The sequence below is a fragment of the Pinus tabuliformis genome, chromosome J (genome assembly GCF_031772625.1).
Source record: "Pinus tabuliformis cultivar Carrire ecotype Pingquan chromosome J, CPIR1, whole genome shotgun sequence".
Taxonomy (NCBI): domain Eukaryota; kingdom Viridiplantae; phylum Streptophyta; class Pinopsida; order Pinales; family Pinaceae; genus Pinus; species Pinus tabuliformis.
In genome coordinates this window covers 351,228,167-351,300,255 of record NC_142295.1, presented here as the reverse complement: position 1 = coordinate 351,300,255, position 72,089 = coordinate 351,228,167, and positions in this window count along the sequence as shown.

Genomic DNA, 72,089 nt, shown 5'->3' with positions numbered 1-72,089 from the left:
CATTGACAAGGATAGAAAAACTGGTGGAAGTAACTAGGGCCATTACCCATCTGATCCAATTATGATCAAACCCAAAAGCTATTAGAACTTTTCTGATATAGTGCAAATTCATCTTATCATAATCTTTTGCTATGTCTAATTGCATGATCATTCCTGCTTTCCTGTTGACTATCAAGGAGTGAACCACCTCATGAGCTTGAATGATGTTATCAAGAATTTGTCTTCCTTCCACATATCTAGACTGTTCCACTGATACCACGGTGGGAAGGAGGGGTTTGAGTCTATTGGCCACAACTTTAGTTATAATCTTGTAGACCACATTGCATAAAGCAATGGGTCTAAATCTATCAGGAGTTTGAGCCACATCCTGTTTAGGGATGAGGGATATGAAAGTGGTATTAAGAGCCTTCAAAATAGTTTTGTCCCTCCTGGAGTCTTCCACTACGTCTAGAATGTCCTGCTTTACTGTGTCCCAGCAAGCTTTGAATAAATCCACATTAAATCCATCTGGGCCTGGTGCTTTACCATTTTGCATTTCTTTAAGGACCTCACTGACCTCCTCTTCCGATACTGGTCTATTGAGGTTGAAGTTTTCCTCTCTAGAAACCAGCTTTGGTATATGTTTTGAAATAATCTTGATGTATTGATCTCTATCTGAGCCGGTTTCTTGAGCAATACCTCGGAAGTGTTGGACCAGTACTTCTTCTATTTCTTCATGAGAGTTGACCAGGTTGCCTTGCTTGTCCTTAATCGAAGAAATTTTGTTGTGGGCTCTGTTTGCCATAGTGGATCTGTGGAAGAATTTAGTATTACGTTCTCCTTCTTTTAGCCATTGAACTCTAGATTTTTGCCACCAGAATATTTCCTCTTTTTTACATAAGCTTTCCCATTCTCGATGATATAGAGTTGCCTGATCATTTTTATCTTTATCAAAACCCTCCAAGATGAGGTTTTGGTTGAGCTCCTGCATTTTCCCTTCCACTATTTTTTTAGCTTCAAAAATATTACCAAATTCCAGCTTGTTCCACTCCTTGAGCTGGAGTTTGATATGTTTGAGTCTTTTTTGAAGAAGGTACATTCTTGTGCCCTGAATATTCAGATCTTTAGCCCACCATTTGGTGATGTTGTTACAAAAATCTGGGTGTGAGAGCTAGATGTTTTCAAATCTGAAAGGTCAATTCCTGGGTGTACCAATGACCTAAATTTCTAGAAGCACCGGCCAATGATCCGATCTTCCAAAGGGGAGAACTCTTGCAACTATATCCTTATTCTGGATCATTAGCTCGTCTGATATTATGAATCTGTCTAATTTGGATTCCACCTGAGAAGCTCCTCCTCTTTTATTGTTCCAAGTATAGGTACCATTGTTCATTATAGTATCCACTGGCTTCATGTTGTCTATGAAGGATTGAAAAGAACAAGAGTCCTTGTTCAAAGTTCTGGTACCCCCTTTTTTCTCCGATAGTGATTTAATCATGTTGAAATCACCCCCTAAGATCCAAGGGATTCTTGCATGTCTTTCTCTAAGCTCCTGCAGGAAGTCTAGAAGCTTGAGTTTGCCATCCAATCTTTTGGGGCCATACACATTCGTTACAAGATATACTTCTTTGTCTCCCATAGGTTGAAAGACCACGGAAAGATAGTTTCTAGATGCCTCCGCATCTACGACAACAATTTGTTGGGGGTTCCATAGAGTGAGAATTCCTCCTGTTGTATTCTCTGCTTTGAACTCTAGACACTCAAATTTATTGAGCCATTTATTGTGAATCTCTCTTATTTTTTGCATGGAACATTTTGTTTCCTGGATGAATATCACATATGGAGCTGCTTGTTTCATCCTATTGCTAAGTAATCGTTGTTTACTTCTACTGCCTAGACCTCTTATATTCCAAGAAGTCAACTTCATTATTAAAGATTTGTAAAGGAGTAACTGGAAAGGTCTTTCATCGTACATGAGTCTATCATTAGCTTTCCACATTCCATCAACAGTTCGTTTTGCTTTTTTTGACCTCGTTTCTTTCCTAGGTTTCTTGGTGCTAATCCTAGTGTGGTCTTCATGGCTTTCACCCTTTTGCTACCTTGTTTAACATTTTGTCCCTGCTTTTCCAACCCTTTGGTCTGTGTTTTCCATAAAAACATCTATTGAACTCTGTGGAACTCTTCTAGAGGCAACAAATCCACTCCCTCCCTGGTTCCTTGTTGCAAGAATCCTTCTAGATCTAGGTTTTATTTTTCAAGAATCTCCTGTAGTTCATTGTCCTCCATTTCCATCTCACTCTGGGTCATTTCTTGGTCCAGCTCCAGTTCTGTGTCACTTATTATTTCCGTTTTCTACTTACTGCTATTTTGGATTTACTCATCCTGTACTGCATTCCCCTCCTGCACTGGTCTGTCTCCCTTGCCCTAATCTGCTTCCGGTATACCATCCTCCTCTTCTAGGGCTTGAAACCTGTTTTGACTGGCTCGTTGCTTTTTTTATTGAAGTTGCTTCGATCCCTTTTTTCTTCCCTTTCCTTTCTGGACTACCTTTTGAAAGCTTTCAGAATCTTTCATGGTGTTTGCTTTGCCCTTGTTTTCCGTTTTGCTGAGAGGGAATTCTCTGAATAGGTGCCCATGCTCATGGCATTTACAACATCTGAATGTGATATGCTCATACTCCACTGTTTGCACCCATTCTTCATCATACACTTCCAAGATTACCTCATCCGAAAAATCTCCAAAAAGATCCATTTCCACACATATTCTAGCAAAGGATGTGTATTTGCCTCTTCCTGTTGCCTCAAAGGCTTTAACAAAGTGTCCTAGCTTGTTTCCTATGGAAGCTAGGGATTCCAGCTGCCAGTAATCTAGGGGTAGAGAGTAGAGTCTAATCCACACTAGTACCAAGGTAAAAGTCTCTCATTCTGGAATGAAATTCATAACCCATGGTCTCATGTACAGGCCTACTACTGCATAGAAGTAGGGTCCTCCTTCAAACACTCTGTCCTTATTGTCAATATTTGCAAAAACAACTGTAAAGAATCCCTTTGACCCCAGATGTAGTTCTATGCTTCCTTTTGGTTTCTAGTGGTATTTAATCCAAATTTTTAAAGCTTTTTCAGTGGGCCATAGGCCCATGAATTTACAAATGATTGCATAAGTCTGCATGTGTTCCCTATGTGCCTGCAGAGCTAGATTAGAAAAAACCACTCCGGGCATGGTTGTAGTTTTGGGCTTACATGGTCCCTTGTTTTCTTTGTCTTTTGTCCCTTGTTCCTTTTCCTCTTCCTTGTTTTCTGTAATGTTATTGTTCTCCCTCATTTTGGAGCCCTTTGGCTCCTCTTCTTTGTTTCTTTGCCTTGCATTTGAAGGACCTCTAATTTCTTCTATTGGTTTTTTACCTTTGTTGGTTACTGCTTCTTTGTAGGAGGGAGTGGAGCTCCCTTTTATCCGTCCTTCCATGGAGAACAAATCTGCGAACTTGTAACCCTAGCTCAAACTTTGTCTCTCAGTAAGAAATGTTAAAAATAACATCAAGAATAAAATCCTAATTTAATTTGTCCTCGAATTAAATTGGGAATTAAATTGTAATTATAATCCTCATAACAACTTGTTATAGTTAAATAAGTTAATTTGACTTAGTTGGATTAGTTAATTTGAGTTGGGAGTCTATCTAGAGTCATGTGGAGTGGTTCCTAAATTTTAAGGGCCCACATAGATTTCTTTTGAATTGTAACTATTTAATTCAGTTTAACTGAGTTAAATTCGGTTAAACTAGTTCCAACTTACGGAGGAATTAGTGGGAGATCCAATAGTGGGGTGTAACCAACACTGCTCAACCATTAAAATGAAGATTCACTCATAATTAACCGATACATGTCATTTCACAAAAAGACCCATTTAACATTGGAGTTCAGGGAAAATGTTCTATCAGTTGTAAAATCATCTAAATTAAACTGATGGTGCATGCAATTAGAATAAGGCCTAAAATAAATCATTCCTTAATTAGAAAACTCACTAATTTTAACCAATCTACTTGCCTTTAAAAGGAGGAATGAAGGTACAATTTTAATCATTGTTTTGGTGAGCATGAGTTAGTGAGACCAAGCATTAGGAAGCACAAGTTTGTGTGTGGAGCTTGTGAGAGAAAGGAAGTAGCAGCTTGGAAGGCTAGGAATTTGGCTAAGTATTGGCCAAAGGTAGTCTATCCGGAGTCATGTGGAGTGGTTCCTAAATTTTAAGGGCCCACGTAGATTTCTTTTGAATTGTAACTATTTAATTCAGTGTAACTGAGTTAAATTTGGTTAAACTAGTTCCAACTGATGGAGGAATTAGTGGGAGATCCAATGGTGGGGTGTAACCAACACTGCTCAACCATTAAACTAAAGATTCACTCATAATTAACCCATACATGTCATTTCACAAAAAGACCCATTTAACATTTGAGTTTAGGGACAATGTTCTATCAATTGTAAAATCTTCTAAATTAAACTAATGGTGCATGGAATCAGAATAAGGCCTAAAATAAATCATTCCTTAATTATAAAACTCACTAATTTTAACCATTCTACTTGCCTTTAAAAGGAGGAATGAAGGCACAATTTTAATCATTGTTTTGGTGAGCACGAGTTAGTGAGACCAAGCATTAGGAAGCACAAGTTTGTGTGTGGAGCTTGTGAGAGAAAGGAAGTAGCAGCTTGGAAGGCTAGGAATTTGGCTAAGTATTGGCCAAAGGTAGTCAGTTAGGAAGAGGATAGAAAATACTTGTGCAGGTTGAGCTCAAGTTTGAGCATAACATATTGTATTCATCTAGATTCTTTAACTAATGTAATATACAGATAGTAAGGGTTTTTATATGTGGCTTTCCCTAGAAAATTATTCTGTTATGTGTCATTAAATTGTTTCTCTTATATGCATTGTGATTTCATCAATAAATGATTGTTTCTGCTGATGAGTAGAATAGATTCAAGTCTAATGCTTTAGCATATTACAATTAGTAGTTTGAACCTAGAAGGAATTTCTACAAAGACAAAAGGTTATCGCCACTTCCAGGTTCCAATTCCTCATTTTCTTGGATTATTTGTCTTGCATGTTGTCCAATTTTTCCTTACTAGTCAAAGAAAACACTCATATGACCTTGTAAACCTCAAACTCTTAGCTCGTTGTGTTTTCTTTGCTATGCCTCAAAAATATGTTTCACTTTCACATAGTCGTTGTGTTTTCTATTTTTCTTGTGTCAGATATTCAAAACATTCATTGCCACCTGTATCTTGGATAATTACAATGATATATTAATGGCTTGGAGTCTCAACAACCTTGTGTTACTACTCTAAAACATCAAGAAAGTTGTTTTCCTCATGCACCATGCTTTCTTGATATGCCTATGTATTTGAATTTCCACTATAGCTGAAAATAAGTAGTTGTTGCATGTGGGTCTCAAAGTTTATTTTTGTTGTATGGGTCTACTAATATAGGGATTTTCATTCTAAATTTCCATAAAGCCGTAATTCCTTAATTGTTACACTATTGTTGCGCTAGTTGTCAAATACTAAAAATTGCATTAAAAAAACCATAGAATTCATCTCTATTGTGAAGTCATCACAACTCATGACAAAAAGAAGAAGAAAGGAGGAGACATAGTCAGGTTTCAGCCTTAAGATATTGCGTTGATTAACTCTGCCACAACAATTAGAGTTGCATTTGAACAAACTAGTTGCATCAAATTTTGTGAGAAAATTTAGGGCTATAATGTTTAGTTGACCAAGGAATTTGCATTGAATTTCACTGGGGTAGATGTTAATATTAGAGAGTTGAGTTTTCTAGTGTCATATGTCACCATTTCATCTTCTATGTAGATTCCTATACAAGGAGAACATTGGTTCAAGGGAATGCCTCAAAAATATGTTGCACTTTCACATAGTCGTTGTGTTTTCTATTTTTTTGTGTCAAATATTCAAAACATTCATTTCCACTTGTATTCTGGATAATTACAATTATATATTAATGGCTTGGAGTCTCAACAACCTTGTGTTGCTACTCTAAAACATCAAGAAAGTTGTTTTCCACATGCACCATGCTTTCTTGCTACACCTACGTATTTGAATTTCCACTATAGCTGAAAACAAGTAGTTGTTGCATGTGGGTCTCAAAGTTGAGTTTTGTTGTATGAGTCTACTAATATAGGGATTTTCATTCTAAATTTCCATAAATCCCTAATTCCTTAAATGTTACACTATTGCTGTGCTAGTTGACAAATACTGAAAATTGCATTGAAAAAAACCATAGAATTCATCTCTATTGTGAAGTCATGACAACTCAAGACAAAAAGAAGCAGAAAGGAGGAGACATAGTTAGGTTTTAGCCTTAAGATATTGCTTTGATAAACTCAGCCACAACAATTAGAGTTGCATTTGAACAAACTAGTTGCATCATATTTTGTGAGAAAATTCAGGGCTATAATGTTTAGCTAACCAAGGAATTTGCATTGAATTTCACCGGGGTAGATGTTAATATTGGAGAGTTGAGTTTTCTAGTGTCATATGTCACCATTTCATCTTCTATGTAGATTCCTATACAAGGAGAACAATGGTTCAAGGGAATGCCTCTAGATATAGTCAACTACAAATATTTCTTAAAGCCAAAGTATAGAAGCAAGGAATATGGGGCTATTGTATGAAGGGTGTATTTTCTTGAGCCCTACAACAAGCTTCTTAAAGTAATATAGAGATAAGTCTTCACTTGTGAAGGCGGATTTGGGAGAATCTATCTGTATCATTTTAGGCTATTGATGCATTTCACAGGAAAAATCCCATTGAATCTACCTTTCTATTTGTTCAGAAGCCTTAGTAAGATGGTAGATAAGGTTCAAGGTACAAAAATTCAAGTAGAGCCTAGTCTTTTTCATTTCTCTTTGACTAAATTGTTAGTGTTAGAAGAACTGAAGAAGAGAAATAAATCATGGCAAGCATTCTTAGATTCATCAAAATTAGAAGCTGAGTTAAAAACTAGCCATTGGAGTAAAAAGGATACACCTTCATCTGTGGAAAGAGATTTGCAATCACTAGTTGAAAGTTTAGAAAAAACACCATCAGCTTCAGTTGATCCATCATAAATGGAAAAGGGTAAAAAGATACAAGTGGATGTTCCCAAAAAGCCACTCACTAGAGCTACTACAAACAAATTACCTTTGGAACAATAAATTGAGCATCCAACTGATGTTTTATATAACATACCATAGGATATTGTTCCAGATGATAAAGATAAGGAGATTTTAGAACTACAAGAACAACTGAAGAAGGCACACTTGGTTATTTCCCAACTACAACATGACAATAGGGAGTTGAAGAAGACTACTTTAGAAAGGACACCTAAGATTGGTGAAATAGAACTAGTGATGAGGAAAACTCCATCCATCACTAAGTCCAAAGGTAAAAATAAGGTAGTGATAGAGAGCATTCAAGAGTTAGAGGATTCATCAACAAGAGTTCCTATGACTAGGACTTCAACAAGAAAGTTACAGCTACAGAACGAAGAGTAAGTGCAAGAAGAGAAGAAATATGAGGTGGATGAAGGGAAACATACTTCTCATAGGTTGAGAAAGAAGTTGAAGAAGGCCCAAAATTAGATCACTAGACTTAAGAAACAAGATGAAAGGGCAGGCAAAAGATATATGACCATTTGAACATGTGTGAACCAGCATTGTCAAATACTAAGTATATGTTGAAAAGGACTCTTCCCTTACATAGGTAGCCCAAGAACATTTGTAGATAAAATAACCTTGAGGAAGGAGATAAGGGTTGCTAAAGAATAGTTGCAAGAAATATAAGAGAAGGACAAAGGAAATCTTGATTTGTTGGTTGAGGAAACCAAATTCTGAGTATTGAACAAGTAATCAAAATAGTTTTTGTTTTTTTCCTTTTTGCCCAAGTATACTAGTTGAATGATGTTGGATAAGGATATTGAGAGTTTCACATTCTACATGAAGTATTTTGGGAGCACACTCAGTCAATAATTTGAAGTTTATGCAACTTTTTCCAAAGGGAGAAGTTCACATAATAATGTTACATTTTTGAAAAAGCATTAGAGTTTGATAAAGATGTGAACTTTTGGAATATTTTTAGTGAGTGGAAACTTGAAAAGATATTTCAAGACTATCAGCATCATCAAAAGCCTATTATTTTTATTCATATACCTTAGCACTAGTCAGGGTCATGAAAGAAAAAATTCGTTGCTCTTTCACACAGGCACTGCGCTTTTACTATAGGTGGAGTTTTTGAAATATGGAAGGTTTGCAAAATTAAACGAGGTTTCTCAAGGGGAAGTTAATGATTTTTAGGTTATTTTATATATGCATGACTCATTCAGAGGCTTAGAAAGTGACTAGAACAAGTCAAACCATCAAATCGCTATGCTTATGTGCTGCATTTTTGCTAGAGTATGAAGTAGCGCAGTGCCGACGTTGTGCTTCCACACAGTCAACCCTTTGACCATAAAATTTGTGTCTAAATATTATGTAATTAATTTTTATGGTCATGATTAATGTTATGGGGTTTCTAAGAGCTTCGAGACTTGTTTTAGGCATTGTATTCAATGCATTTTAGATTTCATGTTTCTGCGATTATTATCTTGTTGCAAATCTCTTTCCAGAACCATCACATTTGTTGTATTAGATGATTGACGTTTCGAACCCCCAACTATGGTTCATATTCAGGATGTAGAGAGATGTGGAAAATTGATTGCACCAAGTTTAATAATAAATAGGAGAATAGGGTTGAAAAATGGTTGACAGTGAAAACCCTAAGAGAAAAAAGATTCTACAAATAAATTTGTAAAATTGTAAAGTGTGTGATTTAATGTTTTATTGATGAATTTATTGAAGATTAAATAATTGTGAAGTGTTTTTAATATGTTAAGTTATCTATAAATTAGTAAAGGATTATATGAAAGGTGATGTTTTAATTTATTATTTAATGATAATTAAATATAATATTTTAGGGAGTGGAATGAATAATCTACTAAATGCTAATAAGATGTTAGTATTTGTGTAATTTTTATGATGAAAAATGTATTATGTCAAGATAAAGAGTAATATTAAATGTAATTTGTTTGAGAAATGTTAGGTAAAAACAGTTACCTAGTTTTTAGAGAAGGAGTTCTATATTCGCTACAGTAGGGAGAAACATAAATCGTTTTGGTGAATTTGGTTCCTAAAGGAAGGAACGACTTGTTTTCGAAGTATATATTATGTATTTTTTATTAAGAGTTGTTTGGTCAGGGTTAGAAGAAGAAACACTGTGAATTGTACTTTTCTGATATTTTTCAGTGAATGAAGAAGATTAAGGTCTAATTTTCCATGGATTCATGTGACAGTTTCTAATGGTGAAGTGATTTATTCTTTTGTAAGTTTTCTCTCATGTCATTATCATGCTTGAATGTATGTATTAATGTTTGGTTAAGCAAGGATTTATCTCAGAACTCACTATCAAATTGATCTGTTATAGCTTACTGAACAATTAATGTTTTTCTTATTTAATGACATTTAGAATTCATCCTTCACTTAGATGCTTTATATGTCATTTTTCCTAGTTTCCTAGTTTTTAGAGAAGCAGTTCTATATTCGCTACAGTAACGAGAAACTTAAATCTTTTTGGGGAATTAAGTTCTTAAAGGAAGGAACAACTTGTTTTTGATATATTATGTATTTTTTCTTAAGAGTTGGTTGGTCAGGGTTAGAAGAAGAAACATTGTGCATTGTACTTTTCTCATATTTTCCACAGAATGAAGAACACTGAGGTCTGATTTTGCAAGGATTCATGTGTCAATTTCTAATGGTGATGTGCTTTCTTGTGTTGTAAGTTTTCTCTCTTGTATATATGTCTTCATGTTTGGTTAAGAAAGGATTTATCTCAGAACTCAGTGTCAAAGTGCTCTGTTATAGCTTACTGAACAATTAATGTTTTTCTTCTTTAATGACATTTAGAATTCATCCTTGTTACACTAAAAAATGTCACCTTGACTACTTACAGTTAGTATGGCTCAAATCAACAGTCATGCTACCCTCTTAGGCAAGTCTCATGCCTCTGTTATCCATCTCAAACTCAAAGAAGAGAGAAAGTCTTGTAAAAACTATGTTTATCTCTGGGGTCGCAGGTTCTCTCTAGCCTTACCTGCGGGGACGCTGACCATGTTCACAAAATCTGCGTCCATGGACGCTCTGTATGTTAAGGGACAGGTGCGTCCCTCTGTAAAAGGCAAAATGCGCGAGTTTTATCTTGAAAAAGTTACTTGTGGTTACTTCTAGAACATTCTAGAGGTCGGTTTGATGAAATGGATGCGCCTCCAGTTGGTTCATGTATCTCTATTAAGGGGGAACTTATCCCATCAATAAGGGAGCTATCCCACCCAAAGAGGGGGATGATCCCATTGATAGTGGACCTGAATAACCTCTTTACAGCACTATAAATAAAGGCATTGAGCCAGAAGGAGAAGAGGTTGGAGCTATACATTTTCTTTGGGTAAATGCTGCAGGATTTAGGTCTTCCATTAGAGCCTTTGTGAGGAGAGATTGTCTTCACTTGATTCTACTTGGGAGAGGGTGAGCTTTGTCAAAGTAGAGGAAAACCCTTGATGGACCCTGGGAGGAACTTGCACAACACCAAGGCCAGGTTGTAAGAGTTTCTTTGTTTCGTTATTAATACAAACTGGTTTATTTTTCTCAATAGCTTGTGTTAATGAGTTATTTCATGTGTTCCTTGGTCTGCATGTTGAATATATGTTTTATTATATGAAATGCAAGTGCTTGGTAATTGTTTGATTGTTTGTGGTTGCAGGAATTGACTTGAAGGAGGAGCTCATCCGGATCGTCAAGAACGGACTTCAACAACAGCGTTTTGGAATAAGGTAAGCCTAAACACTTGTAGTTTTCATGTTGTAAAAGGTGTATTTAGAGAAAGATCACTCCATTTTGTCTTGTTTGTCATTAGAATGTCTTAGACTTCTAGGAAGGTCAGTCGTGTCCGCACCCTTGACAGATTCCGTGTGACAAATTGGCGACTCCGCTGGGGAATCCATTAATGAGAGAGTCTTTTCCTTTATATGAACTTTGCTTTGAGAAAATCATTTTTATTTTCTGGTTTTTGACTGTGAGAATTAGTATTTGGGTGGCTTAGCTTTAGATTTAGTTGGCTTTAGTTTTTCTTCCTTTTTCCAGAAGGACGCAGTCTCTGTGTGCTGCACAGTGCGTCCTTGGACGCGCTGTTGTCGACTGCACAGTGCGGGGCCGCACCTGTGACAACGGGTGGCCTGCGTCTTCCTGTAAAAGTTAAGAAAATTCCATTTTTGCTTTAAATTACTTTTAGATTTTGTTTTTCTTAGTGTTTTCTGCCCAGATCCTTTAGTACCCTGTCAAGAATTCTCACCTGAACTAGTTTTGTGAGCTTTGAGTGTTTTAGTGGTTTTCAACGAAGTTTAGACCTAGGGTTTGATTTTTGGAAAGGCTTTGTAGTGACTTTGATAGTAGAAAGTTGTCCAGCCTTAGATATCTCTGGTTAGTCAACCTTCTTAGAAGTTGAGCCTGTCGTAAAGTCTCCTTGTTTGAGCAACTTGTCATTTGAGTTGTTTTGGGTCAAATTTCGCATTGCTTGTTTATAAAGTATTGATTTCCATTTTACAAAAAGAACAAAAAGATTAGAGTTTTGTTTTGGCTAGTTTTTGGTTCTGCAATAAGCTAGTCCTTGATTTGATTGTGATCAAGTAAAACACCTTAGAAATAATCATTGTTAGTTTTGGCCTCGTTAAGATTGCTTAGAGTAAATTTGCCTTTAGTTTGCTTATGAGTGCATTTTCATAGATTTTAAGAGTTGTTAAGATTGATTTTTGGTTATATTAGATTTATTTGCTTTATTAAAAGAAAAATACAAAAACATCTTCTTAAAAAGTCTTGTTTCAAGTAGCTTTTTGTTTTCAAAAGAAGAAAAGAGTTTTTTCGTGCATGTAAAGAGAAGTTATGTTTTTATGCTTGGAAAAGAAAAACGAATTGTTTCTTTGATTGTCTTCAATTAAGAAGTTGCTTTTATAAAGATTGCATTCTCTCAACTTTTTAGTTAAGCAATTCATCGAAAAAGTAAAGTAGTGGATAAATCATTTTAGGTGCATTTTGTAGTGGTTTCGAGTCGAGTCAACACACCACTAGTTTCACTTCCATCACCTTTTGACTTAAGAAACAACCTTAAAAGTAACGCTTAAATTAAAATCAATCTAGTAATCTTTATTTTTCTAGGGCTCTGAAGCACCAACATAGCTTAGGCTAGGGTCTTGGAGTAGGTGAGTACTTAACTCTCCAAGACTACAAAACCAAACAGATAGTCTATCTTGAGTAGAACAAATCCAATTGTTTCAGTTACATTCTGGGAAAGCTCCTCTTAAAGGAGAAACACGAGCTCGTGTCCGAACCAGTGAGGGGATCATTCCTCCCTCGTTGGGAACGACGCCAGGCAGTACGTATTACAAACGGTAAACCTCGGATTAACCATTGTCGAGGAGCCAGGGGTCACTTATCGGTAAACCTTGGATTGTTGTCAAGGAGCCGGTAAGGGGATTGGAGCTTGCTACTCTGCCCTTGCGTGCTGTCGGAGTTTAGACTGTTCCCCCAGGTGTAATTGTTGTGATTGGTAACCTTAGTGGCCATAATATCTAGGATTCTACCCAAGGTGACGGTGGAGGGAAGGTCCCACTGTACCTGGAGCAGACGTCGGTTATACTCACTTGGATTTTCTGGGGGGTTCGCTTCACTTCGAGACGGTTAAAGTGGAGGAACTTGGTCCAGTCTATTCATTAAGCAGGTTGCCGGGGTAACTGTTCCACCCACTATTTCTGTACTGAATCCTGCGAGGTTGGGCCTAATCACCAACTAGCGCTTTTGGTCCGGAAGACTACTGTTTGTGTGTGGTTTGACGCTCTAGATTATTTAGGCGTGTGCTTCAAATTTGATTGGTTCTTTAGAAGACTTTAGGTGGTTTGATTTGAAATTTTTTACTTTGTTTTCGTGTGTTGTAGTTAAAATCTTTAATTGTGGCGGAATTACCGAGACAGTCCCGTAGACTTCGGGGCAAGTCTCCTGAGATTGTTACCGGAATAGATTTGTTAAGAAAACTCCGTAAATCGCGGGGTGAATCTCCTGAAGACATTCCGGGTCATTTAGAAGGGTTAAAGGTCCTTGTAACTCCTCCTAGTGGCAGTAGAGTAGGATCACCTGAAGAAGGAGAATCTTCCTTGGTAGTCCATCCAGATTACCAAAGATTAGAAACAGGTTACAATCCCGAAGCTGTTACAGTTTCCGAGCTTGCTGGTAGTTTTTCATCTGCCAGTGAAACAGGCGAAGAACCTGAAATTTCAGAACCTGTTACTCCAACTCCTAGTGTTCCTGATTCACCAAGAATAGAAAGAATTATCACCGAAAATCTTCCTGTTGGATTAATTGCTATAGAAGAACTTGTTCCAGAGGAAGAAATAGGCGTTTCTGATTCTGAAGATCTAATTACCCTTGATCTAAGGGAGCGTGAATCCATCTTTTACAGTCCTCCTAGAAGTGAATCTTGGTACCTTGCATTAACCAATTTTTTAGACAACTCAGTAGGTTTTTCTACACCTCGTACTCCGGTTCCACCTAGAGGAATTCATTCTCCTGTAAATATGTCTGGTCAGTCATCTGTGTTTTCACAAAGTCCTGAATCATTTTTACATGGCGGTCCTTCTGTTCCTACTGGGTATCAATCACTTTCTGGTACCTTTGCGGGAGCATCTCCTCAACCCATTGATCATGGGTTATTAGTTGGAAACAGTGGTAATGTACCATTGAGTATAGGTGAAGTTTATATGATGTCAGGTTCAACTCCCATTAACCAACCTCAAGGTGGCCAATTACCGCCTGGGGGGCAACCTTCGTTAATGCCTGGGGGGCAACCTCAAGGTACTTCATTTGTGACTGGGGGGCAACCTCAAGGGTATCAACCCCAAGGGTATCAACCCCAGCCTCAATATGTACCCCAAAGTCAACCTCAGTATCAGTATCAACCTCAAGGATGGCAACCTCAAGGATGGCAACCCCAAGGGTATCAACCCCAAGGGTATCAACCTCAAGGATACCAACCTCAAGGTCAAGGTCAACCCCAGTATTCGTATTTACCTCAAGGTTATCAACCTACGGGTCAATACCCTGGTCAAGGTTATCAACCACCTCAAGGGCAATCATATGGGACTGCACCTTACAGTTATCAACCCTATCCTCAATACGGCTATGGATCTCAGTATCCTCAACCTGTTACGAGTCAATACCCTGGAATGTTAACATGGGATCCGTCACAGGGTCAACAGATGTCGCAACCAAGTATACAGTCGGTACCTCAAGCAGGACAACCTGCAGTTCCTGGTCCACCCCAGCAACCGCAACCTGTCCAGTCAAGTGTTCAGACCCCTGTAACTTCTGTAGTTACTCAGCCGCCAATTGCACCTAGTACTCCACCTCACACGGCTGCAGCAACTACCGCTTCATCTACCATGCTTACTTCTGGAGTATCGGCAGCTCCGGTTTCTACTGTCCCTGTAACCACTCCTCAGACATCTGTACCGTTGTCTGGACCCACGGTTCAAACCACAGTCCAGATGCCTGCAGGCCAACCTGGTACAAGTACGGTTGTTACTACTCAACCTCAATTTGTTCAACCTCCGTACCAGGGACAGTATCAACCTGGGCAAGCTGCCCAACAACCGGTTTACCAGTATCAACCGTATCCTGGGTACACTTATCAACCACCTCAGCAACCCCAGTACGGTCCGGTTAATCCTGGTTTTCCAGGAGGATATAATATCCCAAATGCGACTCCTGTTCCTAGTTATCCTGGATATCCTCCTCCTGGGGCTGGTATTGTGACTCAGAGTTTTAGAGATCCTAACCGGCAGTTACCGTTTATTGCGACTTTAGATTTACCCGACTTGACGCGCCTAACGAACGATCCAATTCAATATCTTCCGTTCTGGCCGCCAATGCCAAATAAGTTGCCCAGCGATATACCCAAGTTCGAAGGTAAGTCTGGAGAGGATCCGTCTAATCACGTGATGACTTACCACCTCTGGTGTGCATCAAATTCCATCTCAGATGATTCTATCCGCTTACGTCTTTTCCAGCGTACACTCATTGGTCTCGCAGCCAAGTGGTACATTGAGTTACCACGGGCTTCTTTTTACAACTTTAGCCAGTTAGCTACTTCATTCTTAACTCATTTTCAGTTACCAGTCAGATACGATAATGGTACAGAATTATTAACTTCGCTAAAACAATCGACATCCACGTACATTTCTGATCACATCCATGAGTGGAGACGTCGAAGAAGATTAGTGAAAGTTTTTATCCCGGACCAAATCTTAGCTGAATGGTTTGTCAAATCATTATTACCAAGAATTACTGAAGATGTAGCTAAGGCCGGAGTAGTTACTGAGGAGCAAGTCATTGCTCAGGCACAATACCTTGACTTAGTTTACACTCAGTCGGGTACGTTACACGAGAAAATTCCGGATCTTCCAAAGTCAAACCAAATCGCTGCTGCTCCTTCGGGATCTCATGCCGCTGATGGTATGATCGGTATCGTGACTACGAAGAGTAAGAAGAAGTCTTCCAAGACCTCCAATACTCCAATTATCACTTTGCCTGATTCTCCGACAGGAGAGTCTTCTCCTCCTGAACTTACCGCCGACATTCACGCTGTAGAGTCATCTACGGCCAAATCCAAAAACGGTGGAAAGAAGAAAGGAAAGAAGAAGGCTAAAGCAGACAAGGCTCCAAAGGAGAAAACGGAAAAGTCGGAAACCAATGACGAAAAGCGCAAACCTCGTTATCCTTGTCTCATTTGTGAAGAAGATCATTTTACGAGAGACTGCCCTCATCGGGCCGAGGTAGTGAAAATAGTCAAAGGTTCTCCCACTCCTGCTGTGTTAAAGAATCCATTTCCCGAGCAGGAAAATAAGATGATAGGTTCTTCTTCGAATGCCAGTGAAGAACCCATTTTGATGATGTCTCATGTCAGGATTGCGACTCGATCGCAAGATTATGGTAGTAAGGCTCCTGTTGATGGTAAAGAAGCAGAATCTTCTCACTCTAACCCATCAACCTCAGCTCCTGGTTCCGATCCACTACAGATCGAAAAACCTAACCCAGACTTAGTGATTAAGCCGCCCGCCAAGGGTGTACTTCGAAGGTCTGCTTTCAATCCACATGCGAGAGCAGCCCAGAATTACAACATTGTTGAAGACTTAGCTGTTTCACCTTCAGCAATGTCGGCACTCGAAGTGCTGCAATCATGTCCAGCGCAACGAAAATTGCTTTTGTCGGCTATTGGAGCTGTCGATGTTCAGGACCCGAACCTAATGATCTTTGATCTAGAAAGTAGTACACCGCGTCTCCCCCATCAAATGGCTTTCCAAATTCCAGTGATAGTCAAAAACAGGCCTATTCATCGGACTGTGATTGATGAGGGAGCTTCTACGTGTATTATGTCGATTCAATGTTGGAGATCGCTTGGTTCTCCTTCGTTGAACCAATCCCCCACCATCCTTAAGGCCTTTGATGGCCGTGGGTTCCGTCCGTTTGGTATTCTACAAGAATTGCCTATAGGGGTCGAAGGTAAAACCGTTAGTCTGGATGTGGAAGTGGTTGATGCCCCTCTAGACTACAACCTTCTTTTGGGTCGAAGTTGGTCATATGCTATGACAGCGGTCGTTTCATCGGTCTTCAGAGTCATTAAGTTTCCACATAACGGTAAGATCGTGACTATTGATCAGCTGACATACTTTTCATCCGACCCAACCTCTTTAGAAACTATCCAGCATGTTGGTAAAACGACAATCCCTTATAGGGACATTGGTGTAGGTTTAGTTAAGGATTCCGGTTTACTGGGAACTTTTCCTCTCCCTCCACTCAATGCAGACCCTTCGTTTGCAACAATTCATATGATCACGTCAGAAAACATTATTTATGATGATCCTTGGTATGTTCCCTCTGACTCTGAGCTAGACTCACTCGGTGATGTTATGCCGTTGAGTCCGTATGAGATTGCTTATGAAGCTCTTATGTCTTTTACCGACTTTCATTCAACCGACCAAATGAATGTGGTCAGTGAAGAGTCACTTTTCACCTCACCCTTAGAACGGATAACGTTTCCCGAAGAAGTGTCATCTGACGAACAACTTCGCGAAATCCTAAGTGTAGATGATCTACCATGGGAAGATCTCCATCACAGATCTTCGTTTTTACCTAAGGATGATGCATTTGAAAATGATTTTTCATCTATCTTTACCGCTGAATATGTCAAAGACGCTCAGGATCCAACGAAACATTCTGATTCAGAGCTGAATTTAGGGAATATTTCTCGTACTATTCCCATTGATATTTCAGTGAAGCCCGGAATCGAGGAGAACATTCATATAGGTGCCGCATGTACTGAAGAAGAAATCCAAACTTACAAGGCCCTATTCCAAGAATTCCGCGACGTGTTTGCCTGGTCTTACGAGGAAATGCCGGAATTGATCCTGCCATTGTTGTTCATGAAATCAAAACCTACCCGGATGCTAAACCCATTCGGCAACGGTTGCGTCAGATTCACCCTCGAAAAGCAGCTGCAATCAAAGCAGAAGTCGAAAAGCTGTTGAAAGCAGGTTTCATTTATCCGATCCCGTTAACGGATTGGGTATCGAATATTGTTCCCGTCAATAAAAAACAAGGAACAATAAGAATCTGTATCGATTATAGGGATATCAATCGAGCTTGTCCAAAAGACAACTATCCTACGCCTTATATCGATCAAATTATTGATGATTGTGCCGGAAGTGAGATGTTTTCCTTCATGGATGGTTTCTCAGGCTATAATCAAATCAATATTCTACCTGCCGATCAACCAAAAACGGCATTCATTTGTCCATGGGGGACATTTGCTTATTGCAAATTACCTTTTGGCCTTAAGAATGCCGGTGCTACTTTTCAACGGGCCATGTCTTATGCATTTCATGACATCAAGCACATTGTGCAACCCTATCTCGATGATTTGCCTGCTCATTCTTTACACCGAGCTGATCACCTTGTCCACCTACGAGCAATCTTTATGAGGTGTAGGCATTATCGAATTCGGTTGAATCCCCACAAGTGTGTTTTCTGTATAGAAACAGGTCGATTGCTGGGATTTGTTGTTTCCAAAACCGGCATTCGCGTCGATCCCTCGAAAGTCGAGGCTATCATCCAATTGCCTCCTCCTTCGAGTTTGCGCCAACTCCAAAGTTTGCAAGGGAAAGCGAACTTTTTACGCCGATTCATCCCTAACTACGCCGAGGTCACTAAAGGTTTTACACGGTTGTTGAAACAGAACGTACAATTCTTTTGGGACGAGATTGCCCAACAATCTTTTGATGCACTGAAACACGCGTTGACCCATGCACCGTTATTGCATCCTCCCAACTACAACCAGGACTACTTCTTATACCTCGCAGCTTCGCATTCCACCATTGGAATGGTGTTAGTTCAAGAAGATGAATTCAAGGCAGAGCATGTGATATATTATCTTAGCAGAACCTTAAATCCAACTGAGTTAAAATATTCGCATGTGGAGAAATTGGCCCTGGCAGCCGTTCAAGCTGTCCAGCGTTTTCGTCACTACATTCTTCTCCGCAAAACTACTGTTATTTCGGATTGCAACCCTATGATTTATATTTTGACAAAACAACTGCTAGGGGGCAAGTACTCTAAATGGATTGTCATCCTGCAAGAGTTCGACTTGGAGTTCGAGAAGTCCAAGTCTAAGAAATCTTTAGTTTTTGCGGAATTGATGTGTGATTTCCCGAGTGCTGACACAGAGACTGTGGCAGAGGAGTCCATTGCGGACGAATCTTTGTTTCTTATTAGCACTGTAGATCCGTGGTATGGGGATATAATCATCTATCTCCAAACCCAAACCTTTCGGCCTGAAGCTTCCAAGGAAAACCGTCGAAAAATTCGGTTTCAATCCCAGCAATACAGAATTATTGGAGATACACTTTATCGCCTGGGGGCAGACTTAGTTTTTCGACGTTGTTTAACTCACGATGAGGCTGAGAGAGTTTTGAATGATTGTCACTCTGGAGCATGTGGCGGTCATATGTCTGGGTATGCCACAGCTCAGAAGGTGTTGCGCGCTGGCTATTTCTGGCCGTCTATGTTTAAAGATTGTATCCTTGCCGTCAGAAAATGCCACAACTGTCAAGTGTTTGATCGCAAGATGCGCGCTCCACCTGCTCCTCTCCACCCTATAATTGCCGCTGGTCCATTCGCCAAATGGGGCATTGACTTTATTACTTGTAACCCTCACTCGGCCGGGGGGCATGCGTATATCATCCTTGCGGTTGATTATTTTACTAAGTGGGCCGAGGCGATGCCTACATTCGACGCAAGCGGCAAGACAGCTGCACTTTTCGTATTCAATCATATCATAACTAGGTTTGGTGTCCCACAAGCAATCATTACGGACCATGGAAGCCATTTTCGAAATGTCATGATGACTGAGCTTACAAGCCAGCTTGGTTTGCGCCACGATAGCTCTACACCTTATTATCCGCAAGCCAACGGTTTGGTTGAGTCAATCAACAAAGTTCTAGTCGTCATGATTCGACGGATCATTGGTATCCATCGAACGAATTGGCATAACATGTTATTTTCGGCGCTATGGGCATATCGAACTTCAGTGAAAAATTCAACAGGTTTCACCCCTTTTCAGCTAGTTTATGGCTTAGAAGCTGTGTTACCTATTGAATGCGAAATCCCATCACTTCAAATGGCTGTCGAATTACTTCCAGCTACTTCCGAAGAGGAGAAACGGTTGTTATACTTGGCTAAATTAGATGAGACTCGACGTGACGCTACTTTAGCTATCGAGACTCACGCGAAACGAATGAAAGCTCAGTACGATAAAAATGTAACCCCTCGAAGTTTTTCGGAAGGAGACCTAGTACTATTATATGATCAAGCTAACGATAAGCTAGGTGCTGGAAAATTCGTTCCCATGTGGCATGGGCCCTACATTGTAAAGCGAAAGCTAGCAAAAGGGGCTTATGAGTTAGTTGATTTTGATGGGGACTCTTTGGGCAAACCCAGAAATGGACTTTACCTAAAGAGGTATTATGCTTAAAATGATGGATGGAGAAATTTTTAGATAGGTTAGATTTCCTTTCTAGCTAGCAAGTGTGTTAGTTTAGTCAGTGTGCTTAGCTTAGCAAGTGTGGTTTTTCGTCATTATTTTGGCTCATCTTGGTTTTACTCTTGATATTGTAGATGTCGACGCCTCTCCAAACATACATTGGATTTGCTGATGGTGCTTGTCGTAGTACACGGAATATCTCTTCCGCAGCTTGGGTTATCTATTCGCCCTCTGACGAGTTAGTTTCTATGCATGGGGTAAGCCTCGGTCAAACAACGAATAACATTGCAGAATACAGTGCAGTGGTTGAATTATTATCCGAATCTATTTCATTTGGAATTCGACGTTTGATAGTGAGGTTAGATTCTGAACTTGTTGTATTACAGCTTAATAGAGTTTATGCCATTAGAAATCCTGTGTTATTAAGGTTGTTTTTGAGAGTGCGTCTCTTGGAACGTGAATTTGATTACATTGAATATCAACATATTCCAAGGTCTTTGAATACATTAGCAGATGCAATTGCTTCTCGAGTGTTGGACAGACATTTATAATAATCATGCAAGTAAATTTAAAGACATTTCATCATACATGTTAAACAAGATAAGCCGGTAATAGTGATATATAGATATAGATAGAAGTGTGTCCAAAAATATATACATCGTCTTCGATCATAGGTTTAACACACCTTATGATCGGCAAAATGATAGTACAAAAAGTCAAAAATGTCACATGTGACTACAAAAGTGACTAGTCAATCACTGGTGGTGCTCTCTGTACGACACCACTGCGCGGGCTACCTTACGCAAAAATCTCCTAAACGGTCCAGGGACCGCGACTACGAAGCGCTGAAGCCTCATAGGAATGTCATCCATAGTAGTCTCAGGTATATCTGCCGTGAGACGCTCTAGATCATGCTCCAAATCAGCTAGTACTTCTGCTGTCGCATCCTGTGGGGCCGGTGCCGGTGCAGCTGGATGTCGTCTGTCGTAAGGCCGGAGATTGGCTGGACGCTGTGGTCCAACATCTGCATTTTTAAAATTTTACTGTTACTTTGAGACGATATATATGAAAAATAAAAAATACATAATTAGAAAACTTGTGAAAATGAAAGTACCTCTGTCATCCCATTGTTCTCCCTGTGGAAGAACCATGTCCGGATCACCTCTGAAATCCATTCCGGCATATGGAAAGTCTTGTATCACAAAAAGCTGGCCCTCTAACCAGTCGAAGTAACTGTCTGAGAATCGAACCACTGCAGCACCCTCGTCAGGATGCCGGGCCATCACCGCAACCCATCGAACAAGCTTTGGCTCCCGAGGACCCAAGTCATCAACAGTGAGTTGCTGAGGGATCAGCATAGGAACTCTCTCCAAGGCAAAGCTCACGACTATAGGCCCATATCCAAAAGTCTTTAGTCGTCCGTTCTTTGCCTTGGTTAGTTGGCTCTTCATATGAGCCGACACAGCTTCGCACCAGTTGAAGATGGTGCCTTGGTAACAGTCAACTGCCATCCGCATTTGGGATCCGGAAGCAATGTGCAAGGCGGCCGCGCCACAAATCCTGGTGACCGTAAATGCAATAACTCTAAGTTCCGCCAGAGCGATGTGCTTTATCTCCACGCCTTTTTTATGGCGAGTCCCTGGTCTGCACCACTCCTCGCGGAGATCATCAAGGGATTGGCCACCCGGCCTGGTCCCCGCAAGGTTGAGTTGCTCACCTCTGTTTGGCAAGCCAGTGAGAAAGTATACATCCGAGGGCTCTATCTCGAGCTGGTGCCCTCCAATGTAAAAGCATTGATCTTGAACGTTCCATCGCTCAACCAGCCATTCCAAAAATCTTACCTGGCCCCTCATGCCCGGTATGGTCCAATATTTGTACAATCCACATGTTCTTAAGGCATCCAGAGAGGGTTGGTGGTTAATCGCAGCTTCATCGTCCTCTACGTGCTCTCTCTCTCTCCAGTCTAACATGTTTTAGGCCCTGCACATCAAAAGAGTCAATTAGAAATTAATTTGAGAAATTTGGTGGTTTTTTGAGAGAGTTGGGGTTTTGAAATGCGCCCTTTGCGGAAGACGCACCCCGGCTTTGTAGCACAGGGCGTCCGGACGCAGCTCGCCTGAAGGCGGACTGCGTCCCCCGACCTTTTTCCCGTGTGAGAAAAAGTCGGGGGACGCAGGTCACCCGAAGGGCACCTGCGTCCGCCGAGGGGCGCATTTTGAACCCAAAACCCCCCCAAAAAATGAAACAGAGACCAAAAACAAAAAACTAAACGGATAAAAATGAAGAGTGGGATGTGTAAAATACCTCGGTGAAGCGGCGTTCGATTCCGACGGTCAGATTTTCCGCAGCAACCACGGGAAGTTTCTTGTCAAAAGCTCCTTTTTCAACCTCAACAGTGAAACGGTAAAAATGACATGGTAAAAGGTCTTTTTATAGGTTTTTTGGATGAATTAGTTCATTTTTTACCATGAAAAGATGTTTTCGAATGTATTTTTGCCTATTTTAAACAGGTATGAGTAATGTGTCGCTTTTGTGCAGGACAAAGGGATTTCGAGGGAAATTGTAATTTTTCACAAACAAAATTTCAGAGTCATCTTTTAAGCCCTTTTCTGACTCCTAAAACATGAAAAGATCGCCGAGTGTTTCTTTTTCACTCGTTAAAACGGAATTAAAAGACGGTCCCCTTTTAGCTCTTTTCTGACCGCAAAATCAGGAAAAGATTGCCGGGTTTTTGTCGTTTCAAACTCGATAAGGAAATAAAACGACGTGTCTTTGATCGCTTTTTACTTTTCAGGTCAACGACACTATTATGAAAGTACTCCTTGGTCGCAAGATCAAGCGGTTCCCCCAGGTATTATTTTATACTTTTTCGGGCTTGAGGGACACAAATATACGAAAAAGTTCAACGTGGAGTTTCCTTAAGTTTTTCAGACTCTCTAAAAATGAAAAACGCCGAGTTTCTCCTATACTGGGCTCGTTAAACTTTTACAGTAAAGGACCTGTTCAATTACAAACAGGAACGAACCACTCCTTCCTAGGGTTCGAATTTAAACTAGGTTGGACTCGTCCGAAGGATGAGCTTATAATCAAGCATATGTTATCCTCCTCAAGCTTGTTAAAAATAAAGAGGTACTTGCCAGAAATGGTGGGGGAAAAAAGAGAAGAATGAACCTATTTGTCACCTTTTGTCTCAGAAGAAACTTTATTACCGCTCTTGAACACGACACTTTTCATTCACCTGGGTTGGGAAATCTTTTACCTCACAGTTGACCAAATCACTTTGAAAATCTTTAACCGGGTTCAGGGATCAACTTTGAGTTATTCGTCACCAAACCATCTGTTGTGTCGTTATGTGTTCAAGAGGTCTGCAAGCAAAACTTTCATCTGCAAAATACTTGTCATCCATTTGACCATCCCTGAGTCAGTCCTTACAGCAACATTTCTTCAACTTGAACAATGATTTCGTGTTGCGGGCTTGCCTGCAACGGGTCGCTTTCTATCGACATCGACACATTATCTAGAAAGATGACTTAGGAATCGACAGTACCTTGAAGTCTGCATGCATCAATGGCAGGTTTCTCGCCTTTGACGTCAGTTTACATCATTGACTTTCGATCAGAGGATTCCGTGAAGTGTTCGACATCAAAACATCTATTCACATTTCACGGGTTGTGCTTGGTACTTTGAGAACCATTGACATTACTGGTGGTTTCTCTCACGCTTGTTAACAGTTTACATCATTGACTGGTAATCAAGTGGTTTCTACCATGTTCGACATCGAATCATTTAATCACATGGCTAGAATCGTACCAATTCGGGAAGTAGAAGTGAAGACCCTGGATCTAGTTTCTACCATCCAGGCTGCGAGGAGTTTTGTATTCATTATCTATGTAGACTAATCATAAACAGATGGCTGCGTCCATACTGTGTCTACAAAAGTCTATAAAAATGATGTACTGCAAGATCATTCCTGTATCAGAATAGTTAGTCCATTAGTTAAAGTTTTGAATCTGAGTATGGGAATGCCTACCTCAGTGATGATATAATCTTATCCATGTATTTTGTGTTGAAAATTGCAGGTTCCAACCAGGCCATCCACAAGGCAATCCTTGAAATGATAAAGCGCTTCACCCTTCCTAGAATTACAAAACCCTATTCTATTCCAGGCTTCGCACTTTAGGGGGCAATCTGTTACACTAAAAAATGTCACCTTGACTACTTACAGTTAGTATGGCTCAAATCAACAGTCATGCTACCCTCTTAGGCAAGTCTCATGCCTCTGTTATCCATCTCAAACTCAAAGAAGAGAGAAAGTCTTGTAAAAACTATGTTTATCTCTGGGGTCGCAGGTTCTCTCTAGCCTTACCTGCGGGGACGCTGACCATGTTCACAAAATCTGCGTCCATGGACGCTCTGTATGTTAAGGGACAGGTGCGTCCCTCTGTAAAAGGCAAAATGCGCGAGTTTTATCTTGAAAAAGTTACTTGTGGTTACTTCTAGAACATTCTAGAGGTCGGTTTGATGAAATGGATGCGCCTCCAGTTGGTTCATGTATCTCTATTAAGGGGGAACTTATCCCATCAATAAGGGAGCTATCCCACCCATAGAGGGGGATGATCCCATTGATAGTGGACCTGAATAACCTCTTTACAGCACTATAAATAAAGGCATTGAGCCAGAAGGAGAAGAGGTTGGAGCTATACATTTTCTTTGGGTAAATGCTGCAGGATTTAGGTCTTCCATTAGAGCCTTTGTGAGGAGAGATTGTCTTCACTTGATTCTACTTGGGAGAGGGTGAGCTTTGTCAAAGTAGAGGAAAACCCTTGATGGACCCTGGGAGGAACTTGCACAACACCAAGGCCAGGTTGTAAGAGTTTCTTTGTTTCGTTATTAATACAAACTGGTTTATTTTTCTCAATAGCTTGTGTTAATGAGTTATTTCATGTGTTCCTTGGTCTGCATGTTGAATATATGTTTTATTATATGAAATGCAAGTGCTTGGTAATTGTTTGATTGTTTGTGGTTGCAGGAATTGACTTGAAGGAGGAGCTCATCCGGATCGTCAAGAACGGACTTCAACAACAGCGTTTTGGAATAAGGTAAGCCTAAACACTTATAGTTTTCATGTTGTAAAAGGTGTATTTAGAGAAAGATCACTCCATTTTGTCTTGTTTGTCATTAGAATGTCTTAGACTTCTAGGAAGGTCAGTCGTGTCCGCACCCTTGACAGATTCCGTGTGACAATCCTTTAGTTAAATGATTTATATGTCATTTTTCCACCATTCCTCTGCTCATCCTTCTATAATGAATTTAATTGAAAACACCAGAAGTACTTCCTTCCTTGTCCCTGTCGAAATATCCCTCATCTCTTCATCCTCTCACTGGAAAAGCAATCAACATTATATTATCGTATGCCAAATGGATCTTCCCTCTTCCCTACTAGAAAATTGTTAAATCTTATTCCCATTTGATCTTAACACCTAGCCTAAAAAACTAAAGAAATAAATAATCTAGGTTACTGAATATTTAGACAAAGAGAGCCCTCTCTAAAGCAAGAAGAGCTAGATTCTAGTTTCAAAGTGTTTTGTGGTTACCTTTGGGTTCCTCTCCTCAGCTTGCAAGAATTACAAAGTGATAACACGTTCCACCACCTATAATATTGACCAAAACTCTTATCTTTTATGTTTATTATAATATCTCAATATGATGCCATAAAGTTTTAAATTAAATTTATAAAACTTTATTAAATTTATTCATGTGAAGGCCCACCTCATATTTTCACATTAGCCCTATCAGATCTCAGCAAAGAGTTAACTCACCAAAGATTTTCTCAAGTTTAAACCATTGGATCCCATCAGATCCCAAATTCCAAACTAAAATTTATCAATCCTCACTTCCCGATGCCATAATATTGTATTTAAAAAATGTTCATTCAAAAAAGTTTTACAAAGATTCACATGATCAATATAAATCATATCGAGCCAAACCCAAGGGCTATTTTACAAAGAGTTTTTCATCCGATATCAACTCCAACCATCCATCAAGTTTTTTAAGTTTCTCCCTTAGATCCTATAAATCCTTCAATATTCAGTTCTAATACATTAAATACGATAAGAGAGGTTTTAATACATTACATACAGTTCTATAAACATTTTATTAAAATATTGTAAATAATTTACTCTATTTCAAAGGAACACAAGTAATTGTATCCCATTAGGTCAAAAGAAAAAGATGTTTTTCATTAAAGTAGGATATTCATCAAAGTTACATAACAATTGATAACAATTTGCAGTATCACTGAATTCAACATCTTTGAAAGTTGAGTTTATTTTTCTGATTGAATATGTGCTCTTCCCATTTTGATCGGTTAAAATTGCATGTTTGAATAGTGTAATTTCATAAACTTTGAAGATCATAGATTGATTTTATATATTTAAAAAAATATATATAAATTTCTAATTTTATTAAAAAAAAAAAAATTGGAGGCATCACCTATTGTAATAAAAGGTAAATATATGAGAGTAAATTCTTAAATATTACCTAAATGGGAATTCTATTTTTTTCATATAATGATAATAATCAATCACTTGATTATTAAACTAGGGATAGGGATATGACTTTGGTTTGATAAAATTGGAAAATAACTTATATTAAAGTTAAACATGAAACTTATTCATATTTTCCTAGAGTTCTCCACATTTTCCACGATTTTAACATATATGAATTAATTTAGGATATGATTTTAACATATATGAATTAATTTAGGATAAAATGTTAACATAAGCATAAATTTAATATGATTTTAATTGTGTGAAAATAATTTTTTACTTTCAAAATAAAAATAAAAAACCTAATTATCATAAAGAGAAGTACATAAAGTGTATATATCTACCTAGGAATTTTTGTTGCAAGAGTATTTCAAGAAAATGGCGTTGTAGCTAGGTAAGGAAATAAATTTATTTTATGTTGAAATCATTATGTAAATTTTATAAAATTAATCTTAATTTTTTTTCATATGATAAAGGGGGATTTATTGAAGATGGTATTGGTGTCTGAGTGTGAATACCTATTCAACCCCTTTCCACATTTAATTTATCAATCCAGGTGTATAATTTGTTTCAAGGAAACGCGCAAAATATATGCAGGTAGCAATGCCACAATCAATCACTAATCTTAGATTCAACAACAGAGTTAACGAAAGAGTCACTGTGACAACAATTAAGAATGAATTGCAGAACTATAAAAAGCATTCACAGCAATTAACTAAAATATTGTAACAACAATCAAATTAGCTCAACACATATGAAATAACAACACACGAAAATAATGCAGCACCTGATCAGAAGAGTGGGCCCAACTCTCTGACCAGGGCTGTGATGGATTCACAGCTTATAGAGAGAACAACAAAATAACTTGCATTCAATTAACTTAAATAGTCTTTTGTTACAATCTCAATCTCTTGCATGGCTAACCCCGATTCACAGCATTGAAACCCTTCTTATACAATACACAGAGAAAATTGTTTCTCAAGATGGCAACTAATGTTCTATCATTATACAATTGTTACAACAACCAACTAGTTGCCGAGAGAAAGAGAAGAAAGGTTTGGAATAGGCATCAAATACATTATGTTGTTACAGTGCTTGCCAATATGATATTGGAAAATCATAATTTATTCTATGTTTTGCACCCATAACCTTTGACCACTAGATCTGTAGAAATGGCAAGATTAGTAACTCGCATAGGAAAATTCTCCATAACTATTACTTCATTAATTAAACATTTTGTGAAAGCAATCAAAGAGGGTTTACCTTATGCATTTAGGGTGATTAGTGAAATTAAATGATACAAAGGAGTGAGAGAGAGAGTAAAAATGGAGGGAAAAAGTATGCAAGTTTGGCACCCAACATCTCCCCCCAACTAGTCCTTCTGCATGTCCTCATGCAACTCGTCGTCTCTTCATATATGGGTTGGACTGACTGTGGTCAGTGTTCAGTTGAGCAAGGTCATATTCTTTGGCCATCTCTATCCCTAGAGGCTTGTATCCTTTTGTCATAAGGACATCCTTCCACCAATCATTACTCACATTGTATGTTGGAGTGTAATGCTCTACTGGTAGCGAAATGAGGGGAAACTGAAACCTCAGCCCCATCCACCGGACCCCATAGGTCTGAATGCACGCAGCGAAATGTGGTACGCTTTCTAATGCTCATGCAAAATTGGGTGCCCCAAAAGGCTCCCAGTTTCTGACAGCTGATGATGACATCATCCATCTTCTTTGGAAATTGTCAAGGGCTTCATCCTAAAAAGCGACTATCTGTCTAACACAGAGGTCAGTACACCATCTTTGTGATGCAAACATTCGTTTCTTAAACCCCTCAATATATAGAAAGGTGGAGTGCCTGTTATAAATATCCACTGACTGGCCATTATCCCTCCTTATTATCAGTGGCTTTGTAGCTTGATTTCCTTCAAAAGTATCACAAGCCTTCCTCCATTTAACCTGGTTAATGGTGTAGGAGGTAAAGGCTCTCAGGTACAGATCTCCCATGAATAGAACCAGGTTGAAGCTCTCATCATCCTTTAAGAAATAACCATGCATGTAGAGCTCACACATCAAATGTTGGTTCAAAATATCATGGATTCTTATAATACGCAGGAATTGTATCGAGTCCTCGATCTCGTGGCTGATCTCCTTGTAGATTCTTTCCAGGCAGAAGAAAAAGAATTTCTCATGAAGAAACAAAGCGTAACTATGGGTAGGAGGCCGACAGGCCATTACCTATTGTGATAGGGTAAACATCTATTCTTTATCTGCCTTCAACACTTGTATATGCCCTTCTAAATCCCTTATCTTTCTCTGTTGTTTCTCCTGCTTCTGTTTTTCTTTGTCCAGCTAGTCTACATACTCGGTAACAACCGCAGCAGCCTACTCTCAAACCCTCGTTGTCTCCTTCCTTTCTCCATTCACAGAATATTGCCATATCTCAATTTTAGCCACTAAGAAGAATTATTGGGCCTCAAACAACTGTTCTATAGGACTAGTCTGTGTATCAGCAGAAGTTGTGGGAACATCTTCGGTCTATATAGCTGCCAAGGAGACATTGACCTTGGGCCTTGCAGCCTTCCATTTATATTTCTTTGATGTCTTTTTCATCTAGGATACCTACTTTCTCAGCTTCTGAACCCCCATTTTTAACCGCATGGTCTCTCCAAACTAAACTTGATACCTCTCCTTGAGAGGTGGTCTTCTCCTCTCACACTGTTCCACCCACTCTTGTTTAACAATAAATTCATTTCCCAGCCCCGCAGCTGGTTTAGGAGGTGATGGATTATCTTTCAAGGCATCGGGTGGTTCCTTCATTAAGTCTTCCTTACTTGGTAACCTACCCTTGGAAGCACTTTCCTCCACAACTTGTCTCAATTCGGGAATTTATGTCGCCTAGATAGTGCCTTCGACAATCACCCCTTGCTCCAATCCTGCTATCAAAATTCCTTCCTCGACTTGTTCTTTAGGAGGCGCCTGCTAGGAATCCTCAAGTAATGAGCCAACAATGGCTGCACCCTCCTTCGGGCCGACATACTTCAATATGGGAGGAACAACAATTTCTTTTGTGTAATCTTAGGAGGAACAGACCTTCCTTGCTCCTCTTGGCATTGTGGCCTGAAACAGAGAGTGGGGAATAGCCTCTACCTCGTTGATACCGGTCTTTCCTGCTACTTCTAATTCTCTTTCTTCTTCGCCTTCATCCCTCAATTGGGCCGAGACTTCTTCATGTGGTGCCTCTTGTCCTGCAGTCAACGTTGGTTCATGTGGAATATCATCAACCTTAGGATCCACCTCTTCCACATTTTCCTATCCTGACTGGGTTGGTGGTGGTTCTTGTGTAGCACCCCCACTTATTTCAACATCCACGTTTATTTGGGCAAGTGGTGTTGGTCCTGGTGTAACAGCATCACTTGCCAGCTCTTTGACTGGAACTTCCTCTCCTTGCACTTCATTAATGAAAGTTGATTCCTGCAAAACAACATCAACTCCATCCATTGCCTTCGTACCCCCATCGATAGATTCCACAAGCGAGGTTGGTTCTTGTGTGACAGCCTTGACTGTATCACCAATCGTCTCCTCGACTTCCATTTCTGCAATAATAGGCTCCATAGATGGGGTTGGTTCTTGTGTGACAGCCTCGACTATGTCACCAACTACTTCTTTTACTCCTACTTCCATGTCTGCAATAACAGGTTCCACAGTTTCTTCCACTTCCATCTCTATACTAACGGGTTTCACAGCTTCTTCCACCATCTCTGTACTAATAGGTTTCACAACTTCTTCCACTTCCATCTCTGTACTAACACGTTTCACAACTTCTTCCACTTCCATTTTTTCACTAACAGGTTCCATAGTCGGGGCTGGTTCTTGTGTGATAGCCTCGATTGTGTTACCAACCGCTTCTTCCACTTCCATTTCCTCGGACTCCTCTTCTTCTTCTCCTACTATAGTAGCAGGAGATGCTGGTTCTTCCTCGGGCTCTTCTACCTTTCCTACTGTACCAGTAGGAGATGTTGGTTCTTCCTCTCATTCTTCTTCCTCTCCTGTTGTACCAGCATGAGACGCTGATTCTTGCCCCTCTAATTCCTCAGGCTCTTCCTCTCTAGCAGCTATAACAGCTACCACTTCCTCCTCCGTCATCTCAAGGAATTATGCCCAAGGTCCCTGCAATTGGGTCACTACATGCATGACCAGCAATTGTTAATTTTAGGTATGTTCTATGCTAGAGCAATTTATTTCAATTTTCACAATTAGCTCAATATCTTTTTTAGATTAGAAATCACATTAGCATTAAAGTAAACTGCAGATAGAACATAAATATAAATCGCAGAAGACAAGCCAAGATAAGAGGACACAAGATGTGGTGCTAGCCAGGGACAAACCCTACTGTGGGCAAACCCTTGATCAATTCTTCTTATGTATTCTTCAATGGTTCAACAGAGAGAGAGAGGGATAGTACATTACAACAGAAGTCAACGCTTTGAATTATCTATATAGGAGCATAGATCATCTCTAAGAAGATGATACATGAGATCAGTTGAGGACATGTTTCTTCAACTAATTCTCCAAGGTGACTCCTTCACCTATCGTTGTGCTGCATTTCGTCATCATGCTGTACCTCACCACGCTGCACCATGTTGCACCCATCATCACTATGCTACATCTCATCACACTTCATTAATCATGATTGTACCCATCACTATACTGCATTATGTGCAATTGTTGCACCATGTTTCCATCCTGACCTATGTGTTGGTTGCACCTTGCTTGCTTGTTGTCCCTAGCATGCTTGTTGTCCTTAGCATGCTTGTTGTTGCATGCTAGTTGTCCCTTGCATGCTAGTTGTAACATTGCATACTTGGTGTATTTGCTGCTAAGTACCATACAACTATCCCAATGTTAGTTAATTGTCCCTTGCATGTTGCTCTCCTTCAGAGACAGATGCTCTCGCTGTTTCGACAGTTCCCGGCAGTTCTAGCAGTTCTATCTATTCTCGGCAGTTCTGGAAGTTTCAGTTGTTCCCGTTAATTCTAGCAGTCTCGACAATCCTGGCAGTTCCGACTTTTCTAGAAATTTCAGATTTTCCGACAGTTTCGATTGTTCCAGCATTTCTAGCTTTTCCGGCTTTTCCAGATTTTCTGGAAGTTCTAACTTTTCCTACATTTCCAGCTTTTTCGATAGTTCAAGCTTTTTTGGTTTTTTTGTCTTTTCTGGCAGTTCCAGCTTTTCCGACATTTCCAGCTTTTATGGCATTTCCAGCAGTTTCGGCTTTTCTGACTTTTCCGGCAGTTCCGTCTTTTCTCGCAGTTCCAGCTTTTCTGGAAGTTCCGACTTTTCTAGCTTTTCTAGAAATTCTGGCTTTTCTGGCATTTCTGAGTTTTCCAGCAGTTTGGAGTTTTCTGACAGTTCCAGCTTTTCCAGCAATTATGGCTTTTCCAGCTTTTCTGGCTTTTATGAATTTTCTGGCTGTTCCGGCAATTCTGACTTTTTCGGCAGTTCCGGATTTTTTGGCTTTTCCGACTTTTATAGCTTTTTGAGCAACGTAGAGCTTATTCTCCCATGATTGCATTTAGATCTAGGGCATGTTATCTAGGGCAGCATATACCCTAGGGCACTCCCTCTAGCTCTCATCTTCATCAAATCCAAAACAGGATGAAGTGAGATCACAAGAGTGAGTGTGTGTGTGACAAATGACTTCAAGTCCTCTTATATTTATACTAAAATGTAGAGGTTGAATAGACATGACTGTTGGGCTTCAGAGCCTACATAAGTTGTTGGCCGACTTGACAATTTGTCCATAATCAAAATAAATTCATATCTTCATAAATACTTATCGGAATCAAATGATCTTTAGATCAATCCTACACCTCTCAATGAGATGGATCCAAGAAAAATATCAGCTGCCATAAATAACATGACCCACATGGATTTTGGCCCTAGTTGCCAATTTTAACACTCCCTCTCAACTAGGGAGAACTCCATCCGCTGATCCATATGTCCAACTGTACTATCTCTGCCATTAGTGCCCTGCACTGCTCTGTTCTGCTCTGATCTGCTGAGCTCTGCTCTGTTCTGCTGAACCATGAAGAAGAAGAATTGATCAAGAATGCCTCATACCATTCTCTACTGACCCAAAGTCAGTTGCATTTGAAGAGAGTGTGTCACATCACTCTTATTGACTCGAAGTCGGTTTTATTGATCCCAAATCAAAATCACAAGAGAGTGTCTCAAACCACTCATACTGATCCCAGATCAATGTCACAAGAGAGTGTCTCAAACCACTCATATTGATCCCAGATCAGTTTCATTGATCCCAAATCAATGGAGGTCATCCTAGCATAGGGAGTACGGTAAATACAATGATGTGTCCATCGGTAGAACTACTATGGTCCCTATCCTCATTTCCCTGCTCATTGATCAGATGAGAGGTACTTCCCATGAGTCCCAGATTGCATGGGTAAGATGCCTCGATAGGAGAATGAATCATCCTGTCCACAGGAGAACGAATCATCTTGTCAGTGGATGCCACAGAGAACGAATCATCCTGACCCATAGGAGAACAAATCATCCTGTTCCATAGTCGCCACGGAGAACGAATCATCCTGGCCCACAAGAGAACGAATTATCCTATTCCACAGTCACCATAGAGAATGAATCATCCTAGCCCACAAGAGAATGAATCATCTTGTTCCACAGTTGCCATAGATAACGAATCATCCTGGCCCACAGGAGAACGAATCATCCTGATCCACAATCACCATGGAGAACAAATCATCCTGTTCCACAACACACCACTAGGGGAGGGCGAGTCGCCCTATGGTCGTATGTTCCTCCAGTAAGTACCTCAAGCCCCCCAAGGCTCCTAGAGCTCAATGCATGCAACACGCAGGACTCTTATAAGGTATCTCAATGACTCCAAGTTGTTCGGGAAAGTTACAAATTTGACCTTTCCCCTGGGCTTTGACAAAAAATGTTTGCAACCTATACATCAGTCTGAATGTGATGGAGCCTCCTCACTCATCGACTTACCATATCCCAGATAAGGCAGTATCTGATGTCTATCTACTGGAGCAATCATCGAATAAGAGATTCCTCAATAATTGAAGCCCACCTCTGGTTGTCACAGAGAATCACAGTGGTATTCATCATGTGTACAAACAACTCACTTAAGAGCTTCTGCAACCATGCAACTTCATACAAGATCATACTCGTAGCTGTGTATTCAGTCTCGGCAGTGCTTATAGCAACCGATTCCTACTTCCTTCTCATCCATGATATCAAAGTAGAATCCAAAGAGAACCATCACTGAGAAGTGCTCTAGTGATCCTCCACACTGCCTGCCCACTCAGCATTCGAATAATCATGTAGTTTCATATTTCTGGCAGTGTATCTCAATCCATGAGAGATTATGCCCCGAAGATATCTCAAAAGATTCTTGGCACCAATCCAGTGAGGCTCAACCAAATATGAGTTCACTATGCTAACTGCAAAACATATGTCTGGACGGAAGTTCACCAAGAACATCAACGCGAATGAGTTTATGAAACTCAAAGGCATTTCCCAAATTTGGTCCGACATCACTACCATATAACTTCTGAAAGTTAATATCCTCAAGGTAGTCACAGGCTTGCAGTTTATCATTCCACATTCAAAATCCAACTCCCTCTTACTTCTGCAAATGAGAGGGTCTGCACCTGTCAGAAATAGGTCGTCCTCATATGGTGCCAATATGAGAGGTCTATCATCCACAACCTTCGGGTAATGGTTTGGATTGGTTTCATTCCTAGTGAATCTCAGCTTCATCTGACAGCTATTAATCCTCTCATACGATGCCCGGGGAGTTTTGATTCAAGCCATAGAGGGATTTCTTTCACCTGTATACATGATATTTCCAATCATGAATCTCAAACTCCTCGGGTTGTTCCAAACCTGTGAACCTACTACATGAGGGGAATGGTCCCCTTGTAATATTTTCCTTTGTTACATCTCAGACATGTACTTTCATGATCTTTTTGAATTCAGGCATCCCTGTCACCATCTGACTCACAGGCCTTTGGTGTTATGTGTCAATGGACATGGTCCCCAGTGGACTTCCTGCAACTTGATACAACCCTGAACTCAAAAACATCTTTGAAAATTGTATTTTTGAACACGTACCTTTCCATCGATGAGTGCCACTCGAAAACCTTTTGAATTCCATCGCTGAAATGGACACCAGGTTCTTCTTGTGATCAAGTACAAAAATGAGATTTTGTAAATGAATTGAGTTACCCTCATGCAATTGAGGGAGAACATTCCCTACACCCATTCCGGGATAGGTGGCATCGACTCCAAGTATAATCCCTTGATTTTTTCCATCTCTACCAAATTAGAGAGTGCACCCATCTATTCGATGAAATTCCTTGAAGAACTACAATCAATAAGCCAGATTCCCAATGAATCTGAAGGAGAGGGCCAATACAAGATAACGCTTCTTTATCTTATTAGAAACAACATTTGATTCTTCATACCTAGGGTTCCTTGCTTTCTTTGAAGAGTCGATAATTTCCTTGATGACCTGCATTACCTGTCATTCCTTTGATCATTGAAGATGTCCCTGGAATGATTGTTATCTTCATCAAGAGATGTGTCTCTACCATTCAGAAACTCCTTTGTATAATGGCCGAACTTATTGCAACCAAGGCATCTGCCTTCCCTTCCACCCTTAGATCTGAACTTCCCAATGAAGTGATCTTTAGGTAGGCCATCAGAAACTTCCGCTGCGCCATTTTGATAATATTCTATGCTTCGACTTCACCCTCAGTGAATTTGAAGAGGGATGAGGAATCCACTGATCCTTTTGTCCTTTCTTAACTGCCTTCGATGATTGCTCTTTCACTCTTGCTTGGGCATTGTCTTCATCTCAGCTCTGATCCCATGTTAATTTTAGGTATGTTCTATGCTAGAGCAATTTATTTCAATTTTCACAGTTAGCTCAATAACTTTTCCAGATTAGCAATCACATCAGCATAAAAGTAAACTACAGATAGAACATAAATATAAATTGAAGAATACAAGCCAAGACAAGAGGACACAAGATGTGGCGCTAACCAGGGACAAACCCAAATTTGGGGAAACCCTTGATAAATTCTTTTTATATGTTCTTCAATAGTTCAGTAGAGAGAGAGAGAGAGAGAGAGATAGTACGCTTGCAATAGAAGTCAACACTTTGACTTATCTAGATAAGAGCATAGATAATCTCTAAGAAGATGATACATGAGATCAGTTGAAGACATGGTGCTTCAACTAATTCTCCAAGGTGACTCCTTCACCTATCATTGTGCTACATTTCATCATCATGTTGCACCTCACTGCGCTGCACCATGTTGCACCCATCATCACTATGCTGCATCTCATCACGCTTCATTAATCATGACTGTACCCATCACTGTACTACATTATGTGCCATTGTTGCACCATGTTGCCATCCTGACCTATGTGTTGGTTGCACCTTGCTTGCTTATTGTCCCTTGCTTGCTTGTTGTCCCTAGCATGCTTGTTGTCCTTAGCATGCTTGTTTCTGCATGCTAGTTGTCCCTTGCATGCTAGCTGTAACATTGCATGCTTGGTGTATTTGCTGCTAAGTACCATACAACTGTCCCAATGTTAGTTAGTTTTCCCTTGCACACTGCTCTCCTTCAGAGACAGATGCTCTGACTGTTTTGGCAGTTCCTGATAGTTCTGGTAGTTTCGGCTATTCGCGGTAGTTTAACAGTTCCAATTGTTCTTGGCAGTTCAGGAAGTCCTGGCAGTCTCAGCAGTTCTGGATTTTCCGGCAATTCTGGCTTTTCCTGCAGTTCTGACAGTTCCGACATTTCTGGCTTTTCTGGATTTTCAGGCAGTTTCAAGTTTTCCTACATTTCCAGATTTTTCGGCTTTTTCGGAAATTCTGGCTTTTCTGGAGTTTACAGCTTTTCCATCATTTTCGGAAATTCCATCTTTTCCAGCATTTCTAGCTTTTCTGGCATTTCCATCAGTTTCGGCTTTTCTAGCTTTTCCAGCAGTTCCAGTAGTTCCAGTAGTTCTGGCTTTTCCAGAAATTCTGTCTTTTCCGACAGTTCCGGCTTTTCCAACTTTTCTGGTAGTTTCGGCTTTTCCGGCATTTCCAACTTTTCCAACAGTTATATTTTTTCCGGTAGTTCTGGCTTTTCTGGCAGTTCTAGCTTTTCTGGATTTTCTAGCTTTTCCAACAGTTCTGGCTTTTCTGGCTTTTCTAGCTTTTCTGACTTTTGCGGTTGTTCCAACAGTTCTGACTTTTCCAACAGTTCTAGATTTTTTGGATTTTCCGGCTTTTCTGGCTTTTTGAGCAACTTAGAGCTTATTCTCCCATGACTGCATTTAGATCTAGGGCATGTTATCTAGGACAACGTATACCCTAGGGCACTCCCTCTAGCTCTCATCTTCATCAAATCCAAACAAGATGAAGTGAGATAATAAGAGTGAGTGTGTGTGTGACAAATGACTTCAAGTCCTCTTCTATTTATACTAAAATGTAGAGGTTGAATAGACATGACTATTGGGCTTCTAAGCCTACATAAGTTGCTGGCCAACTTGACAATTTGTCCATAATCGAAATAAATTCATATCTTCATAAATACTTATCGGAATCGGATGATCTCTAGATCAATCCTACACCTCTCAATGAGAGGGATCCAAGAAAGATATCAACTGGCATAAATAACATGATCCACATGGAGTTTGGCCCTAGTTTCCAATTTTAACAGTAGTCAAACCAGTCCATGATTTGTGAGGACCACCGACACTTGGCATGAGCACCGAGTGGACTGCACCATAAGTTGAAGAATCTTCATCAAGAAGAAAGGCATCTTCAGAGAATGAACTTGTGCCCGTGGAAATCGAAGGTGGGCTAGAATTTTGAAGTGGTATTTGAACAGGGTGGTAAACTGCCCCTTGCAGGTTATATATTTCATAACAAAGCCTGCTACTTCACCCCATGGATGCGGCAAGGACTTTCGGTCATACCCCCTTCCCTTTAGAACAACGCTTTCTCCAGCCTGCAAAAATAATTTTGGGAACTCGGCCAACGGAGCATTCCTTGAGAACCACTTTTTCCCCTGTTGTGTTAACCCACTGACTTCTGCAATGGCCTCCTATGTGACAGGGATTTCTAATCCTCTAACCCGCGAGCAATTCTCATCCAAATTCATTGTGAATTCTACCGTGATCCCCTCGTCGAACCCCTGCAGTCTGTTGAAATAAACATCCCATCCTGCCTCTACAAAGACCCACCACACATCTGCATTGTTGCAGACCAGGGTTGTATCCTTGGGTTCATGACGCACAGCCAGTCCACCCATCTTGTAGAAACTGTAACAACACTTTGGACGCAACAAACCATTGGGAGGAGTGACAACGACCAACTTCTTGCAGTAACAACATGGTAAAAAAAATGAATAAGGTGGAACAACGGTAAAAAGGTGGGTAATTTCTCAAGAAACGAAGAGAATCATGGTGGATGTGGTGAATGGTATGGTAATTACTATGTATTAAATGAAAAGGTACATATTTCAAATCTTGATGCATGCCAATGATTATGCGAAATAATCATGGAGATCATGGAGCATACCATCGCATAAGTTTTAATGATGGTAGTAGTTCAATCATTATTGTATTTTTAATTACGATGTTGTTTAATTATGACAGCCCCCCCCCCCCCCCCCCCCCCAACTTATAAATATTCGTCCACAACATTTCAATGTGTTTTCCACAGAATATTTAATTAAATCTGTAAAAGTCAATGGAGATGTACCTGGCGACCTACCTGACAGTTGGCAGAGTAACAGCGGAGTAATAGCAACGGCAGAGTAACAACAACGATGAAGTAACAACAATGACGAAGTAAAAGCATCGGCAGAGTAACAACATCAGTGGAGTAACAACATCAGTGTAGTAATAGCAATGGTGGAGTAACAACATCAACGGAGTAACAACAACCGAGGAGTAACAACACCTGACGAGTAACAACACCCAATGAGTAACAACAACCGAGGAGTAACGACACCCAAGGAGTAACAAAACCTGATGAGTAACAGCAACCAAGGAGTAATAGCACCCAAGGAGTAACAACACCCAACGAGTAACAACACCTGACGAGTAACAACAATCGAGGAGTAACAACACCCAACGAGTAACAACACCCAATGAGTAACAACACCCAATACTTAGAAAATTTTCAGGAGTAACAACAACAATGAGTAATAGCACCCAAGGAGTAACAGCACCCAAGGAGTAACAACACCCAATACTTAGAAAATTTCTCAAGAAGATCAGTATTAGTGGAGTGATTCTCCCAATTACTCAAGAAATTTTTTAGCGCCTCCATTATTGTGCCTTGATAATAGCTCCTGCAAAAAGACAAGTGAGTAGTAACAACGTTTTATACATATACATACATACATATATATACATACATACATATATATATATATATATATATATATATATATATATATATATATATATATATATATATATATATATATATATATGTATATATCTAGATATATATATATATATATATAGATATATATATATATAGATATATACATATATATATATATATATATATATATATATATATATATATATATAGATATATATATATATATCTAGATATATATAATTTTTAATTTTTTTAATTCAAGGGTGCAGAGGAGGTATCTTCTGCACCAACAACCTTCAATCCATATTTTTTAGAGAGATGTTTGATGAAGGCTTCTCTGGAGGTTGGGCGATGGTAGAGTCTAAGTCAATGTCCATTTACAATGAAAGAAACATGGGAATCATCGATTGTAACCAATATGACAGTCCCATTGTCAAATACTGCATCAATCTCATATGGTCCCAGCCATCGCGAGCGAAGCTTTCCTTTAAAATCCTTAAAGCGGGAATCATATAGTAATGCCCAATCCCCTCTATGAAACACCTTATTTTTAATAAATTTATCATGCCATTTTTCTCTCTGTTGTTGTATGGCAGCAGTTCTCTAGACAACCATTAAACAAATTTCATCCAGCTCATTCAGCTGTTCCAGCTGGTGTTTCTGGGCTTCTGAAAGATCCAATCCAACTTCGAGATATATTCTGAGCGTACTGATTTCAAATTCTACTAGGAACAATTAGGATTTTCCATAGACAAGTTCAAATGGTGAAAATCTTGTCATGTTTCGCCATGTTGTTATATATGCCCAAAGAGCTTCAGGAAGTTTTTTAGCCCAATCCTAGCGATGATTTTCCACGGTCTTGGTGAGAATGTTTTCCAATACTTTGTTTGTGATCTCCACTTGATCGTTTGCCTAAGGATGATACGGGGTTGTTATCCTATGCTTGATCCCATATTTTTCCATAAGCTTCGCTATCATGTGTGACATGAACTGTGCTCCTCCATCTGAAATTATCTCTCTCGGAGTACCATACCTGGAAAATATTTCTTCAAATAGAAAGTCTGAGACAACCTGCTCTGTCACTTTTGCTACAACCTTGGCTTCCACCCACTTTGTCACATAATTTGTGCAGACTAAAATGTGGACTTTCTGATGTGAAGGTGGGTTAAATGGACCCATAAAATCAATGGCCCATATTTCAAAAGACTCAAGAACTACATGTGGTTGTAATGGCATTTCCTTTGAGTGACCAAGCTGACCCATCCATTGGCAACTATCGCATCTTCGAACATAGTTCCGTGCATCTCTGAAGATAGATGGTCAATAATATCCCATATATAACACCTTGTGAGCAGTTCGTTTGTCTACAAAATGGCCCCCACAAGGGCCATCATGAGCAACTCTCAAAACCTCATAGATATCACTTTCTGCTACACAACGACGGATCTACTGATCACCCCAGTATAAAAGAGATATCCTGCTATCCATGAGTAACAGGCACTATGATGAATAATCCTTCAATGTTCCTTGTATGAAAAATGATGAGGTACTTTTTTTGTAGCCAAATAGTTAGCAATATCTGCATACCAAGGGGTGCTAGTATAAATTTCAAACAAATGTTCATCCGTAAAGCTATCTTCTATAGGTTCTCCTTCATTGTCATCATTTAATCTAGACAAAAAATTAGAAGCTACGTTATCCGTGCCTAGTTTATCTATAATGGTGATATCAAATTCCTGAAGTAATAACAACCACCTTGTTATACGCCCAGGAGTTACAGGTGTGTTCATCAAATCCCTGATTGATGCGTGGTCAATGTGTACAAAAGTAGGATACACAGTAATATAGTGTCGAAATTTATTAACAACATAGATAACAACAAAGAACTCTTTCTCCATTGCCGTATAGTTTAACTCAGCAGACATTAAATTCTTGCTAACGTAATAGAGCGCATACGGCTTCTTCTCCTCTTGCTCTCCCAACACTGCCCCGATGGCCGTTTGAGAGGCATCTGCATGGATATGAAATGGAAGTTCCCAGTTGGGACCACATAAGATTGCAGCTTGGCAGATTAGTTCTTTAATGATTTCAAAAGCTACTTCACAATCATCTGTCCATAAAAAATTTTCTTCTTTAGTTAATAGCTGAAAAAGTGGAAATGCGATTTTAGAAAATTTTTCTATAAAATGCCTATAGTAGTCAGTGCAACCAACAAAACTATGTACTTGGGTCAGTGTCTTAGGTACAGGAAAATGCAGAATTACCTTTACCTTGGCAGGATCAACTTATATCCCAGCAGCTGAAAGTAAATGTCCCAGTACTACTCCCTCTTCTCTCATCATATGACATTTTATTGTAATGAGAGAAACATGCATATGTTTACACCTTTTAAGAACTTTCTCCAAGTTTTCCAATCATTCTTTGAATGAACGCCCATATGGCGTGAAGTCATCCATGTAAATTTCAACACTCATTGAGTAAATCACAAAAAATCCCCAATATTGCCCTCTGAAATGTGGCAGACGCATTACAAATACCAAACAAAAGGACTTGGTAAGTGAATGTCCCCCAAGGGCATGTAAAGGTAGTATTGTCCTAATCCTCAGGAGCTATTTGGATTTGGTTATACCTGCTAAACTCATCCAAGAAAGAGAAGAACTTCTTTCCGGCCAGGGTATCAAGGACTTGGTCGATAAATGGAAGAGGAAAATGATCTTTCAGGGTTGCTTTATTCATCTCCCTATAGTCTACACAAATCCACCATTTACCATTCTTTTTAGGAACAATGACCAGTGGGGATACCCACTGGCTATCTGAGATTGGGTAAATAAATCCTACATCCAATAACTTCTGAAGCTCCTCCTTGATAATGTTCTTCAAGGCAGGGTTCATCCTTCTTTGAGGTTGTCTTACAAGTCGACAATCTTCTTTGATGTAAATATGATGAGTACACAAATCGGCAGGGATACCTTTCATATCAATATAATCCCAGGTGAAATCTTCTTTCTGTTCTCAAAGGATCTTAAGGAGATGTTCCGTCTGGGCCAGTGAAAGATTCGGGTTGATATTCAATGTCTTCCCTAGCTCAATCTCCACCGGTATGCTGTCAAAAAGTGTTGTTACAGGTATGTCTTCACCTTCGGTTTCTGATCCAATAGTTTCCTGTATCTCACAGCTCATGACTGATTCCAAAAACTGTCGAGTTGGATCTGCAACAGCATGAGGGTTGCTGATAAAAGTGTTGATAGTATCATCCTCTATCTCATTCTTAAAGCAGAGGGCTTGCCCCATAGTAAGCACTAGCTGAAGTTCCTATTGTTCAATTTCAATCCCATCCAAAGACAAAGAGTTCTGCTTGGGATTTTTCTGCGAGCTAGGTTCTGCAGGGGGATAAAGAATAATATTTTTCATATTTTCCCCATTAGAAATTATCATGTTTCCTGATCGACATCTGATATAGGCATCAGCAGTTGCAAGCCACGGTCATCCTAAAATAAGGGGATGACCACCAGCTGGGGACTACATATGCAAGACTAGGAGATCAATGGGGTAGCGCCAAGAGTCCACTAAAATTGTTATGTCTTCCAATTTCCCTATCGGTCTGATTGTAGATCTGTCAACTAATTCTAAGATTGTAGGGGTTGGCTTGAGGTCACACAATCCCAGTGTAAGCATGGTTTCAGAAGTGATTACATTAATTGTAGCACCCAAATCTACCAGTACATTCAGAATATCTACCCCATTAATCTGAACTGTTAGAATTGGGTTCCCAGGATCCCCATATTTTACAGGCATAGCCTTTCCCAGCATAATGTTTGATAATCTCCCCATAACATGAATTGTAAGTGGATCTTTTGTTTTCTTCCCAGGTCTCTTGGAACAATATTCTCTGATAGTTTTAGTGTAAATAGGTACATCTTTCATAGCCTGAAGTAGGGGGATTTTGACAAACAAATTTTGCAATTCTCCTAAAAGATCAAATTCTGATTGAGTGACTGGTTTGCTCAAGGCTAATCATTCTGGATAAGGAGGATCCATTTGACAGGCCTGCGTAACAGTCAAATGAAAAGGAGAATGTTCCATAGATGGTTGGGTTGTCACATCCCTGACTGATTGAGACTCTAGATTCTCATCATCAAGATGATCAACAATAATGGGCGATGTAGAAGAATTACTACCCGTTCAAATCACAGATTTATCTCATTAAACCCCGTGGTAGAAATGTTGTACGAAGGAAAGTTGAGGGTGTCTGCTTTCTGAGCACCCCTATTGTTTGGATTTAGGTTTGGTTGAATAGGAAGTTGAGGCCGGAGAAGAGGATTATTGGAGGGGACGTTAGAGGGAAGTTGTAACTATTGTTGTTGTGTAGGTTGAGGAAATTGAGCAGCATGGGGAACAAGACTCTGCCAACTTTAAGACCATGAAGAACTTGAATTAGGTTTAGGACACCATGGTTGCCAAGGTGGGTATACATAATACTGAGGCCAAAAAGGAACTAACTAAGGATTCATGTTATAATACTGAAAAGGATCCTAAGATGTACCTGGATTTAGGCCTGATGACCGTGGCTGCCATGGTTTCTTGGACCCCATAAAGCATAATTGATATGGTTCTTCATTTGTTCCCTGAAATACTACTTTTAGTGCTGGAAGTGATGGACATGCACCACTAGAGTGGTTCTGCTCACAGATAGCACATGTTTCTATAATGTCTAGTGGAAACTCCTTCAGCGGGTGTTTCTTTCTACATCGTAGGTAGAAAATTGTCATTGTTCTTTCCAACTCCATATGCTTTTGCTTTATCTGTAATGTGTCCATTTGGGAGGATAATGTACTTAGGATATCAATTTTCAAATTATGCAGAAGCTTCCCAATTTTTGCTTTCTTGATTCCCCCGCTTGATGCTTTGAAAGCTTGGATCCCTTGTTTATTCCTTACAGCTCCTCTTGAACATTGAATACTGAGCTCACAGATGGTGTCAAAGTCTTCCTTAGATATATCCCATTTTCCTACTATGTTTAATAGATCCAAAGACTCTTCCCTTAGGGCCCAGAGAAAAATAATTTTCAAAATATCCTTATCCAAGTCACTGTGGCTAGACCTCTGGAGAGTGTACATAAAGCACTCTACACAGTCCTCCATATTTTTATCCACCTTCTGCATAAACTTGAAAATTTCTTCCTTAATGTCCTAGGATTTATAATAATCCTGATATTTCTCCAGGAAGGTCTTCTTCATCTCATCCCAAGTAGAAATTGTTTTCCCTCCTCAACCCATGAACCGTCACAATGTTATCACTTTTAATGTAGTAGGAAAAATTTTCAACTTTTGAGCATCATTGACATAGTCATACCCTCTACAAACGATATCAAACTCAAACAAGAAAATGTCTACATCCTCTGTGGAAAGCCCATGGAAGTTTGGCAGTGTGGTCAGTGTAATAGGCTTCATTGGTGCATCACCCATAATTTCCCCAATTGGGTGATCTGAAAATGGGACACATAGGTTTCTTCTCTAACTTACAAGAACCTCTCCCACTTCCAAAGCTTATTTATTCCCAAGTCTTTATGACTAACCAATGCAGAATTAATATGTGCTTGAAAATAAGGTGTATGCTTATGCCTATTTTAGAACTATTTATGTGCTTTTAATATTTTGTTTTTTATGCTGATACCACATATATATAACAATAAACAATGCAACAATAAAACAAAACACACAAAACAACAATTTAGTTAGGAGTTCACCCAAAACTCTTGGGCTACGTCTCCGTGAGCTCTATTAAACTCAACTAGGCTCTTTGGGATTATGGAAAAGTCCTTTTTGCAAGCTCTTGGCTCAACTCCACTATTTTACACAGAAACAATGGGTTTAGACACCATTTTATCCCTGGCTCTTGAAGTTCTCGGCTTTCTGGCTCTCGGCTCTGGCTCTGGCTCTCGGCTCTAGCTCTTAGCTCTGGCTCTAGCTCTTAGCTTTGGCTCTGGCTCTTCGGCTTTGGCTCTGGATCTAGCTCTTCAGCTCTAGCTTCTTTGGCTCTCTACAGCTCTCTGGCTTTTCACTTGACCTCCAAGTGACGCCCTCGGCTGCTTTGCACAGTAGCTTTCCGCTCTCTCTGCCCTTGGCTCTGCAAATGCCTTACAACTGCCTCTGTCTCCTCAATTGAGCTCTCTGGGCTCCTTTGAGGTATTTTCCCAGATTTTCATCTTCCCCAGCCATTTCCCTGTGTTTAATCATTCCCCTACGACTCTGTGGCTTCTATACACTGTCTGTTCAACTGGCCATCTAGCTCTTCGGCTCTGTGGCTTTCAAATGCCTCATCATCAGTAAAAAATGCCCGCTTGTAGTGTGGAATGATGATTAGGAGATATTATAAGGGATCAGGGTTGTTTTCCAAGCAATAAGCTGAAAATAGAGAAACTTCCATTACACAGATATTTCTGGCAAAATACACTATCGAGTGTGATTTTCAGACTTGAAATTCCATTCAATCGCCCCTAAAATCCCTATCGATTCCACCATTTGGAGTTATATCACATCGCATCGGTATATTGGGAAAAATCCCAAATACATGGGAAAACATTGAAAAGCCTGACAAAATCCTTTTATCGAACTTGAAAACTTATCATATCCACCCTATAATCTTATCAGGTCCACCTTTGGCTACTATCACAGCTCCATGATCGATCTACGAGATCTCCAATCCAACGATCACTATGCGATTTTAGGCGGCTTAATGGTAGGGAGGTTACCCACCCGAAAAGGCGGCTTTCCTCTCTCCTCCACCAGCCATGAGTCAACCAGTGTGTGGAAGCGGGCGGAGCCAACCCAATACCACTTTCCACCTGAGTTCCACCTGAAATCCACCTTTACGGAACTCAAATAATATAGATCACGCCTAAATTCCCCTTCGGGTCTAGTTTTATCACTTTCCCTTGTATTTTTCTTTTTACACCAAAACACGCTTTTACACAAAAAAGTCTCATTTACTAGAACTCAAATTTTATCAAAACATGCCTACAGAATCCATCGGGTTTGGCAATCGCCGATCGCCGATTGAATCTTGGCCATCCACTCCTTTCACGATCCAACGACTAAGATTGCATGTCACGATCGCTATCGCATATCACATCGCACATTGCACATGGCCCAGGGGTTCTGTACATTTCCGATGCCGATTCGCCGATCCGATCATCGATGATCGACGTATCGCATGATCACAATCGCTGATTCCAGGGTCCCGATATCGCATATGGGCCTGTCTCCGACCCAATTGATCGGATCAGTAGATCGAGGTTTCTTCCACCTCTAATTAAGTCCTTCCCTTTGCCTTTTTCCGATGTGATTTCCCTTTATAAGGGTTTTTTGCCATTTTTAGGGGATTTTGCCTCTTTTTCCAAAGAACGAAGGGCATCTTCTTTGAGCGATAACTTCTGCACCCTAAGTCCATTTTAGCCCATTCAACTTGCAGTAGATTTAGAATGACATGATCTCTACCATGGGGCTATTTCCAGGAACTTCCTTGGACTTTCATTTTCCTCTGTAAGGAACACTTAGACTTAGGAGTCTATCCAAAATCCATTTTGGATCATTGGGAAATCAATTGAAGATTTTGCGGGCGCCATAAATATCCTCCAATACTCACTTGGAACTTAAACATGTTCTTCCTATGTAACAACTAGTGGTTGTGAAGATTTGACAGCACTCCTCTGATCATGAGGTGAAGAGAATCCTTTGAGGCTTCCTTTTTCAATCCTTGAGTGGATTTCTTCCTCTAACCCTCTGCTAGCTACCTCCTCCCTGTATGATACCAGAGGAAGTGTCTCTGCTTTCTCTAATGCCATGTTTCCTATTTCTCCTACAGTTGTTGAAAGGGATACTTCCACCTCTGGAGGTTGTATAGGTTGTTCCAAAAAATGTCCTTCGATCTTGTGGGAACCCTCACCCTAGTAGCAGCTCGCAAAGAGGCTTCTAATGCAGCTTTTGTAATAATTTCTTGGATATAGGTATTCCTCCCCAATTCCTTCCTTCCTTACCTTTTGGGTCCTCCTCTTCCCCTCTTATTCAAACCCTTGTTCATACATTTATTGGAAAGAAAACATTAAAAATTTCACAGCTCAAGACTTGGAGCAGGGCGAGGAAACTCTTTTCCCTCCCCAGGATGAGAGGATGATTTAAAAACAATAAATCAGTAGGAAAAACTAAAGCTCAGGAACTAGAGCAGGGTGAGGAAACTCTTTCCCTCCCTAGAACGAGAGAGTGGCCCCTATCAAAAGGAAAACGAAAAAAAAAACCCAAAGAAAATAACTAAGGCTCAGGATCTGGAGCAGGGTAACAATTCCCTCCCCAGAATGAGAGATTGGTTTCTACAGAATCAACAAAACAAAAAATAAACAAAAACAAAACAAAACAAAACACTATGCTCAGGACTTAGAGCAGGGAAATAAATTCCCTCCCTAAGACGAGAGATTGATCCATAGATCAGTGTAGATCGTGTTCTTGCACCTTGTTAGCCTCCCCAACAATGACACCAAAATGTTGGTGTTCGAGTGTGAATACCTATTCAACCCCTTTCCACATTTAATTTATCAATCCAGGTGTGTAATTTGTTTCAAGGCAACATGCAAAATATATGCAGGTAGTAATTCCATAATCAATCACTAATATTAGATTCAGCAACAGAGTTAATGAAAGAGTCACTCTCATAACAATTAAGAATGAATTGTAGAACTATAAAAAGCATCACAACAATTAACTAAAATACTGTAACAACAATCAAATTAGCTCAACACATATGAAATAACAACACACGAAAATAACACAGCACCTGATCAGAAGAGTGGGCCCAACTCTCTGACCAAGGTTGCGATGGATTCATAGCTTATAGAAAGAACAACAAAATAACTTGCATTTGATTAAATTAAACAGTCTTCCATTACAATCTCAATCTCTTGCACGGCTAACCCCCATTCACAACATTGAAACCCTTCTTGTACAACACACATAGAAAATTGTTTCTCAAGATGGCAGCTAATGTTCTATCATCATACAATTGTTATAATGGCCAACTAGTTTCCAAGAGAAAGACAAGAAAGGTTTGGAATAGGCCTCGAATCCATTATGTTGTTACAATGCTTGCCGATATGATACTGGAGACTCAGAATTGCTTCTGTGTTTTGCACCCGTAACCTTTGATCATCAGATCTATGGAAATGGCAAGATTAGTAACTCGCATAAATTCTCCATAACTATTACTTCATTAATTAAACATTCTGTGAAAGAAATCAAAGAGGGTTTACCTTATGCATTTAGGGTGATTAGTGAAATTAAATGATACAAAAGAGTGAGAGAGAGAAGGAAAATGGAGGGAAAAAGTATGCAAGTTTGGCACCCAACATCTCCCTCCAACTAGTCCTTCTCCATGTCCTCATGCAGCTCGTCATCTCTTCAGATCTGGGTTGGACTGACTGTGGTTAGTGTATAGTTGAGAAAGGTCATATTCTTCGACCATCTCTATCCCTGGAGGCTTGTATCCTTATGTCATAAGGACATCCTTCCACCAATCATTACTCACATTGTATGCTGGAGTGTAATGCTCTGCTAGCAGCCAAATGAGGGGAAAATGAAACCTCAACCCCATCCACCAGACCCCATAGGTCTGAATGCATGTAACAAAACGTGGCACCCTTTCTAATGCTCATTCAAAATTGGGTGCCCCAAAAGGCTCCCAGTTTCTAACAACTGATGACAACATCATCCATCTTCTTTGGAAACTGTCAAGGGCTTCATCCTGAAAAGTGACTATCTGTCTGATACAAACATTAGTACACAATCTCTATGCTTCCAGCATTCGTTCCTTAAACCCCTCAATCTGTAGAAAGGTGGAGAGCCTATTATTAATAGTCACTGACTGGCCATTCTCCCTCCTTATTATCAGTGGCTTTCTAGCTTTATTTCCTTCAAAAGTATCACAAGCCTTCCTCCATTTAACCTAGTTAATGGTGTAGGAGGTAAAGGCTCTCAGGTGCACATCTCCCATGAATGGAACTGGGTTGAAGCTCTCATCATCCTTTAAGAAATAAACATGCATGTAGAGCTCACACATCAAATGCTGGTTCACAATATCATGGATTCTTATAATACGCAGGAATTGTATCGGGTCCTTGATCTCATGGCTAATCTCCTTGTAGATGCTTTCTAGGTAGAAGAAAAAGAACTTCTCATGAAGAAACAAAGTGTAACTATGGGCAGGAGGCCGACAGGCCATTACCTATTGTGCTAGGGTAAACATCTGTTCTTTATCTGCCTTCAACACCTATATCTGCCCTTCTAAATCCCTTATATTTCTTTGTTGTTTCTCCTACTTTGGTGTTTCTTTGTCCAGTTGGTCTATACACTCGGTAACAACAACAACAACCTACTCTCAAACCCTCATTGTCTCCTTCCTTTGTTCATTCACAATAGATTGCCATCTCTGAATTTCAGCCGCTAAGAAGAATTCTCGGGCCTCAAACAACTGTTCTATAGGACTAGTCTATGTAGCAGCAGAAGTTGTGGGAACATCTTTGGTCTGTACAGCTGTCGAGGAGACCTCGACCTTGGGCCTTATGGCCTTCCATTTATATTTCTTTACCTTCTTTTTCAGCCAAGATACCTACTTTCTCAGCTTCCAAACCTCCATTTTTAACCGCATGGTCTCTCCAAACTGAAGTTGATACCTCTCCTTGAGAGGTGGTCTTCTCCTCTCACACTATTCCACCCACTCTTGTTTAATAGTAAATTCATTTCCTAGCCCCGCAACTGGTTCAGGAGGTGGTGGATTGTCTTCTGAGGCATCGGCTGGTTCCTTCATCAAGTCTTCCTTACTTCGTTTCCTATCCTTAGGAGCACTTTCCTCCTGAACTTGTCTCAATTCGGGAATTTCTATTGCTGACAGTGCCTTCAGCGATTGCCCCTTGCTCCAATCCTACTGTCAAAATTCCTTCCTCAACCTATTCTTTAGGACGCACCTGCTGGGAATCCTCAAGTAATGAGCCAACAATGGTTGTGCCCTTCTTCGGGCTGACATACTTCAATATGGGAGGAACAACCATTTCTTCTGTGGAATCTTAGGAGGAACAGACCTTCCTCGCTCCTCTTGGCATTGTGGTCTAAAACAAAGAGTGGGGAATATCCTCCGCTTCGTCGATACCGATCCCGCCTGCTACTTCTAATTCTCTTTGTTCTTCACCTTCATCCCTCAATTGGGTTGAATCTTGCTCGTATGGTGCCTCTTGCCCTGCAGTTGATGCTGGTTCTTGTGGAACAACGTCAACCTCAAGATCCACCTCTTCCACATTTTTCTATCCTGACTGGGTTGGTGGTGGTTCTTGTGTAGCACACCCACTTATTTCAACATCCACATTTATTTGGGCAAGTGGTGCTGGTCCTAGTGTAACAACATCACTTGCCAGCTCTTTGACTGGAACTTCCTCTCCTTGCACTTCATTAATGAAAGTTGATTCCTGCAAAACAACATCAACTCCATCCATTTCCTTTGTACCCCCATCGATAGATTCCATAGGTGAGACTGGTTCTTGTGTGATAGCCTCAAATGTATCACCAATCGTCTCCTCGACTTCCATTTCTACAATAATAGGCTCCACAGATGGGGCTGGTTCTTGTGTGACAGCCTCGACTATGTCACCAACTGCTTCTTCCACTTCTACTTCCATGTCTGCAATAACAGGTTCCATAGTTCCTTCCACTTTCATCTCTGTACTCACAAGTTTCACAGCTTCTTCCACTTCCATCTCTGTACTAATGGGTTTCACAGCTTCTTCCACTTCCATATTTATACTAATGAATAATGGAGGAGCATAACAAAGAGGAAATTAATGAGTGACTAGAAGCTAAAGAAGGATTAAAAGTAAAAGCATTGTAATATTAAAAGATTAGTTATATAACGGGAAAGTTAGAAAACTAACTTTCCAGGAAATAAAAAGAGTCGAAATTATGAAATTAGGGTTATAATCAGATCATTGGATGGTGGGATTTGGAGGTGAAACCTTATCGTTTTGAAGGCATGGAGCACATGTTGTGTTTCCATGCATCACTATGACTATGAGATTTTAATATATGCTATTACGATTCATAGTGTTTTTTTCTTTTATGTTTTCTTGTTTATTTATATTTGTATTTACCAGTAAACATGAATAATTATTGATTTGACATGATCATACAGTTAATATTTCATACATGTTATTTGATTGAATACTTCTTAAATATACACTATTTGGATGTTTTAAATCATAATTTGAGTGTCGTGTTGTAGGTATGAATCATATTGATACATGATATATATGATTTCCCTACATGCTTCATTTGAATACTAATACATACAAGTTATCTTTTGTTTTCCTTGTTTATATTAGTTTTTTGTTCTTTTATTTTATCTTATTTTATTGGCATACATGAACAATTGGTAATGATATGATACGATCACAATATTAATCCTTCATAAATATTATTTGATTTAATATTTCTTAAATATATACTATTAACATAGTTACCGATCAAATGAGAAAGTGAACTAGTACCCATCTTTTTGAGGTAGAAAAAAATCACCCGATTTTGAAAAGCGGTGATGCCAGAATACACTTTTCTTTTTAGCATATTTTTGGCACTTTAAATTTTCTTATGTATCAAGTATGAACATTTTTTTCTCGATGTTAGTGATTTTCATGCTGATTTTGAAAAGTGTTAATGCATCATCGACACAATTTTTAGAGGGCTTATTTTTGACACTTTTTAAATTTTTTTATGTATCAAGTGTGAACATTTTCTTTTTGTTAGTGATTTTCATCTTGATTTTCAAAAGTGTTGATGAGCATCAACTCTTTTTGTTTAGAGGGCTTAATTTTTACACTTTAAATTTTCGAATGAATTAAGTGTGGATGATTTTTTTTAAATGTTGGTGATTTTCATGTTAGTAATAAAACATAAAATAATAATAATAATAATAAAAACATGACAAAAATAAATCAAATACTATATATATATATATATATATATATATATATATATATATATATATATATATATATATATATAAACAAAAAACAAAAAACCTAGAAAAATGTAAAAAAAACATAAAACATAAAAACAAAACATAAAGCATGACAAAAATAAAAATAATAAAAACATGTTAGTAATTATAAGAAGAGTTTCGGCGTAAATCACATGTAGAAAACCTTTGTTGACGCATTTCGAACCAACTAGTAATAAAACATAAAACATGTCAGTAATAAAACATAAAAATAAAAATAAAAAACGCGTCAAAAAAAAAATATATCAAATACAAAAAAAAATATAGAAAGGGAAAAAGAAAAACCTATAAAAATGTAAAAAAAACCAAAAATTAACTCGTAAAAATAAAAAAAATTGAATAAAAAATTAATGAAAAAAAAAAACAAAAAGTTAAAAAAAAATTAAAAATGATTTTTTTTCAAAAAAATATATATAGTTAAAAAAAAAAAAGAAAATTGATCCACACAAAAAAATATAAAAACATTTTTTAAGTTAAAAAAAAAAGAAAAAAAAAATGGAAAAAAAAACTCGTTACAAAAAAAAACTTAAAATAATTACCAAATAAAAAATATTTAAATTAAATAATTTAAATAAAGAAAATAAAAAATAAAATAAAATAAAAATTTAAGAATTATTTTTTTTAATTAAAATTATAAAAATAAAGAAATAACATTAAAATAAAAACTAAAAAAAAAAAAAAAAAACAATTAGAAAAACAATTAAAAAAAAAACATTTTAAAAAACAATATATATAAAAAAAACAATTTAAAAAAATAAAACAACTGAAAAAAATAATTAAAATAAAAACAATTAAAAAAGAAAAACTAAAAAAAAAAGTTAAAAAAAAAAACAATTAAAAATAATCCATTAAAAAAAAGCAATTTAAACAGAACAATTCTTTTTTTTAAACAATATAAAAATTAAAATTAAAATTAAAAAACACATTCAAAAAACATTCCGCCTCCTAACCCCTCCCCTGACCCCCCTCCTGACTCCTCCCCTCCCTCACCCCCCTCGCCTCACCACTCTTGGGCTTGGCTCCCCTCCCTTCCCCTCCCCTCCCCTCCCCTCCAACTCCTCCCCTCCCTCACCCCCCCTCGCCTCGCCACTCTTGGGCCTCCCCTCCCCTCCCTCCCCTCTCCCCTCCCCTCCCCTCTCCCCTCCAACCCCTGGCTCCCACCCCACCCCTCTCCCTCACCCCCCTTCGTGGCCCCCCACCCTCTTATCCCCCTCCCTCACCCCCCTTGCCTCGCCACTCTTGGGCCTCCCCTCTCCCCTCCCTCCCCTCCCCTCCCCTCTCCCCTCCAACCCTTGGCTCCCACCCCACCCCTCTCCCTCACCCCCTCCCCACCCTCTTACCCCCTCCCTTCCCAGTTCGGACCCCCAATCAACAACCAGGAGGCCGCAGGCTAATTTCGAGAATCGGCCTACAGCCTCTTGGCTACTGGTTGGGGGCTCGAGAGGACGAGGGAGGGCTGCACGCGGCCTCCCCTGCCCACCCAAGCCCTGCACATCCCTCCCCCGCCTGCTCGAGCCCTTAGCCAGAGGCTAGGAGGCCATTGGCCGATTCCCGGAATCGGCCTGCAGCCTCTTGGCCACTCGTTGGGGAGCGAGAAGGGAGGGGAGCGAGGTAAGCGGGTGAGGGGTAGTGGAGTGGGGTGAGTCCGGGAGGGGGGTGCGGTGGGGGTTGGGTGGAACAGAGGGGAGGAGAGGGAGGGAGAGGGTCAAGGGTGGGGTGAAGCTGGGTGGGGGAGGGGAGAGGGGAGTGGGGTAGGGTTGTGGAAGGGCCGAGGGTGGGGTGGGGGCCGGGTGCGGGAGGGGAGAGGGGAGGGAGGGTGAAGGCCGAGGGTGTTGTGGAGGCCAGGTGGGGGAGCAGGGAAGGGAGTGGGGCAGGGTTGTGGAAGGGCCAAGAGTGGGGTGGGGGTCGAGTGGGGGAAGGGAGAGGGGAGTGGGGCGGGCTTGCGGAAGGGCCGAGGGTGGGGTCAGGGTCAGGTGAGGGAGGGGAGCGGGGAGTGGGGCGAGGTTGTGGAATTGTGTAATTGTTTTTTATTTTTTTAATTTTTTTTAATTGTTTTTTATACTATTTTTTTTAATTGTTCTTTTAATTCTTTTATTTTATTTTTTAAATTGTTTTTTTTTTAATTTTAATTAAAGTTTTTTTTGGTTGTTTCTATTTTTTTTTTTTGTATTGAAATTTTTATAATTTTTTATTTATTTTTAAATTTAAATAATTTAATTTTAAGTTTTAAATTAATTTTTTTTTTATAATCTAAATTTTAAAATATAGATATATATATATATATATATATATATATATATATATATAATTTTTTTGAATTTTTTTGTTTTTGTTTTAAATTTTAATTTTATTTTATTTTTTGATAATTATTTAACATTTTTTTAAAAGATGTTTTTATTTTTTAATTTTTTTTAACTTAAAAAAGGTCTTTTTTTCAATTTTTATTTTTATTTTCTTATATTATATATATATTTTAAATTTTTTTTGTTTATTTTTTATATTTATTTATTTGAATGTTTCATTTTTACAAGTTATTTTTTATTTTATTTTTTTACAATTTTATGGTTGTTTTGTTTTTTTGGTTTTTTTTTAATGAATCGGTCCCCTTGCCACCCTTAGCCAGTTGGGCAATGGGGTCGCTAGGGTTTTTCTTTTTAAGTTTTTAATTTTTTTTAATGTTGTATTTTATTTTTGTAATTATTTTTTTATTTTTGTAATTTTTGTAATTTTTAATTTTTAATTTTTAATTTTCTTTTTATTCTATTTTACTCTTTTTATTCTTTTTAATTTTACATGGTATGGTTATTTTTTTTTACATTTTATAGTTTTTTTTATGCGATTACTATATACTTTTTATATTTGATTTTTTTTGTTATGTTTTTTTTTTTTTTTTTTCAATATTTGAATTTTTGTGTTTTTATGTATCTTTCTTATATATATATATACATACATACATACATACATGCATACATGTATGTATGTATATTTGTTGTGGTTCATAGACAACCTGGTCATTGGGTGGCCGCTACATCCACGGAAAAATCTGGGCCCATCGACCCTGAAGGGAATTAAGCCCCATGGCCGATAACTAGGCCTAACCCCAAGGGCTTCGGGACATATATATATATATACACACACACACTTGTCTAGCAACCCAATCCCATTATAAGCAATTTGATAATTGATTTTTAAAAAAAAATCGCAATGTATCAAGTTGTCTTAGGCTAAGATTTCAAAATCACTATACATTTAGCATTTAAAAAAAAATACTCTTGGTATAATAACTCTTTCATTCAGGTGTTCATTTTTAAAGTTTTTTTAGTCATAAATTTTTTCCATAATGTCATGCTTAAAATATTTTGAAAATTTAAGATTGTTTTGTAGTCATAATCTTTGGTTTTAATTCCATGGTTGAAAAATTGTCAAGATTTTTAATGTTTTTCTAAGTCATGATATTTTATCTTTAATGTTATGGCTGAAAACAATTATAAATATTTTTTCTTAGCACCATGCTTGAAAATGGTTGGAATTTTAGGGTTTTTCAAAGAAGTGATATTTTAAATTTAATGTCATGCTTAGAAATCGTTGGACTTTTAAGAGCTTTCAAAGACGTGATATTTTATCGTTAATGCCATGTTTGAAAACCATTGGAAATTTGAAGTTTTTCAGAGTCACGATATTTTGTTTTTAACATCATTAATAAAAAGTGTTGAAAATGTACCCTGAAAAAAAAAGTTATTCCGGCATCAACACTTTTCGATTTCAAAGTGTTTTTTGCACCAAACAAAATGGCTTTTATTGTTTTTTACTGTTATTTTTAAAAAATATTGAAAATTTACTCTGAAAAAAAAATAAAAAATAAATAAATAAATAAATTTGGGGAATTTTGGGCTCGAGTACCCGTTTTGAGGTAATAGTTCTCGTTTCATCAATAACTATGTTTATTAAGAAAGATTTAAATTAACATTATAATCAATTGGTTGTAGATTGAAATGATATAGGTACATGATATCATATGATTTTACTACACATTTCAATTGGATATATATATATATATATATATATATATATATATACGCCAACATGTTCTAACTTTTCTTATTTCTTTTTCATTGTTATTCTAATTTTAATTTCATTTCTAACCATTGTGTTATGTATGGATCGTGATGCATATTTGGAATTTACTTTTTAGTCATTAATGATTTATTTATTTAATAAGTTTCACATATTATAAGCCTTACCACCTATATTTTCTTAAAACATTCTTTTATTTATAATCCAGCCTATCATTAATTAAAGGATATTATTATTGCAATGTTTTTATTCCTTCATAGATAACATCAAACACAAGGAATAAGCCCTATCGTTGGAGAGGACCAATCTCCAACCTAATTTTGGAGGATCATTAGACCCTCATCAGATGCCTTTAAGGTTGTTTCTTATTGTTAGGAAGAATCTAAGAGACAACATCCATTCTGGTGCCATTTCTAGGGAGCAAAGTGTAAATATTTTATTTCCCTCATAAATGATAAATGATTAAGTCTATGACCTGTTGGTGAACGGAAGCACAACCACACACACTTTGGAAGTTTCAAGAAAATATTTATTTTCTTAATTTTCACTAGGTGACTACTTAATTTATTTTTATTGTTCATATTGATTAAATGGATTTTTCTTAGGCGTCTTTGGTGTATTCACGATTTTCTCCTCTTGATTTTTCTAACATACCTAGTTTTCCCAATGAGATGCCTGATAAGATGTATGGGAGAAATTTATTCTTCTCTTTCGAGAAGATGATGACAACAACCCTGCTCAACATTTGAATTATTCCCATAAGTGTATACATGACATTGGAGTTTATCACTTTCAATATGTAATCTTTCATGAACATTATAAAAGTATGTATACCTCTAAATCGCTTAGCATTGATTGTTTCGATTTGAATGAACATGCTAATAATTTTGATTTAGCATTTGAGGAAAGAAAATATTATGTTAGTGATGAATAATATCAAATTGACATGATAATCTCAACTTTCAATTAGTGGGAAAATCCTTCTATTATAAATAAAAGAGTACATCTATGTCTTAAAGAATCTCACAATTTAATGACCAATGTTGAATTTGGTTTATCCCTATTTGAATTCCCTGATCATAGTACTAATGAAGTTTGTGAAGAAATTTATTTTGAAGAAGATACATCTACGACACCTGATAAGGAAGAATCCACATTATATTCACATCAAAAATCAATTGATTAGGACCCTTTTCAATCAAGTGATTCAGTCTCTCAGTCATCTCCTACAAAAGAAAAGGTATGTGATGATGTCTTCAATAGTTTTGATTTTGTTTCATTTGATGTTCATGTTGATTATTCTAAACCACCAATATATGATGAATATGAAGATGAACAATTAATTCCCTATCACAATCTTGAAATAGGTGATGATTCATATACAAGTTTCAGTTTACAATCATTGTGTAACTATGATACTAATAAGCATAATCAACATGAGCATGTAACTGACATAACACTTTTCCATTTTCCTAATAATGAACCTATCTATGATAGTTATGCAAAGGATAATGAATCTAATAGCCTTGATTTCCCCTTTTCTTATGGAAACCATAATATGCAATGAAATAAGTATGTAGAACATTATTTAAAAGTTTGTGATAAGGAATTACGCAAGGAATATAAAACTCCTGTAAGTGAATCTTGATCATATATCTGCACTGATCCCTTTCTCACACAACTTAAAATTTTGCATACTTTCTCAATTATTTGGATAAAGGACTTTAAAGATACTAATAAGGACATTGTCATTAATGATAAATCTTTTCAAAACATTCTAGTACATGGAAATGTAAATGATTTATCTCAAAAATTTATTTTAAATGGTATGCAATTCTTTACTTCACCATTTACAGATTAACCTTTTGATAAAACCTTAAAAATTATTCATTTATGCGGAAACAAAATTATTAAAATTAATGTTGAAAGAGGACAAATGTTGATTTATATTGTAAATCAACCCATTAAAGTGTTGGAAGGAATAGTTGAAGTTCACATTCATGATAATGTTCATAGAGTATATTTTTGAAAATGTATTTATGCCTCATACTCTAGACATCAATCTCCAATCCTTATTCGAAACAATGGAAAATATGAATCATTTTTCAAATAATTTGAAATACAAGAAAAATTGTGATAATGTGCATGACTCTATCAATGATTTATCTTTATGATACTTTGTGAAAGAATGCCACAAGGATTTGAATTTCCATGGTACTAACCTGGTTATAATTTTAGAAAGGAATGACAAGGGAATATATGAAAAGTATTTCTATGAAATCATTGCAAGGAAATTTATGCTTGAAAGGTTTGATCAATTGAACATTCACACAAATTACTATGAATTTCTGGAGGATTGATGGATGATGTTTTTAAAAGCACATCAACTTATTATTACTTAGAAATCTACTTAAATTTGGGAAGCAATTTAGTCGAGAAAACTTACTCCTATTTTTGGGAAGCAATTTTTGGAAAGTTGCTAACTTAGTTTCATTAGTTATTCGATTTCTTTGATCAAATTTTATATTGAAACCACATATGTATATATATCATGTACATAAATAAACATTTTTTTTTAATTTTTATCACATATACTTTAGAATTTTATAAGTTAGAATGAATAAAGATGAAGCTCTTGTGTCTTAAACACCTTAAGTGATCCTAGCAAGAATGAACTATTAATTGATGACCAATACCTAGTATACATAATTTGTCTTGATGTGTTTCTGGAAATGTAACTAAAAGATATTTTGTCCTTGGCTAGTTGTTTGAATGGGGATTTCATTTTCATAACCATATTCTAAAAGGGCTTAGATACTCAATTCTAACTAATCACTTCTAGTTGGCTCAAAATGTTACATCCACCTATAACATGGAATATTACTAGTTTATGTGTGGGTAGAGTTGAAACTGTGAGAGATTAACATACTTAATTAGAGATACAGATGACATGAGTACATCATCTTACCTTCACTATTAGACATCATTCATTTATTCTATAATAAGGAAGATACAACTATTTTATTCATGGGATGCATAGATCTCCATTGGGGCTATAGAAACTTACTGGTAATAGAGAAAGGTTTTTTGTATTAGAGTAACACCTAGTCTCTAAACCTCCCAATTTAACATAAATTGTACTATTGTATCCACACATATAATTAGTGGATGCAAGTATCTTTGTCGAAGCTATAGATTCCTGCTAGTAGTGGAGCAAGGTCTGTGGTGTTGAGGGGACTACACCATGGGCTATGGATTATCTTTAGTAGTGCAATGACACTGAGAAGAAAAAGAAGGCACTGATATGAATCTTTACCTTACTATCTCAATCATAAAACGTCTCTCTCAGGAGTAATCCTATCTTACATTCTAAAGTTGTTAATGCTAAATGAAATTCCATCATAAGTCACTTTGAGCTATGATTACAAATTGTTAGAATTGACTCCTGAGATCTAATCATTATTACTATTTACCTCAACTAACGATCTTATGAAACTGAAAGTAAAAGAGAGTATCTCACACTTTATTAAAAAAATGGACTCATCAAGTGTTTTATGCTTAGATCTTTGTAATCAATGATTATGTCATTCTTATTGTCAACCAGATAGGTTATTAAGATTGTTAGTGTGAAAATTCCTGGAAGGTGTACCAAAAATACTTCACTTAAGTCGCTAGGTGACAAGTGACCCTAACAACGAGTTGATGGCTGATGACATCCTAGATTTGAAACACAAATACAAAACTTGCAGTAAAAGAAGATATAACCCAAAACAAAAAGAAAAAATTATAAGGAATCCAGTATAATAACCCAATTGGAAAGACAATTTTAAATTAATTAATCTTTTATTGATAACACCTGATGAAGGAGATCTACAGATTGGTCTGTAAGTCCCCCTCCATGGGATGGGTCCTTTGATATCCTTGACGCTTTAGAAAATTGATCCTCTCTCTCAATGTGAAAAACCCAAACAAAAGTGAATAACTCAAAATGGGAGCTCAAGAAAAATGATGATAATGTTGATGATGATAATGATCATGGTGAAGAATGAATGAAAAACCCTCCTTTATATAGAAAAGTATGGAGTTAATCTCAAAAATGGAGAATAATAAAATATTATTAACCAAATTCAGATCTAACTACTTGGAATACTTTATTATATTTATTGGAGAGGGAAAAGGAATTTAAAATGGTTAAATACATTTATTTAGAAATAATTAACAAATAAAATGATTTATTAATTATTTCGTGAGAAACAAGAAAGGTGTGAAATCAAAATAATTATTAAATAGTGATTTAATAATTATTCTAATAACAAAAATAAGGAAATTCAAATAAATAATGATTTATTTAAATATTCCTAAGGGATTTAGTCAAATGTGACAAGGAATAATTATTAAATAATGATTTAATAATAATTCCTAGAGAAAATTAAATAAATAATGATTTATATAATTATTCTCATGGGGTTTTTTTATTTAAATCAGAAAATAATTTAATAAAAGTGGTTTACTAAATTATTTTCCACAGTGAAAGTGATTTTACTATGGTAAAATTAAATCTACATGGTGTATTTCGATCCACCTAGTTAGAAATGGCTAGGTGATCATTTTTTAGTGATAACAGATTGCCCCCACACGTATGAGTGTTAGGAGAAAATCATATGACCGAAATACATTGTAAATTACACTTCCATGAGACACCAAAAGGGAGTCAGAGAGAGAGAGATATATCTGAAGCAAGTCAAGGATGGACAAATAATGGAGGGGGTGATACCTACAATATTGATAGAAGTTTGCTTTTATGTGATAGTACATGATATGAAATGAGGTAGGGGAGGCATACCCATAACTACTGAGATAACTGAGTACAAAGAATAATGTTGAGCCCAACAATGTGGGGTTGAGCTACAAAGAACATGATATGTGATACATGATAGACTAGCATCAATGGACCAGAAAATAATACAATGTATCCCATATACATAATGTGTCTGGAAAAAACATAAGCTAGGACTGAATCCAATAATATCTGAGTACATGAGATATAATTCCCCTCAAACTGACATGGGGAGGGGGGATCACAACCAAGGAATAATTGTTCCATAGGAAAGGGCTCTTAAGATATGAATGGATCATCTAGAGGAGACATGCATGTTATGGGCACTGCAAGTAGTAGAAACTGAACCCATCAAATCTACAGAACTGCGTTGTACGATGCATCAACATCTATGGTCATCCAAGCATGTGGGAGGCTACCTGAAGGGCTACCCCCTCATGAGGTCTGAAACATCTCACACACACCCAGAATCACTGGGGCAATTGTTTGGATCACTGAACCATTAAGCGTATGAATCTCAATCATGTGATAAGGGGCTAATGTTTATATCAGCTCCTGATCAAAGGCATCAAACAAATATGGAAGCTAGAATCAAGGTACACCGCCCTCTAGACTACTCTTTTGGAATAAATGTGTCGAGGTCGACAGAAGAGAGCCTGCTAGAGTTAAGGCAATGAGGAATCCTCAACAAAGGCACGAGGGAATATAATAGAGTGACTAATGGAATGACACCAGGGATAATGATGGAAAGAAATAAAATGGATGGTGGACTAACGACTTCACTTATCAGAGAATAATAAAATTGGTTGACCTAGTAGCAACTGACTCGATTCTGGAGGGGATGGTCGATGACTCAAACGGGGGTTTAGAATAGATGAGGCAGAAGGACTAGAGGCCAAATATGAATAAAATGGAAGAAATGTGGCATGAAGACGAATGAAACACTGTAATGGGACACAATGGGGACTCAAAAAAACTCCATAAGTATAAGGGTGACACATCTCAAATGCTTTGAACAAGGGTGACTCGATGATGCTGCCACATGGAGGAGGTGCGATGGGGACTATGAAAACATGAGTAAATGAAGGTTAATCATGATGAAAATTGATACATGAGTCAACCAGTGCAAAGCTAAAGTGGTACCAAAGTACGAGTGTCTCCAATGTAGAGATTCAGTTTTAAGAGGTGAAAAAGTGAGACCTCATGGAAAAAATGGCTTCTGTGTGAAGTTTCAAATTACTGAAAACAAAGAGAGACCCATTATAGAACTTGGTGAGATATTTCCAATGGTCATGATGGTTCATCAAATGAAGCTATAGTTTGGTTGCAATGGGCGACATAAAAAACTAGGTTTTTCCTATAAAAGGGTTTTTTTCCTCCAAATCCAATTCATTTGCATAGTGAACTGTGGAGAATTTGGAGAGGAGGATAAGGCCCTAAATCTTGTGGAGATAGTAGTGGACAAACTAACTATCAAAATCAATATCTACAAGTTGGAGGTAGGTGGCCTAACCATACTCATCAATTTTAGTGGTTTAGATTTTCATATTAGGGCCCCATTTTCCTATTGGGGACCCGTTCTCATCCTCACAGTTGCAGTGCAATTTTTGGGGCCTGATCTGCACTCTAGAGCACAAAAATGGGGCCCACAAGTGCATTCATGGTAATTTTTAGGGCAAAAACTGTGCTCTAGACTAAGAAGATGAGCAGGACTCGTGGTCTGCTAGAAGCTGAAGCTGAGTTTTGTCATGAATTTCTTTTGTACCCTTGACTGAGAAAACATAACGATGTCTTGTAGGTATGGCAGAGTTAAAGATATTATGGCAAGAATGAGAGTTTGAGGCCCTTCATGTTGAAATTCAGGGGGATCAAGAAGTGAGAGGGATATTGGCACGATGTGGTGTGCTGAAGTTCTTAGAGAACCCTTTGATGAGGGATGGTGAGCCCTTGTTGTTGAGGATAGTGAGTTACTGGGACTCAGATTAGGAATCCTTTGTAGTACAAGGGCACAAGATTGAGCTCATGATCCAAGACATATACTTTCTGATAGGATTTCCCCCCTTGGGGGTGGTAGGGGAGATACATCCAATGTTGCCTCATGGGAGGCATATCAATGAGTTTGTTGAGTGTCATTATGTACGGGGTAGCCATGCAAAGGGCATGACCATCTAGGTTGATGACTTGGAGAGGCTTGAGACATGAGCTATAGTCACAGTGGTGCTACGGATCTATGGTAGCCATGCCTTCCACCATATCACTGGAGGGCAGATGATGCTAGTGGAGAGTGTTTTGGGAGGGACCTACTATGGGTGGGCCCAGATGTTGTTGTCGTCATTGAAATGATAGTTGACATTATGCAAATGGGGGACCAATGATAGTTGTACATTTGGGACAATATTATGCTCACTATTCTTTAAGAATATCCCCACTATACGTCCTCATGTTCAGATCCATGATGGGAGCCCACAGGAGCCTAGGATGCACTGTTGGGGGAAACTACTGCGACGAGGAGGTGGAGGGGGAGTCAAACGAATGTTTCGACCTAATTTTTTCGCTCATTGGGATGAGATGCCACTATATATAGATTACTATCCATATATTGGCATGAAATATCAGGGGATCCAGACTTACCACTTCCGCCAAGATGAGCATGGGGCCCATATGGTACATGAAAGTTGCTATGTATCGGTGCATTTATAGTTTAAGAAATATGTGCATGTGGTACTAATTCCTAAAATTTATGGTATGCAGATATAGCACTGGTGAGGGTGGTAGGATACGTAGGATGAGCCAGAGTGCCTAGAGTTTCAGATCACGGGGAACTTCATCATGACAAATACTAGATGATGGTGCTCTACTAGAGGATCTCCAACGTAGGTGTGACATATTATTGACTGGAGTGATAGAGCGTGGGTGGCATGAGCTAGAAGATCTCTATACAGATGAGTGTGCGAGTTTTCCCTTAGAGTGGTGAGGAATCATGCGGCACATGGCGATGGCTAGTCAGGGTATACGAGACCTATAGGCTAGTGGGATGGAGTTGTTGGCTCAGGAATCTGCAGATGATAGTGATTAGGAATAGGGACATGTGGGTCCCCATTTTTTTTATGATAACATGCTAGTGCACGTCATATGTATTTAGAGTAGTGGACTCAAAATAATGTATGATGATACATATTTATGATTATGCATATTTTTGCTTGTGATGATTATGGTTCACCATTTGTTTTATGGATGTCTTCGTACATGTGATAAATGGGAATTTAGAATGTTATTAGAAATGGTATTTACATAGTGGTTTTGGGCTTTAGGCACATGATTGAATTAAATGGATTCAAATTCACACATCAAAAGCTTCACTCATAGATATTTTATAAATAGGATGGTATTATGCACATGATAAATGTCATTCAATTGCATGACAAGTAGCAAGGAATCTAGACAAACATGAAGGTGAAGGATGTGATGGTCAAGGGAATCAACTAAAAAACTATCACAACATCATATTTGACCTGGTTATTAGTGTCAGATACAGTGAAAAAGCCATTGGAGTGGACTAATGAATGCAAGGGGGTAAAAATGGCGAGGCAAGATTCCTGGTAAAGTGACTCACACCATCAGAAAAACCGATATAAGGTGTGCATGATGGATCCATCTAAAAGATGTAAGAAGACAATGTGTAAGAATGTGGGGGATGTAAACTACCTAAATGAAAGAAGCAAGAAATATATACACACATTTCGATGGGAAATGCTATGGGTAAAATTTCTTGAGGTAGAGTGCATTTCGAGGACTAGGAAGAATTTCTCCTTCAGAATCCTCTAACAGGTATACCCCCTTGCCCAAACATTGAGTGGTAATGTAATGGACATAAAGAAGATGTGGTTTAAATTCATGGGTTCAAAGTAACGGGTTATGGAACTAATCAACCTCACCGTGGATGAAGTCTTTGGACTCCATGGCATATTGGTCATGTGTTTGTTGTAGAAGGAAGGATGCATGATGGTGCATCATCGCAAGGATAATCAGGGGTGTTCATAGCTTCCATGATGTTGTCATCAGAATGGTAGATGGACGAACTAGAGGAAGAAAGACCACATGATGGCAAAGAGCTACTTGAGTCCTCTTCATCATTGCCAAAAAATGGGAGACATGTGACTAGTAGATGGAATATCTATCGATGTGCTTGATGAGGGAGGCTCAACAGAAGAACGAAAGGAAATGTTTGGGGATTTCCCAGATAATGATCTCATGAATGACGATAGGTAGAGAATAGGAGAAGAACTATATATCATCTCGATCTCAAGGGGAGGGATCACAGTGGGTGTTGTAGATACCTCTTGTTCTAGTGTAGAAGTGGGACAAAAATCCACTGGTAAAGGAGAAGTGGACTCATTATGAGCGACCCCTAATTCACGAAGCACTTGAAGTGTATCACGAAAATATTTGAGATGGGGATAGTGATGGGAATAATGGCCATAGTTATCACCCAAAGCGCAAGGATGGTTTGTGCATAAAGATCAAATTTTCTTACCTGACTCCGGTAAGGTGACATGGACCCTGGGAATGTTAGAATCAAGGAAAGTATCAGTGACCACATCCTTAACATGACGGAGTTCATGATAGTTATTGGTGGCGTAACCGACAACATCACACAAAGCACAAGGAGGAATAGGCTTTGGTGACTTAGGGGGAGCCTTGCCTTGAGTTCCCTTCTTTCGTGCTTCCCCCCCTTGCCAGATGCTTTTGCAACAGGAGTAGGTTCCTATTGAGGTTGTTGAGGAATTGAAGAAAAGGAAAAGGTAGGAACAACCAGTTGGATCAGGGTCAAAGTAGTGTAAAGTTTCAATTGATTAGGTGGAATGTTTACAGAGGGATCAATGTACCAGACGGGGATCCCTAAGTTAACATTGGGTAGACTCAACGTAGCCATGATGAGTGTTGAATAGACTCTGGGAGGTGCGAATAAGAAGGGTATTTGACCAAAAGGATAGTGGCCTAGAGGAATTGCTCCATAATGGTTAAGGCCTGGGGGAATGGTTCTGAGTGGAAATGGATTAGGAGAGATACTAGGAGAAGGAAGTGATCCTTGAGGAGTTCTACTGGTCGGAAGATTTAAGTCAAGCACAATAGGTTGTGGAGGTGCAGACTGTTGTGAAGGAATAGCGGTCCATTTGTGGGCAGCCCACGATGATTGGAGCATGCAAACACTCGATGAGCTAGGCTCAGAAGCAGTAGGTGGGGTACCATATTAGGCACCAAGCAAAGAGGAATCCTTATAGACTCCCAGAGAGACAGATGAGACATTCTTATTGTCATCCATAGAAGAAATGTTGGATGGAGGTGAAGTTTGGGCTTTTGGATCATAATATGTCAACTGATCAATTATGACAATCTTTCCATTGTGGACAAAGAACATCTTACGGTGAACCGTAGATGCGACAACTTACATGGCATAAGTATAACTACGACCCAAAAGGATGTTATAGTCAAGGGGCGCATCAATAACTTGGATATAAATACATACGGTCTTGTTAACAACTGTGACTGGGAAGTTGTGGTATAAGACAAGGTGTTGTGAAGGATGATCGTCCCATGCATGCAGAGTGATGGTGGATAGGGATAGGTTAGGGGAGCCAAGTTGTTTCCAAACACTGGCGGCCATCACACAAGTGGATGCGCCTTCATCAATGATACACCGCTGGACAGTGGCATTTTGAATGGAGACTGGAATTTGGAAAGCAACAGATGAAGGTAAGGGAGGGTTATCCAACTTTTCAACATGAAAGACAATCATCTGATCATCTTGAGGATCCATGATGCCTAGAGTAGATAGTAGAGATTTTCATTGTGATGGGCACATCTGGAGAACTTCCAATGTTGACATGGTAGTGAGAGACTGTGCCAAGTCATCTACTATGTTATATGTATGGGCGACTTTGGTAGAAGCAACATTTCGACTCCACTGGGAGCTCAAGAAGAATGACGATGATAATGATCATGGTGATGAATGAATGGAAAACCCTACTTTATGTAGCAAAGTATGGATTTAATATCGAAAATGGAGAATAATTAAATATTATTAACCAATTCATATCTAACTACTTAGAATACTTTATTATATTTATTTGAGAGGGAAAAGGAATTTAAAATGGTTAAATACCTTTATTTAGAAATAATTAACAAATAAAATGATTTATTAATTATTTCATGAGAAACAAGAAAGATGTGAAATTAAAATAATTATTAAATAGTGATTTAATAATTATTCTAATAACAGAAATAAGGAAATTCAAATAAATAATTATTTATTTAAATATTCCTAAGGGATTTAGTCAAATGTGACAAGGAATAATTATTAAATAATGATTTAATAATCATTCCTAGAGAAAATTAAATAAATAATTATTTATCTAATTATTCTCATGGGGTTTTTTATTTAAATTAGAAAATAATTTAATAAAAGTGGTTTACTAAATTATTTTCCACAATGAAAGTGATTTTACTATGGTAAAATTAAATCTACATGGAGTATTTCGATCCATCTTGTTAGAAATGGCTAGGTGATCATTTTTTGGTGATAACAAAGATACAAAGGACTTTCACGTACTTTTGATAAATTAGGGTTTGTTCTTTTTGCACTAGAAGTTTCCATTTTTGTTCTGTGCTAATAGATAATTTATTTTGAATCGTTATAATGTTCTATTTGTTTCATATTAGTGAAAATGATGCAATCTTCCTACAAAATAGGAAACATATGGTATTTATGCCTCACATTTTAAACAATGAGTGAAACATGTAGAAACAAACTATTATCAAGGTTGTGTAATTATCCATTTATGCAAAAAAATCAATATCAAATCAATTTCTCATATCAATACATTTCATAACGTGGTTGAATTCTTGATTCTCAAATACAAATTAACTCCATGCCCAATATTTGAAGGCACAAGGCCTACGGTTGTTGCTACCACATAAGGAGGCACCATCCCTAGTACAGTTGGATGTTGTAGCCCAATTTGACCCTCTTTAAAATATGGGCTATCTCTATAAATTATACCTCACATGAACCCTTATTTTGTTACTATTAGCCTTGTTCTATCTCTTGGGATTCATTTTCTTTAGGCTAACTTACCCCTTACAATTAATCTCAATCTTAATATTTTAAAGTTTAAATCAAATCACTCCTCCCTTGAATCATTGGAGCATAACCATGATATAAACATTTAAATCATTCAAAGGTTACTCATTAGATAATGCTCAGAGAATAATGAGTAATATTAATGAAAAAAACCTTATAAACCATATATTAATATATATGCATATTATTATAATTGTATATGCACATATATGTATATCATTAACCTAAGCAATGATTACATTATTCCAAATAATTAAAACTATGAGACATCATTAACAACCATAATATGTATCAATAACTAATTATTTCCAAAAAAGGAGAAGAAGTCCATAAAAAGGGGAAATCTATAAGAGATGCATTATTATATATCTAATTTAAGGATGAATGTGTTAACATATAATATTTAATTAACATATGTGTTACATATGTTAAATTATAATAGCATTATCCCACTCAAGTAAATATTGGTAAAAGTAGTTTCATTTTTTATCAACCAATCTTATGCTCATACTTGGCTTAATAGAAGGTAATTAAACATTTAAATTCTTTTGTGTTGAAATAAAATTTCAATGTACTAACAATTTCACATCCTTCACATCCCGATATCGATTTCAAAAATCATTTATTTGAAATCTTATTGATATTTATAAATTATTATTAAATAAATACACGTGTAAAATCTCATGTAAATTATTACTGGAAGAATTTGTATGTAAGAATGATGTAGGGTTGTGCACATATAATTCGAAATAAAATTATACTCAATGATCTAACTAGTGCTATGAAGGATAACTAAAAAATTGATATTCCTAAACATCACATTATTTTATTAATATTGGACCTCATAAATTAAGATTTACCTAACTATACACTCACTCAAAAGTGGATCAAGGACAATAAGTCTGAGGTACGCAAGTTACCTTGCCAGGCTAAACAATTTACCTATTGGTAAATTAATTTTTGTTGTCATATGAGTTTGATAGTTTGTCAACACAAGCCATCATTTTAAATATGTTCCACCACCTGTAATATTGACCAAAGTTCATATCTTGTATGTTTATTATATCTCAATAATTTTTTAAATTCAATTTATAAAACCTTATTAAATCTATTCACATGAAGTCATAAACCCCATCAAATCTCAGTTGATACTTAACTCACCAAATAGTTTCCAACTTAATATGAATGTGTTGTAAATCAATTTTAACTTTAACTCTTGGATCCCAACTTCTAAACTAAGATTTATCTCTCCTCATTCCTTGATGGCATAATATTTTATTTTAAAAAGGTGCATTCAATAATGTTTTAAAACCACTTTCTCAAATCTATATTAAATATTTTTATTTGATTCACCTCATTAATATAAAACCTCTCAAGTGATTTCTATCGAAAGACTTTGTTTAATATAAAACCTATCAAGTCAAAGGACAAGGCTATTTTATGAAGATTCTTTCATCTGATATTAGCTCCAATCCTCCATCAAGTTTAATTTTGGCCCTTAGATCCTATCGAAAAGCACATTTCAAATTAAAATCCCCCACTCTTCATAATCTGATATGAGAGGTTTTAATACATCATATAGAGTTTTAAAAACATTTTATTAAAATCTAATAAATATTATGAATGGGACTCCATTTCAAAGGAATGTGCATAATTTGATCCCATCATATCAAAAGAAAGGATGTTCACCATTAAATTAGACTATTCCTCAAAGTTACATAGCAATTTATAACAATATATGGTATCACTAAATTCAACATTTTTGAAGATAGAGTTTAATTTTCCGATTGAATATATTATCTTCTCATTTTGTTTGGTTAAAATTGTAAGTTTGAATAGTGAAATTGTTAGAAACCTTGAACAATACTGAGAGGGGGAGGTGAATCAATATTGTGCCTTATGATGTATTTTTACCAATTTTTCCTTCTTATCAAAAACCATGATCCATTCATTCATTAGCAGCACATCATAATGTAATCTATCAGTAGCACATTAGTAGATATATGCATATCCATCAATCATAAGTAACATATCTAAGCACATAATGTTGGCTTGATGGGCCCTGACCCAAGTTCAACATTAATTAGCCAAGCAAATCCCTACACTATTGGCACTTTCAGCATCAGTTCACAGAACACAGACTGAAGTCTCACCCAAAGCAGTATGGGGGGATGCAGGAACCAAGTTTCCACACCCTGAAATAGTTGTGATGTCGTTTTATACCCTAACCCTTCCTTCACATAGACCGATGAGCCCCTTACGGCTTATTGATATACTTCTCTTATTCGGCTTTGATACCTTCACGAAGGTCTGCGATCGTCCTTCGGGTACCCTGAATAGGAAATTTACGTGCCTCTATAATTAACCTTACTTTTGTGTCTACCCAGATTAGTTTAAGTATTGGATAACTTCAACATGCATTATGATTATCTTAGCGTAAACAAATATTCTTAATTGCGTTCATATGACAAAGGAAAACACACAGACTTGCACATCAATACAACATTAAATCATAAACCCAGTATTCAACATACATTCATAATAGAAGTAAAATAGTGCATACACAGGTATCTCCAGAATAATTCTCTTTATTGATGGTTTAAATTTTCAGTACAGACTCTAACTTCCCTGCGCACACAACTTCAAGGGTTCGCGCACTCAGCTTCAGACTTCTACCCTAGGCCTCTATGCACACAGCTGCAGAGCCTCTTTCCTACGTTAAGACTCTTCGCTCTTAGCTCTCACGGACCCATTACATCAATCAATTGCCCAAAAACTTACTAATAACTACTTAGACTCTTCTAAGACTCTCCCTTTTTATACATTCCCATGGTCTGCGGACCAAGGGTGGATCTCATCAAGCCGACACAAGTTACCTAAACTAAGGGTGGAAACCCTTTTTGACTCTTTACATACATGCTCCGCGACCACAAAATGTGGAGACTTTACATTATTTATACAAAACTTGGGCCTTTAGCCCCAAAACATGGGTTTTTAACCCCAAAATTGACCCTAGGGGACCTATTCCCAATAGGCCCCCAACACAAATCTGGTGACTTTCCTCGAGTCACTTGGTCGGTTTGGAGATCTTATCGCGAAGACCTCCCAGCTCTACTTGGACTACTGAAACCTTAGCTGTACACTGCATCTCCACCTACTTCATATGCTCTACCAGCTACTCCGTTGCTGGTCATGCATTGTCTGTCTGTATTGTCTGTTATGTTTCCTGTAGACTAGCCAGTTTTCCTTGAATGGTGTTTGTGAGAAAATATGCTTCGTCTAGCCAAGGCCCAAGTCTAGCCTTCAATACTTCCTCCTTGTGTTGTGTTGTGTCCACCTGTTCCTTTAGTGCCTTTTCTTCCTGTAGCTTCATCAACCTCTACATGTTGGTGACGGTGCGTGTTGTTGCTTTAACCTCGTCGTACCTCTGCAGCAGTTTCCATGCCTCACTTTCTAGCCTCTGCAGGTTGGGATCTTCCTGCAGACTGGTAACTACTTCAAGCACTTGTTCGAAGAGTGTAGTGCAATTCTTCACTATGGTATTGATAGCTACAATGATATCTTTGATAGTGACCTCATGTTGCTCTCTGACTTATGGTGGAGTCGAAGATTGGGCCCTCAACTCAAGTTCTATGATCATAAGGTTCAATTCAAACTGAACCTTAGCTAGCTCTGTCCCTGCATCACGCACACCTACAACAAGCTTCTAGATTCTTGAGTCGACTGGCGCATTTTTTGGGATGTTCAGCTCTGGAATAGTCCAGAATCCCTCA